The sequence below is a fragment of the Vigna unguiculata genome, chromosome 10, assembly GCF_004118075.2.
Source record: "Vigna unguiculata cultivar IT97K-499-35 chromosome 10, ASM411807v1, whole genome shotgun sequence".
In the NCBI taxonomy this organism is placed as follows: Eukaryota; Viridiplantae; Streptophyta; class Magnoliopsida; order Fabales; family Fabaceae; genus Vigna; species Vigna unguiculata.
The window spans coordinates 20,842,299-20,914,387 of NC_040288.1; the positions used below are offsets into that span (position 1 = coordinate 20,842,299).

At 35.6% G+C, this 72,089-nt stretch overlaps 3 protein-coding genes and 1 pseudogene across 3 annotated transcripts; 2 read left to right on the forward strand and 2 right to left on the reverse strand.

The window, feature by feature from the left end:
* Positions 1 to 17,532: 17,532 nt before the first annotated feature.
* On the reverse strand, positions 17,533 to 18,321 carry LOC114165380 (UPF0481 protein At3g47200-like). Its single transcript, XM_028050023.1, has one exon. It carries the CDS (start codon positions 18,319 to 18,321, stop codon positions 17,533 to 17,535), a length of 789 nt encoding a protein of 262 aa, XP_027905824.1.
* A 4,500-nt stretch (positions 18,322 to 22,821) lies between these two features.
* LOC114165381 lies at positions 22,822 to 23,172 on the reverse strand. Its single transcript, XM_028050025.1, has one exon. It carries the CDS (start codon positions 23,170 to 23,172, stop codon positions 22,822 to 22,824), a length of 351 nt encoding a protein of 116 aa, XP_027905826.1.
* A 56-nt stretch (positions 23,173 to 23,228) lies between these two features.
* On the forward strand, positions 23,229 to 27,273 carry LOC114165383. Its single transcript, XM_028050026.1, has 7 exons — positions 23,229 to 23,508; positions 24,322 to 24,635; positions 24,774 to 25,519; positions 25,811 to 25,898; positions 25,957 to 26,206; positions 26,265 to 26,343; positions 26,385 to 27,273. Exons 1-7 carry the CDS (start codon positions 23,229 to 23,231, stop codon positions 27,271 to 27,273), a joined length of 2,646 nt encoding a protein of 881 aa, XP_027905827.1.
* A 41,961-nt stretch (positions 27,274 to 69,234) lies between these two features.
* LOC114165384 overlaps positions 69,235 to 72,089 on the forward strand; it is a 16,641-nt pseudogene continuing 13,786 nt past the window's right edge.

Here is a 72,089-nt window from a genome sequence, read left to right on the forward strand (position 1 = left end):
TTTAACTTGTTTGATTTATGAAAAATATTAATATATTTTATTCTTAAATTCAAGAAAAATCGGTGAAAACGCTGAAAGTAAACTCTGAAAGTCTTCGTTGATATTATAATATAATGCAAACGTGAAGCGAGGACAAATTCAATTGAAAGATATTTTAACTTTGATTACCAAAACAACTTTATAAACCTATCTAAATAAATAATGAATCATTCACACGACCTTACCTTCTGTCAATTCTTTTACGATAAATTTAATTACTTTGTGTTGCAACGAAGTCTACGCATTTATATTGATTCGTGACATCTTGATATCATTTAATGAATGTCATCGTAGGTTAATTGAATTTGATTAGAGTCTTATCGTGTGACCAAATTCTAGATACATCATTGCAGGACACCTAGATTTAATTCTCTTAATTAATAATCAATTGAATACACGAAAGTACTAATTCCCTTAATTCATGATTTTAGTTATATAATGTGAACATATTCTTTTTATTTATTTTATTAATAATATTTATTAAGTATCATCTTAAATTTTCATATTTTGTTTTAATTTACTCATTTCATGTTGTTATCTAAATATATATTTTGTGGTAAATTTGTTTCGTAGAATACCAATGTAAAATGCAAACATTTTTTAAACATAAGAATGAGATTTTATAATATAGATTATTTCAGTACAAGATAACATCTGTTGTGATAATAGTGAAAATCAGGCTCCAGATGTCTTGGTAAATTAGATGTAACTCTATGATTGAGTGAACCCGTATAAAAACAGTTGTCCAATTTTGTTTCCCTCATCTTGATCACTTTAAAATTTCAAGAAAACTAAGGAAATCATTCTTTGAGTAATAGTGTATGATGTTTTAGTGAAATTCGTAAAATCTAGATTTTGCATAATTTCCCATAATTTTTGTCGATTGTTTTGAAATTTGAATTAAGATTCATATGTGTTATATATACATATATATATATATATATATATATATATATATATATATATATTACAAATTTTTGCCAAGTTTAGTCTGAAAAGGTAATGTAGTATTTTTCTCTTTGAATGGAAAACTAACATGTCCTGAATTTTTTTTAATTTTCATCAGTCAAAGTGTTCATTTTTCCATTCTACAAAAGTTAATTTGATATTAGGTTGGATTCCTCACTTAAGACCATTTTTTTCATTTTTCATAGAATTAGTGTTTGTAGAGTGTTTTTAAACACTATTTGAGTGTGGTTGCATCATTTTTTTAGTCCTAGTGTCTTAGATGAGTCAAATCTATTGTTAAGAATCAAATTTTGCTTATCAAGCCTTTAAACCATGACATAATTGGCTTTAGAGTTGAGTTTTTGAAATTCTCCCAAATTGAGTGATTTGACCTTGTGGAATCATTATAAATGCCTAATTACACTTGTTGGAAGTGGTCAAACACCAAAATTTGAGGTTTAGGGCCAAATGAGAAATATTCTTAGTTTTCACGTTTTTTTGTCATTTTAGCTTAGTTGTTCAAGTAACGTTTAGGTAGAGCTAACCCTTCCACTTGAGTTTTTAATCAATTTGTAGGTCCTCTATCCTTAGGCAAGATTTTGTTGAAGATTTGAAGGCCTAGATGTTCGTATAACAACAAGGTCAAGTTGATGACAAAGCATGAAATGTCCAAAAGTGGCATGATTGACCTTAGAGTTGACTTTTTCCATTTGGACCCCAAATCAAGAGCCAATCATTTGGGGCACTTTAGGACATTAAAGGAGAATTGTTTCGTGCTGGGGATTGCCAAAAATCTGAGAGGGGGCTGCACATTGAAGTTTGGGCTTATTAGGTGAGAGATTGCTACAAAAAAATTGATATTACTAACGTCAAAATTCGTCGGTAATGGTTAAAATCCGTCCTAAATCAGAATTATCGATGGATTATCGACGGTTAAAACTCTTGTTCAGTAGAATTTTACCGATGGAAATCATGTTCCGTCGGTAATTATCAACAAAAAAATTTGTCGGTAAAATCTGTCAATAATTACCGATTGAAAAATTCTTCGTTAATTACCGACCGAATTGGAAGTTAAATTTTGAGTTTCCATCATCAAATCACCAAAACCCCAATTCTACACCATTTTCACGTTCACACACACACCATTAGTTACTATTCCACTGAATTTCTCACTCATTTCTTAATCATTTCGAGTTTTGTAAGTTCATGCACACTTCTAGGATGATTTCCAAGCTATTCAAACCATCACACACCCAATTCCATCACCATTTCATCAATTCACATTTTCTGCATTTTTCTCATTCACGTTCAACACAAAAACACTGTTCCATTCGAATTTCACGTGATTTAATTTTTTTGATTTGTTCTTGAGCTTCGTTCATCTTCCTCTAATGTTACCCAAGCTTTTTGAATAATCAATTTCTCATTTTCCTTCTATGAATCACTAAATTCGAATTTCTGCATCTTCTTTAATTTCATTTTTGCACAAATTCGTGGTTGTGATTTTAGTGATTGTTGGTGTAAATTGATTTGGGGGTTTCATTGTTTGCATCATTACGAAGCTATCTACACATTTAATTGCATTTTCATTGCACGAATTGGTCAAATTGATCGAAATCGCGTTTCGGCTCAAATTTGGTAATTAGGGTTCATGGAATTGGAAACTTTGTGTATAATGCACCAAATCGAGTAGTTCAAGTTTCTAGTTTCAATTTAGATCATCCATAATTATTCTACATCATTACATTTTCAATTGTATCACAAAAGAGCCCAATCTGAGGCTACCATGCACCTTGTTCATGAACATGCTTTTGATTTTGGACATATTTCGAGTTTGATAAATTTGGCCATCAAGATTGGCCATGCTCAAAGCAACGAGCATCCCATTACACCATATTCCACCATAAAATAATGAAAAAAATAGAGAATTTTCCCTTACAATTCCATGGAGAAAACCTAAACCCCAAACACACGTCCACACAAGAATCAAAGAAAACACGACTTAGCACCCCTTACCTAGAATTCCTATAATTAGACCACCTTAGCTTTGCTCTACCCTTTCCTTGCCCTTCGCGTTCTAACCAAAAACTTGTACTCTCACTCTTTCTCCCTTAAGCCTCACATTTTTTTTTCTCTTTTCTTTTTCTCTCAAGCCCCTGATTTTAACTTAACTAAAAGACCTATATTTTCCCTTGACAAGCCATGTAAAAAATATTAATTTCATCTCCAAATTTCACATTAGAATTTTCTAACCCATTTACTCCTCATAATTTCCTTTAATTTCTTTTGCATGTGTCCAATTAAAATGCCTCTACCTCAACCTTTCACCTTCCCAGGTGTACCACGAATTTACTAAAAAAATATACACCATTTAACCCTTTTTTCTCTACCTAAGATTTAAAGACACAACCCCTATATACACCATTTAACCCTTTTTTCTCTACCCAAGATTTAAAGACACAACCCCCAAGATTTAAAGACACAACCCCTATTACGCAAGCAACACTCCAAACCATGTCAACAATCACATATTTCTTATCCATCCACAAGCACAACAACATTACAATATATCCACACATTCAATGCATTCAAGAAAGCAACTAATTAAATTCTAAACATTTCTCACAAAATGCTAAGTTATTATATCCAAATGCATATACAAGATACAAGGATCGAACCCATGACCACCAATCCCATGGCATGACTCTAACTAATTGTGTTACTCTTCACTTTTGTTTATGACCTTATGCATTAATTCAGTTAATATTCCTCACCACCAACTATCCCTTAAAAATATCATTATTTTCGTGAGTCTTACATATTCCATTCCATTAACTTCTTCGTATATGACTTCGTCATGGTTCATCTGTCATACAAGTTTTCATGTTTATACCATCTCAAATCCATCTTTATTCATCTTTATAGTTTTCTTTTGTCCGATTATGAAATACACAACAAAACAAGGGTTATATATATATTATAAAAAAAGTAGTGCATATAGGATTTTCTTTTCATACATGTATATATTATTATAAAAAAATTGTCTTGCTGCCTAGTTTAAATGATATATAGTCATTCCTAATTGTAAAGTGACACTTTTTATTTTATTGTTTGCAACTTTTATAAAGAAGGATGACAGTAAATGTTTTGTTATTTTACATTGTAATAGTTATAGTTTAGATACGTTTATCAACAATGAATTCTCACCTATATATATTGCAACAATGAATAACTATTGACTAACTACTTTATTTTTATTAAAGTATCACTTTTATTTTGCAGCTTCTTGTGATAGTTTTAATTTTGAAAATATTAAGTGTTTTAATAAATAGCTTCAATTTTGTTTTTTTTTTTATTTTCACTATCTTAGAATACATTATGTTAATTAATGTCTTTAAAAAACTTACTAATATATAATTTCAAATGGATTATTATGTAATTATTATTTTATTTAATTATTATTTATTTTTACATTCCTACATTTAATAAATGTGATTTAAAAGAATAAGCAACATTAAAAAAAACTATTTCATTAGAGTGGTTATAAAGTGTTGCCTATTGTCACGTTTTAGGCAATGTTAATGTAATTGTTATCTATTCTCATATTTTAACCAACGTTTTTTATTGTTGCCTATGCTCATATTAGGCAACGGTTTTCCAACATTGCTTATTGTCATGTCTTAGGAAACAGTTTAGAAATTATGTGGCCTAAACCATAAAGGTTGTTGGATATAGTTTAAGCAATGATTTTTGGGCTTTCGGTCGCATTTTTTCATTGTCCTAAAGTCGTTTTTACTATAGTGATGACTTAGTACAAATTTGTATAAAGATAGAACAACAAATTTTGAGAAATTTTTTAAAAGTAATTACTCTACTTCTTACAAGAAGAAAGACTTTAAGAGGGAGGGGAAACAAGTTAAAGAAGAACATGCGCCCCCTAGGATGCTAAGAAAAGTGAAAGAGAAACCAAATGTCCCACCAAAAAGACCATGATCTTAAGTGGCATTAACATCTATAGTAGCCAAGATGAAGAGAGTTCTAGTGAGAATGAGGAATAATTTAAGAGTAAAGGTGAGGATACCTACCATTGTGATGGAGACCTTCATGATTCTCAATAATCAACCTAGTCCATAATAACCATTACAAAGAGAGAACATCTTCCATACAACATCTAAAGTTCAAGAAAATGTAACATCCCTACTAGAAATTACTTAATTAAAATAAATAAAAAAGAATGAAAATTCAAACGACATAATTTATTATTTCCAAAATGCGGGAAAAGTTAAAATATTTTTCAACGCGCCATAATTTAAACATCACCATAATAATAGTGTTATTACAAGTTCCAAAATTCGATAAAACAATGGAAAACATAGTAAAAATCCCTAGCTCATAGTCTCCCAAGCTAGCCCTCTCTCCATCACTAAGCATCAACCGCATCACTTGGAATGTCATCTGCTCTTGTGTAACGAATAACACGATCATCGCCAAACACAAACAAAAAGGGTGAGCTTATAATAAATAACAAGTTATTTAATAATATAAAAATACACCCAACTGTTTCATTCTAATTAGTTCTTGACCAAGACCTTAATCCCCAAAACTTTTCAACCTTCACAACACACAAATAGTTAGCCTTGGACTTAGGATTGATATTGCTCACACGAACCTGCCTGCTCGTGGTTTTGCCTCTACGAACCTCCCCGCTCGTAGTCCTGCTATACGAACCTCCCCGCTCGTAGTCCTGCTCTACGGACCTACCCGCCCGTAGTCCAACACACGTGATCCATCAGCTACGTACCTCTTCGCATGCAGCATCTCTCAAGTGTGAGCACGGAACATACGAACCTACCCGCTCGTATCTTCACACGAGAGTAACTGGATATGAACCTCCCCGCTCATATCATCACATGTTCACCACCATCCATGAACCTACCTGTTCATGGCGCAACATCTCCTGATCCCAGTCTCGCATCATTGCGTTCAAACAACTCACGTAAACACTGCCTCCAACGTTATCGCTTGGCACAACCAGGCAAAAATTACAATGCACACCCGCCTGGCGGGACAATCTTTATCACGAGGCACCAAGCCCACTAATAGAACATCTGTTTCACCGATATGGTTTGGCGATTTACCACCCACCGCCAGGCACCACTCAGTACAGGAACCCCCTGACTCTCGCATCGCGAGGCGCTATACCAGTAACATGCTAGTTACTAGTTTAGCCTCTCAACCTGTTTGTGGTACTTAGCAGCGATTCGACGTATATCCAACTAACTAATTACAGGTCTTTATTTCGCCACTTAACTCCAAGTTCCAACTAGGATTTTATACGTTCCCGTAATGGAGATCATAACTTCATAGCTACTTATACCTATGCTAACACCTTACAAATTTACCATCAACCACTTTCCTTCATGAATCCAATACCAATAGCCAATCCCAATCACATAACATAAGTGGAAACATTATAAAATAATGCACAATAGATTTGTTTAACCGAAACAATGCCTCTCACACCCAAATAACCTTATTACAACCACCCATACTTTCATTCCTTGGCTTTGTCACAATAAACTATTGTGCCCATTTCTTCCCATACTACAAGTATAATTCCATTCCAATTCTTCTCCTACAACCTCATTCCCAGCCATCCAATTAAACCCCAAAACAGCAAGGTTTCACTACTTTCGCTTAGCGGCCCATAAGATGCCACTAGGCGGCACATCAGTACCTGGAAAAATCCAAGTTTTTCTACGCTTGACAACACCAATAATTTAACCTGCAAAAATTCTAGTATTTCACCCACGACCTAACAATCCACAATTATTCCGTTTCTGATTCGTACTTAACCAATAACATTATACTAATCCAAACAAAACGTGATTGATTCATGATTATACTTAGGAAATCAAATTACTAAATCATCTTCCCAAACCCTATCAAGGTTAACATAATTGAGTGTCTCTCATTCAATCCCCAAGGTTCATCAACACACATAAACATTCACAAATTCATTCTTTTCATGATTCCCAACGTACACATGAACAATCTTAGAGAACCCAATCCATCACAGAATTAAAAACACACCCAGAACACAGATGATGAAGGATTGACCCCAACCAAGGATGAAGGCACATGCTTAAGAAGATTAAGCATGTTTAGAAAGGAAGTTCATTAATCCTTCATCCCTTTCTTAGTTGAATCAACTTTAGTTGACTTGTTGACCTTTGACTAGGTTTGACTTGTTGACTATACTTGACTTGACTTAAGCCAACATGCTAATCTATGTTTATTTGCTTTATAGGTTAATTAGGAGTAAGAAAGCAATGCTAGGTGGCGCATGGTGATTGGGGAGCATAAATGATGTAGATGAGAGAGTAAAGCAAAGGCATAAAGCATAAAGTAAAAGGCATAAAACAAGTGTACCTATGTACCTTTGGTCTCCTTTGTTTTTAGTACACTTTGGCCACCTTTTGGAGACATATGAGACACATTCTTTGTCTCCTTTTGTGTTAGAACGAAATTAGCCTTGCACACACCATAGTTGGCTCTTTTGTCTCTCATTTTTGTAACCTTATTTGACCTAGTTTCTAGAAGCTAGGGTTAGGTTTTTGTAGAGACATCCTTAGGTATCTTTTATTTGCTTAGAGGCCCCTAAACTCTTCTATATAAGGGGTGCTCCTAGACATGTAAAAGGGTTGAAGATTTTGAAGTAAAAACACTCTTGTGTCTCAACCATTTGTGAGAGTTTCCTCCCTAGGGAGTGAATACTTTTAAGCCTTATCTTGCATAGCAAGTGGCGACACACATCCACTCATCTTCAAGGTTTCCATGGCTTCTAGCCTAGCCTTGTAGTGGCGTGCGTCTCACATTTTTACCATTTCTTTCCTATTCATTTTATGTTTTCTTCTTCCTTTAATTGTTCTTGGTTTTCTATGGTTTATGTGCTTTCCATTTCCTTTTTGTTTGAATCAATCCATCATCTTCTTCTCTTGATCTTTGTGAAAGGAACCTTCACATCTAGATAGCTTGCTATCTTAATGTCCAGTGGGGATTTCACTTACCTTTCTTAATCAACTCACACCATATTCAAAAATCTAAAAAGGAACAAGATAATCCTTCATCAATAAACACGCTTGCGTCGCCTCGCGGACTCACGCTTGCTGCCAGGCGGTTCATCACGAAAACCCATAATTGGGTTATCACTCATGCATCGCCTGGCGGCACATTCAAAGCTGCCAAGCGGTTTCTAGGAATTTTTCCAGAAACTCGAAAACACCACGATTTAGATTATGTAGGGCATCATGATCATATAGTATAATACAAAAAGAATCATAAAGCATGTATATACATGAAAGAACTCCCCTAACCTGGATAATTCTTGCTCACTTGATAAAATTAGGACTTCTCTTGTGCCACCACTAGTCTATCCTATGCCTTCTCCCAATGCACTTGATGCTCTGCTTAATTGCCTTCAAAATCACCTTCAAACTCTCTCTCTCACTGCCAAATTTGTGTGCCCTCTTGCTCCCTCACTTTTTCTCTCTTTCTTCTCTAAAAATCCACTTAACTAGACCATTAACTAAGCTTTAATGCTTGTTAATGAGATGAAAACGAAAATGGCTTTGAATGTGGAGTTAATGGTCATTCAAAGACCATTAGTGGCTGCCTTCCCAACCCCCTAGGCTACCCATCTTGTAGCTAGGGTTTCTCTACCCTTTCATATTCTTGTCAAAAAGAAAATTTGGCAAAAAGATGTTTAATTCGTTCTTAGCAAGGTTTGAACCCACAACCATTCAATCACAAAGCAAGTGCACAACCAATTAAACCAATACATGTTTCATGATAATTCCTATAATTTTAGGATTACATTATCACTACTCATATTCAATCATATCATTAAAATAATACACATATTAAAATATCATATAGTTGGCACACACAGGACTTGAACCTAAGTCCTCTCATACAATCAAGTACTCTTAACCATTTGAGCTAATATTTTTCCACATCACAACAATTTTCATTAAATTCCATAGAGGATCCTACTGCCCGCATTTATTAAATAATTATTTATTTCATTATTTAAATTTCTCGGGTCTTACAAAAAGCATATGTTCTCTCACTGTAAACAGTGGGTCTTGTTGCAATTGTTGTAGTACTAGGTTGGTTAACAAGTCAACATTGACTGTTATACTCGATCCCAAACCTTATAAACTTCATTGGCTCAATGAAGATTGTGTGTTGTGTGATGTAGTCCCTGTGGAGGCTTTTCATATTTTATTGGGGAGGCCTTGGCAATTTGACAAGATATCCATGCACAATGACTTCACCAATGAGATCACCTTCACACATAAGGAGATGAAGTTTGTGCTTCATCCTTTAACACCAACCCAAGTGGTAGAGGATCAAGTAAAAATGAAAAAAAAAACAAATGAAGAAAAAGAAAAATCTACCTACATGCATATTACTAAAACATGTTCCAAATATTTAGGTAGAAAACACAAATTTTGAATGCTCTAGCAAAAGAGTCATCATTATAACATCAATCTTATTTCTTCCTCTTAAGCAGAAAAGTAAGACAAAAATAAACCTTGGGTCGAAAAACAAAATATCTTTGAGATGTAATGGCTTCAACATAAAACAAACAAGGAACTAAATGAAAATGTTCTTCAGAACAAATACCTTTATCATTCACTTGATAAAAGGTGTACGGACATTTGGAGCTACATCCTTTTGACGATTATCAACATAATACATACCTTGGCGTTTGATTTTGTTGCAAAATGCTTTGATCTTGCGGGAGGATGACAAAACATGACCATTAAAAATGATTGTTGTCATGGAGAACCATGCAGATCTGAGGGTAGATCCTTACAGACTTTTCATATCAATTCACAATCACTATACCAATTTCTAATATGCATACATGCAAAGAAAACTAAAATGAGCATGAAAAACATCCAAACTAGTCAAAACAACCCACATCATTTCGTTGCAACAAACAAGTCATTCATTTATGCACACCAGAGTTGACCTCATAAGCAAGCGTTTTCACTCAAGCACTTTTACACAAATCAATTTAAATGTTTACTCTTTTCACTTGGTGTTAAGCTGCAGTTCCATAGGCTTGTAAAGCCTCTGACATCCACCAATTGTCTCAAGCACTTTTTGAATAAATAGGACATTCATTCCATCTTGTAATCTGGCTTGGATAAGGGTGGGATAACAATGGTTGCAAGGTTGTGAATCAAAGAGCAATGAAACAGTGAGATATTAATGGTCCATGTGGTTAAACTTAATTTAGGACTAGCTTTTGGCACCACTCTTCATCAACCAACTTTGCTTATTTTTATCTTTTTCTTTCATTTTTTTATCTGCACTTTGTGCTTCTTTTTCATTTAACAACCTTCAACATTTAGCTTCTTTTTCATCACATTTATATTTTTTTTAGTTTCCTTTGTTGTTGCGACTCTTTTATGTTGCATTTTCTTTCTCACTATCACAACACTAATATGGCATATTTTTCCTCTTGAAAGAACTTAATACTCCAACACTTGAATCATACACATTTAACCATTGTGTTCCGTTATTCACAGCTCGAGTTGGCAAATTTCTTTGGTTTTTATAGTCATGGGCTAATTATCACAGTAAATAGTACACAGGGAAGGGTAAAATGGCTCAAAACAAAGTTACAATGGTGCATAAATGCAGGTTGGCTGAATTTGGCCAGTGGTTAAGATAAAAAAGTGGCTTATATCATGTTCAAAGTGTGCTAAAAACAAATGGCATAAAATGGAGTCTCCACATGTTCTATTGTGAAACATACACAAGTTAATCACACATGAATCACCATTTAGGCTCAAATCTCTCTAAGTGTAGAATGTGTCAAAACTAGTGGACAATGTATCCAAATTAGAATACAATCTACTCAAATTAGAATTTTTACATAGATAGACATCATGAAAGTGAAAATAGTGAGTGAGCAAAGATGAAAATCTATAAAATACATTTAATGAAACAACTAAAACTATCTCTACAAGTTCTAATTAACTAACAATGATCAAAGGAAGACTCCACTACGCTAAAATTATCGATAGACAACACGCTTTAGAGAGCATTTATTTCATTAAGTGCTATAAATCAAAACACGAAATCAAAAGACAATGATTTATGAGATAAATGCTATAAAAATAACTACATATAGATAGTGCTTCATGGGAAAAGGCGCTATCTATATTTGATTTATATTTTAAAAACAAATAATAATTTTAGACAAATCAATGGAGAGCGTTTTTAGATTTAAGTGCCATGTATTGTGATATCAATAAATAGCTTTTAATTAAATAAGCGTCTTCTATTGAATAAAAAAAAAAGTCATTTATTCTCCCACACACAAAGCTAAATCCCTCACACCCACAAGCACAATGCACTTATAATCCCTAATTCATTGTGACGTTGACACAATCATCGCTCTAACAACACAAAGCTCATATTCGAAACTCAGCTCTTCGATTTGTCAACATGTAACTACAAATTCATGACCCTTCTCTATCCCTTTCCCTCCTCCCAAACCCTTCTATAGGTTTCTTGTTGGCTGCCTATTCTTAGTCTCATAAAGGTGAGAATGGAATGCTTGCGATTTGAATCCCCAACCCCAAATGAACTATTTCATCTGGGCTCATAAGAAATCATAAGAAACCCTAGATGAACCCCAATGGGTGCAATCGATCTCCTCGATGGAGTGTTGGTGTGGGCTAGTAGGGAGTACCACAAGATCTTGGTTAGTGAAGACGATGTTCAGCTTGGTAGTGAACTCAATGAGAGAGTAGGCTAGGGTCTTCTTCTTCTTAGGCTTTGTACTAGTGACGACGTGTGGGTGGAGTTCTATTGAAGTAGTTTGACCTTGTGTTCCTCATAATAGATGGCCCACACATTTAGCTTTCACCTGGCAGACACAGTAGCACCATTCTCTAATTTGCTTTCTGACCAAAATTTCTTTCCTTTTTTTTTTCTCTCACTCTTTTCTTTGTTCTCTATGTGATCACCTTACATCCAATGTTGTTACTAAGAATACTTCAGGCTTATGCGCAATTACTCTTCCTTCTCACTCTCTTAGGCAGAAAAATCTTCAACCCCTAATGGAAGCCTAGGATTCTTGACTTCAAATAAGCGGTTGAGTATTTATGCATCCCTACCGGTAGGCATGCTATGATTTAAGTTGTAGAAGAGTCTTCACCTTTCTTCCGAACATTTTAAGGCCCCTAGAATGACTCTGCAAAGGTTTGAAATCACTTCCTCTTCTTCTCTAGGGTATGAATTGAACTACATTGAGTCAAAAGGAAGGAGGAAGAAGAAGATAAGGTGTGTTTAAGAGTGAGTTTAAGTGCAATGATGTTATGTGGAAGTGAAACAAAAACATTAAGACACCAATTGATGGGCCTTTGCTTGTGATAACGTTGTCTTTGACACGATCAAGTTAATACTACTAAACTATAGTTGTAACACCCTTTTCGTGATGTCACGTGAAAACATATTTTTTTCAAACTTCCAAAATAAACCTTTGATACCATCTTATAAAATAGGAACTTCATAAATACTTTATCTCACAAGCCACATGACAATTTTGATTTAAGTCAAACTTTATTCTCAAAATATAGCACCATTAAAGTCCATACAAATCATTCCAGTATAAGCCATTAAATAAAACTTATTGCAAATCCTCGTAAAACCAAGATCATCTTCCAAAATCTCTAACTATTACATTGAAATTCAAAATAGTTTCAAAATGCTTTAAGTAAAACTTATAAGTCCTTCACATGAGCTCCTCACAGCTATACATATCCACTAGCATCTGCATCGACATCAACTCTTGTATAACACAAGTTATATGATCATCGTAAGTGGAAATGACAACCACAAACATTCAAGGGTGAGCTAACCATGTAACACATCCCCTAACAATGTATATCAACATATGACTCTCCTAGCATTACCACAATATAACATAACTCATTCAAGATATCAACTATCACATGTTCTCAAAACCACAACATGTAATCATCAACATATTACCACTAAGTAATATCAAATGGTATGACATTCTCTGACAACTAACCACTCTACCTTTGTTGCGGAACAACGCCTCTTGTAAAATTCATTTCCCTTGCTTTCCATAAACTTAGAAGCAATAACTTCACTCGCTCAACAAAGCCTTGGATAGGAGCAATCTTTCTAAGCTCATGCCAAAGACTTATGGTGGAATGAAACCCTTTTACCGTGACTCGACAAAGCTCTCTAAGTAAAAGAACCATCTAGACTTTACAATTATTAGAGAATCCATATTGTTACATCACATATGTACACATATACATATCATATCACATCACATAATCCACCATACATCAACTCATCATGCCCAAACATCCAATATACTACAAATAAGGTCCTATAACAATTTATCACAACAAAAATATTTATACAACACAACAACAAAAAAAAGCAATCATGTGTGATATATATCTCCAACTACAGACCTTTAAAAGAAGATCAGGCCAGTCAAATTAAAGAACAACATGTTACTAATAAACTATCAAAATTTCAGCTCAACCTAACCTTTAACGAACCAATAAACTTAATTTTACAAAAATTGTGTAGACTAGAAAAACACACACGCCCAACGACCTCACCATTACCCAATGCAGAAACCCCTTTTCGCCCTACAACCCAAATCGCTCAATGAACACTTCGTCTCATAATTTTCTCAAATGCAACAACCAAGTCACTCGCCCAATGACTCCCACTTGCCTAATGAACAATTTGGTTTGTAATAGCACTTCCAGAATAAAAAAGAAGAAGAATGAATAGACATAATTATGCAAATTTCGCAGCGCCTAACTTGGTAATACACTAGGATCACTACACCACATAACCATACACAAAAATTCCAATACTTACCATTTCAACATTCCATTTTGTGTATCAAACCAGCCAAACAATTTCCTAAAATCTGAACCAACCTGCATTCATCAATTCACATACTAAACTTAACTTCTCTCCAACCCAATACATATAACACAAAGGTTCCTTAAAAAAACCATATAACAATTTAGCTCATAATCCCACTTCCATTTAGTGTATAAGAAACATCAATATGTAACTTATGCACCATTAAAGTTTTGCACATAATGTACCTAATTAGACAATTCTCAAAGTCTCAAAGCAAGTGAAAATAATCTATCAACCAACCAATCAACTTAGCTCTACACCATCAAAGACTGTGGAATCAAATAATTTTTTCTCCTCTACAAACCCAAATTTACCTACAATTCCAAATCAAAAGTAATTCTCTAGTGCCTCCAAAATTTACATTCATACAATTTATGAAAAAAAAAACCATTATCACAACACACCAAAAATTCTGCTCAATTCTAATTTGAAAACAACCACCACACCCTCAAACCCTCATAGAAGATCACGTTCATTTCACCAAAAAAAAAAAAAAACACCACCAACCCTTACATCCCAACAGAAAGAACCCATGATTCACCAATCAAACATGATTAGTTCTCTTTACCTATAATTCTTGCAGAAAGACTATTGCCATTGGTCTATTCTCCCTTGATCTTCATGTCCTAACCAACCTTTGCTCTTCTCCTTCACGAACCCTCTGCTCTCTTCAAGACCCGATTTTTAACTTGGAAAAAAAAATACACCTTATGATTTCCCTTAACTCAACGTTGAGTGGTTGCCCAAAAAAAAGGAACTCTTGACTAGCTTTTTACCCTCCCCTCCTTCTTTCCATGTTAACCTTTTAGTGCTCACTTAATTCACCCTATTCCACTTAACATTTTTGTGCTCACTTAATTCACCCTATTCCACATTAACCTTATAGTACCAAATTAATTCACCCTAATTTCCAATTAATTTCTTGTACATGTGTCTAGATACAAGGAATTTGCCTCAACTTTTCTCCTTCTTAGGTGCACCACCTCAAAAATTATAAAAAAGAAAAAAAGAAACCTTTTTTGTTATAGCCCAAGTTCAAACTCACCACCTCTTTGTTCTAAACCAACATTCCAAACCATATCAACTATCCCATTTTCCTTATCACCAAGACTCTCCACAACATACAATACATTCAAGAAAATGAATTATAAACATGCCAAATGAATTATAACTAATTTATAAAATACACACCACACCAAAATGTTGCCATAAACATTCATAAAAAAAAATATTTAAAATATAAACAATCCAAATATAACCATAAGGAATTAAACCGTTAATCACCAACCCAAGACAAGACTCTAACCAAATGTGTTATACTTCACTTTCGTAAAATTATTTATTTACATAATATCCCACCTCCATTTGTCACTTTTGAATTAATAATTATATTTCTTGGGTCATACAATAGCAAATTTTTAAGATAATAGTTAACAAAATAGAAAGGGTAGTCAACCCTAAGTTATCTCCCACCGAACACGAAATTGATTCTAGACAAATTAGTTCTTAAAAAAACTATACAAAAGGGATTAGTCAAATATAATAATAAAAATAATAGAAGATAAAGAAAAAGATAAAAAGATATAAAACCAATGATAAAAAAATATATTGTTTCCACTGTTTTTTCAAAATAGATTCATCATCGGTTATCTAAGATTATTGTTCAACTAATAATTGTTGTAGATTTACAAAGTAATCAATGTAAAGTCTCAATTAATTTTTTGGTGTTCTTACTTTTAACCAAAGTACAATCTCAATTAAAGGTTTAGATTACCCATAAAAAGTTCGACGAAAATACAATCTTAATCAAATTTTACTATACCTAATCATGTCTGATTCTGGTTGGTCAGAAATAAAATCAGAGACGTAATATGTCTTTTTTGTGTTAGTTTCTTTTATCTCCTCATGAATTAAAAACATTTAACTAATCAAAGTAAGGTCTTTACTAATATCAATTATAGTAATTACCTTAAACCAAAGTAAAGTCTCAATTATAGGTAAAATCTCATTTAATCACATGAAAGTTTCTAAATAAAATCAAAAGTCTTAATTAGATGTGAAAAGCCTTCAAGACATATGATTAGCATGCATAAAGATTTTAACATTTCGCTAATTAGCTAGCATGTAAAATCATTACTTTTTATTTGATCCTGAAACAAAAGACATAGATAAATTAAAACCTCAACAATAATGAAAGAACAAAGAAAATATTTTTTTATAACCTAAAAATCCAGAATTAAATTACAGTGGGACCAACCTTAGAAGTTTGGTACTTCGTGAAATCAAAATAGTAAAAGAAGTGGGTAGAGAGAGAACGAACATAGGCCCCCTAAGGGTTCTTAAACTCCAAAGTTCTGACCTTGTTCTTTTTGCTTCCCATGTCTCTTTTTATAAGAATTAATTGGGCTTGAATCTAGATTTTCTATTTTTGAAATCTCTCACATATCTTTAAAATAATGATATGTATCATTTATCTTTTTAGTGATTCTGAATATCTAAAACTATTTGGAAAGACATAATTAATTTTAAAACTATTTGACAAATATAGTTGGTTAATAATTTTTAATATAATTAAATAAATAAATTACTTAAAGTTATTTGTATCGCCAACTTTGAATTAATTTTCCAAAACACAAACATTAAATTGAAACTTAAAATTCTTAAATGTAGAATACGAAACGCAGATAGGAGTCGAACACTCTTCTTACTTGCAGAACTCGTGTTCAAATTACATTTCGATGTAAACATTAAAAGAAACGGTTCCCACGGCTAAAAAGTAAAGACATGGTAACATGAATTACAAGATAAATCAAGTCCTATCTCTATTTACTGGTTCCTATCATAGGAACTTATTAACTTCACAAAATCAAACTGCCACAAACAAGAATAAGTTTTATTAATTACCGCTCTTTGCTGAATAATATGTCTGTGCGATGGTGAGGCCAAGCAGCGCCACAGCTGCTAACACTCCTATGAGTTTCCAAACCGTAGGAATGTGTTCCTTTATCAGAATGTCATACCAGTTTTTCCAATAGTAAAAAATAATTGCAATGATACGTCGGCACTGATGCCAAGTGACTGCAGGCCATTTTGTTAACGATCTCTTTCCCGTGTCTGAGTTCAACTTGGCACAAACATCACTATAACTCCAATCCATCTGATCAACTCCCTGACTCAGAGTTTCAAACATCTTCAATATATCTTCATTTCTTTTCCCGGATTCATTAACTATAATTCCAAGACGCTCCAGCAGTTCGATGTCATGCGTACAACAGATCAAGCCTTGGAAAAACAAAGCATAAGAAGTCAATTTGCAACTGGTTACAATTCTGCTCTGCTCCCACGCAATCATGTTCCTCCACGTGACTTCCGTTGACTTCTTAATACGCAGCTGAGGAATCTCTAACACCCCATTGTCGAAAATTATCTCAAAGTTAAACATATCACCAAACTGGTTCACATTGCTTCTATCTCCTGGACCACCTCGTCTTATTGTTACTCCACGAGCTCGAAGTCCAGTAGCACAGTGCTCTAACTCTTTAAGCGCTTGCCTAGGTTTTTTCTATCCTCCTGGTTCACGATGGATAAATGAACAAGGTGAAGAAGATGAGCCGCACCAGAGGTAGGAACAACCGAAGGATAGCCTACAGCTCCAATTGCAAGAGTAGCAACACGGTTATCTTGCTGAATGGGAACAGGAATCGGGAAAAGTTTTCTGTACAACTTCTTGAGAACAATGAAGGGTACTTGGTTCTCAAGAAGAAGCAAGTCACTCAACACAGACAACACTTTCTCATGGCTTTCGAATACAGGGTCGTCATCATAATCACCATTATCCTCAGCCTTCAAGGCTTCTTTATACTCGTAAAGCCTGTGAATAAACTCTAACAAGAAAAAACCATCCAAAAGCATAAGTTTTGCTAGCTCGTGGGGTTCAGATAGAGCGTTCCCCACATAGCTGGCACGAACTACGTATTCTATCTCCAGAATGGTCTCACCGCATACTTTCACCATGCCTGGCCCGTCTTCAATTCTCCCTTCTTGTTGCGCTTGGTACACGGATCGTCGTATAAGAGACCGCATGTAATTCCATTTGGGTTGTTCCATCATCAACAAGAGATCGTTTTGGGATCCCCTGTGGTAGGGTCCGATGGAGACAACCTGCGGAACGTATGCGTCCTTGTTTGGCTTTCTAAGCTTGTCTGGAACCTTGGAGATGCTGCATGCCTCAACTTGTCCGTGTCTTACAGTACCCAACGACACTTGAATAGGCAAGATCCAACTGCTGGGGTCAACATTGGGTTCTCTGCTTGAATCCATATCTCACCGATTAGGCTAACGAAGAATTCTCAGAACAAACCCCAGCAAGTGCTTGTTCTTGTTTTTTCGTTTTGATAAAGACTCTGGACAACACTGATCCCAATATATATGTTGTTAGTGGTGGTGGAAGGGCCTATATTTTCTTTCAAGTAAAAGAGTTTAAGTTGTCAGTGAGTTGAAAAGCTGAAAAAGATTAGGATCACTGGAGAGCAACGAGTAAGAGTAGGTATGAGTAATAAATTACGTTACTGTAGTTTATTGTTATTTTATTAAAAAAAAAATATTTTAACCAACTTTTTTTACCCACTTTTAACCTATTACTTCAGTTATCATTAGATATTTTTCTTATTTTTTTTAATAATACGATGTGATAATCTAATGGTAATTAAAATAATAGATTAAAATTTAATAAAAAAAAGTAGATTAAAGTATCATTGTTCTTTTATTAAATTTGTCCTGAGTTCCACACTCATGTGTTTCTCTTATTAAATTTTTCCTGAGTTCCACACTCATGTGTTTCTCTGTCTAGGTTAGGTAACAACAATATGGAGGTTGGTGATGTTCTATAATAAAATTGGTAGCATTGATACTTGGTCAATGCGAAAATGGATTAGAAAATAAAACCTATTATCACTGCTCGTATAATGTGAACACGATCTATTTAAAGAATTACATGTTAATCAATGGCTGAGCTACTTCTGGGTAAAAGAAGAAAAAAACTTAAAATTATATATATTTCTAAACCTTTATTTTGTTCTTTTTCATATTTATTTTTATTTTAATGCTTTGTTTATCCTCCAGAAACTTATATATATATATATATATATATATATATATATATATATATATATATATATATATATATATGGATATCAACGGGGCGGGTAGAGTACGGGTAGTAGTTTCCTCGTACCCTACCCACTGGATAAATATCTGCCCTGTACCCGTATCCATATTCGTCGGGTATCCATTATGCGGGTACCCGTCTATTTTTTTCATATCCGCGGATATTTACAAAATTATTTAAAAAGTAAATATTTAATCATAAATTCAAATAAAATAAAATACATCACTGTCATAAATTTTAAATAAAGTTTAAACAAACTCAAGTCTATACAAGTCCAAATAATTATAAAAATAAATATAAAATGACGTTCAACACAATGAAAATTCTTTAATTAGTGTTTTGATCAACAAACCCACTTTCTACGATTGATTCAGATTCCTGAAAAATAATCAAATAATAAACTTCAACTGCTACGTGCCAAGTATTCTTATTTTGATTATCGTTTCACAACAAACATACCATAAACGTCACTGTCTATATAGAGTTTGATGTATATGCTCAATTTCAAATAAGGGAAAGAGAAGAATGTTAAGGGGGTGTACTTGGAAGAATACAACGTACCAATACTTAAAGTTAGAAAAATGAAGACAAAAGATAAGACAAGATGTGCAACTTAGAAAAAATTAGGCCATAAAAATTGTTTACTAATATATATATATATATATATATATATATATATATATATATATATATATATATATATATATATATAAGGGTATTTTTGTGAATTAAAATTTAGCAGGTACGGGTATCCACGGGTACGGATACTATGATACCCGTACCCGCCCCGTTAACATGCGGGTATCAAAAATACCCGTACCCGCGGGTAACGGGTATCCATTTTTAATATCTGTTTCCTACCCATTGCGGGTTTTATCCACGGATACCCGCGGGTACAGATATTTTTGACATCCCTATATATATATATATATATATATATATATATATATATATATATATATGGATAATGATCATTTAACTACCTTATTTTTACTATTATATAACTCCTTGACCCGGCCGGCCTACGTGAATTTTTTTTTTTTAGAATTTAATGGCCAGGGTACGCTTTTTGAATTGAATTTTTTTTTAAAACTAAAAAATAGTGTGCAGGAAGAGGTCCAAAGTGCGGTTCTCACATTTTCAAAGTTTGGATTTCTTTTCTCTCGCGCAGATAAATTTTTGATGTTCTTCATCTTTTTCTCCTTTTCATATGATGTTTGTGTTTTTGTATTGTGAGGCGAAGTGAGTTTAAAGCAATGGAAAAGAAATTATTTGTTTTTCGTGAGAAGAAGAAAGAGCATAGAAAAATACGGTTTGTCGACCATACCAAAGTAAACACTACAAAAAAAATCAATTTTTTCAACAGATAAAATTTGTATGTAATGCTTACAATCCATATGTAATTGAATATTATATATGGATTACATAAGAAAAACAATCCATATGTAAAATAGACGTCGAAAACTTTACATACAAAAAAATATCCGTATGTAATTTTACATACGAAATTTTTCGTAAATAATGAAATCCGTAGAAAATTACATATGAATTATTCTGTATGTAATTATGAGTGATTTATATACGAAATAATCTATATGTAACTTACATAATGAATAATTCGTATGTAACTTAAATATGGAATAATCCATTGATAGTGTAGGATAAATTATATACAAATTATTTCGTATGTAAATATGTATGTAATAATGTGTTTTTCAAATTAAAAAGTATATATTTTTATTTTTAATTTTCAAGTACATTTCCTATCAAATGTAATGAAATTTAAATTAAACAAAATAAATTTTACCAACACATCATTCACAATAAGAATAAGAGTTATGAATAACATAAAATTGAAATCCAAGATAACAACATTCCAAATCCAAGCTACAAACAAAATAAGTCCCAATAACTCGGTTCAAATTAAAGCTCTAATATATCATCCTAATCAAGATCTAATAAAACATAATCTAAAATTGATAACGTAGTCAAGTGTAAAATTATAAATGTCTAATATTTAGAGTAGTCATATCCTTGGTGTTCGTCTTTGTGTCTTTGTTGTTGGTTGTTTTACCCATCAACTCTCATTGCTCCATACCTTCTAACAATACAAAATCATACACATGAATCAAAACACTATTAAAAAGAATAGTTAATTGAATCAAAAACGGTATTAAAAAGGATAAATAATTGAATAAAAACAGTATTAAAAAGGATAGTTAAACTATTTTCTCTCATCATTCCCTAAAACAACATAAAAAATCAAATATTAAAAACGTTCCTTTTTCATAGAACCCCAAAAGGGCGTGCATGTGTGCTAGTTATAAAAGAAACCCAAAAAGAGACCTACCAGCACAAACAAAATTATAAAAATATAATTCTATGCAACATATAGAAGTGAACTGAACTAGTATATAAAACAGAACTGAATTAATATATTAAAATCGATTGCAATGAAACAGTGACTACAACTACAATTAAACCTTGCTTCTAATTATTCGCACAACATCATTAACAAATATTAATGAGAAATTGACGCTCACACTTATATGCAAACACTTAAGATGAACTTTACAGGGTTAACTAATCCAGAGTTGTAATCCACATCATTAAATTTTTTCAGATATAGATTAACTAATTATAAGTCTTTCTTCTACTAGTGTTGTGGTAAAAAGGTAAAAAGGAGCTTCAAAGAACCAAGTACCAGTACCTGTCCTCGGCCTACTTCTAGGATTGCTCTCTGAAATATTTGCTCACTATTTTCAGTTTCTATCAGGCGATCAATTGTCTATCACAAACACATGAGTTAATCTCACCTCATCATCTGGTCTAGTCCCAGTAATTGTAAATCAAATCAAGTAATCACAAAGTGTCTCATCATCTGGTCTAGTCCCAGTAATTGTAAATCAATTCAAGTAATCACAAAGTGTCACAAAGTGAACATGATTAAACACTATATGATATACAAGTTTTAAAATAATAATAAAAAACAACGGTACTGCCATAGTGTACCACAGGATGGATAGAACTCTTCTCCCCCACAACCTCACTATTTATCTTGTATTCTTTGTCTAATCTAAAACACAACATAGACATACAAGAATATTGAAAAACAGCTTCTATTGTTAGGTATTAAGAACTACCTGGAACTCTGTCATGAGAGCCTTGAATTTTTTAGTCAAGGCACTGTGGTTTCAAGGAAGGTTTTGGTTGAATTTATAGGAATATTCAGAATAATAATAATATAATTAAAATATATCAATTTTCAATTTTAATTTCTTTAATTTTATAATCCTTGTATTGAACATGCTTTTTACTTTTTTATTTAATATTTTTGTATATACACGGCCCGTTACCCTTTTGCAAAATGATAGTGCTAACGTGTTATATATATATATATATATATATATATATATATATATATATATATATATATATATATATATATATTATATATAACAAAAAGTTGATTTGAAAGCACATGATTTTAGGTAAGCAGAGGGAGAATCAGACCAACACCAGTGCAGGAAGGGCTTTTGGCCCCGGTTGTTTTTGATATTCTGCCCCGGTTCTAGAACCGAGGCATATTAGGGTGAGGCCAAAAGGGATGGCTTTTGGCCTCGGGTGTGAACCGAAGCCATAGAACTACTCTTCTACCTCGTTTCTACTGTGAACCGAAGCCATTGTGTCAACGGTGGCTCAGCCGCGCAATGGAGGTGTTCTCGTCCGCAACAGCGATTGTCAATGGTGGTTTGTGAATCTGCAGGGGTCGCGACAATGTTTACAGATTTGGTTTTTTGATTTGCAGGTTTTAGAATCACAGATCTGGTAGAGGTGGTCGCAGGTTTCGCAATCGCTTTCACGCACGTCACTTGAGCGCACTCGAGCTCCATCGACTTCCTCCACACCACCTGCGTGTACACGCCGCACTTGTGGTTCGCCACGCACGAGTTGTCGGTGTGGTTGTAGAACTGCTTCTGCTTCACCCACTCCTCCACCGCCATGCGCGCCGTCACCGCCGTGCGCCCAAAGCTGGTTTGCCCCGTACTGCTCCACCGCCATGCGCGCCGTCACTGCCCCATCCTATCCCTCTGGTACTGCACCACCCGCTCGCTCCACCGCCGCCCTCGCCTCATTGTGCGCCTCCAAGAAATCTCTCGTCGAGGTTCAGTTGCGGGAAGAGAGAGAGGAAGGAGTTGCGGGAAGAGAGAGAGGAAGGAGTTGCAGATTCGCGGCGCGGGGAAGTAGAAGGGTTCGCGAAATTGGAACCCTAAATAAACTCTATGGCTTCAGTTCCTCTAACAACCGAAGCCATATACCCCTTTTTGGCACCGGGTCTTGTTGGACCGAGGCCAAACACCTAATGACTACTTCAGTTTTTTAAAAATGCAGACCCTTTTTGGCTTCGGGTCTTGTTGGACCGAGGCCTATAACACTCTTTGGCACCGGTTTTACGCGAACCGAGGCCTATAGCTGTCTTTGGCTTCGGGTGTTAGCTGAACCGAGGCATAAAACTTGGCTGAAATTGCAAAAATGCCACCGCGCCATTATATGCTTCGGTTCCTGGCCAACCGAGGCATATAAGGCGAGGTAAAAAGGAAATTCTGCACTAGTGCAATATAAAACTTGCTATTCTTCTATGACTAATATTAAAGTATAATGAAAATTCTAGAACAATCTAGAAAAATCTAAGATCGAGTTATTGAAATGTGAAACTTCTAGAGTATTGGAGAAAAGCTTAGGATAGGAAGAAAATTCAAGAACATTGTACTATGTAGAAAAATCTTGAAGTATTTACACAAGTTCTAACTAGAAGTTTCTAGAATAATCTATGGGTCTATAAATACCCATGTATCCTACCATTTGTAACAATGAAGAACAACTAACACAACATCCAATACAACTACTCTCAACTACAAAAAGACTTCTCCAACTACTACTTTCACAGTCTACTATCTACACATTTTCTCTATCCCTTCAACTATCCCTTTAACATCCTCAAAATACTAACAGTGGTACCAGAGCTACGTTCGATCATTTATTGGGCGTAGAAAAGTTACTCTATTACTTCCAAAACCTTCCTTCTATACTTCCAAAAGAAGAGAGTTTTTTCTCTTAATCTATGGCTTCTAACATTGTTCACTTTTCTTCAGTCCCCCTACCAGTTTTTACCGGTGAAAATTTTGACATTTGGAAACTCAAACTAAAGACATATTTTATCTCACAAAAATTGTGGGATATTGTTCAATCTGGTTATACAAAACCAGATAATATTGAGACTCTATCTGAGGAGGAACGGAAAAAGCTAGAAGATTCTAAACAAAAGGATGCCCAAGCATTGTTTATTCTTCAACAAGTTGTGGGAGAACAAGTTGTGGGAGAAACTATCGCCAGGAGGATCATGGATGCAGAAACTGCAAAAAGGGCATGGGATATTTTAGAAGAAGAATTTGAAGGCAATGAACAGGTACGCTCCGTTAAACTACACTATCTAAGAAGAGAATTTGAGACCATCAGAATAAAGGAATTTGAGACCATTGAAGAATACTATGGAAGAATAAAAGAAATAGTGAATAAAATGAAATTATATGGAAAAGAAATTAAGGAAAAGAGAGTGGTAGAAAAAATTCTTATCACTCTCACAGAGAAATATGATTCCATAGTAGCTTCCATAGAAACTTCCTTGGATCCATCTTCTCTATCGATAAGTAAATTAGTTGGTCTCCTTGGAGCGCATGAAGCAAGATTAAGTAATCGTGCTGATACAAATTCAGTCGAAAATGCCTTCCAATCAAAGCTCAAATTACAACCCAAAAAGAGAGAAGAAGGAGAAAAGAAAAATATTGAAGAATATTCTAGAAGCAAAGATTCTAGAAATTTGTTTGGAAACAAGAAAGATAAATATCCTCCGTGTGGCATTTGCAATAAGTCAAGTCATGCAGAAAAAGACTATTGGCATCGTTGGAAGCCAATATGGCATTATTGCAAGAAGCCTGGACATGTGGAGAAATATTGTCGTAATAAAAATAAGCATCAAGAAAACTTTGCTGAAGAATATAATCAAGAGCAACGCTTATTTTATGCCAATCAAGAATCTCCTAGCGGAAGAGAAAGTTGGTACTTGGATAGTGGATGCAGCAATCACATGGCCAAAGATCAAAGCATCTTCAAATACATTGATAAATCTGTCAATGTCAAAGTTCAACTAGGAAACGGTGCCATAGTGGAGTCTCAAGGCAAAGGAAATGTCATGGTGGAGATAAAGAAAGGTACGAAATTCATCAAGGATGTTTTACTAGTTCCCAATCTTAAAGAAAATCTTTTAAGTATAGGCCAAATGATGGAGAATGGGTATTCTCTTCACTTTGAGAAAGATACATGCAAAATTTATGACAATAGAAGGATAGAAATTGGTGAAGTAAAAATAGAGAAGAGAAATAGAAGCTTTCCCATAAGCTTCAAACATGGAACTAATATTGCCATGAAGGCAGAAGTTGATGACTCGTGGCCACTTCAACACATATGCCTTAAAGCTTCTATATAAGAAAAGCATGATGAGGGATCTTCCTTACTTGAAGAAGAACAATGAATCATGCAAAGGATGTCTTCTAGGCAAGCAACACCGATTGCCATTCTTAACAGACAAAGCATGGAGAGCAAAAGACTTACTAGAATTAATCCACACCGATGTTTGTGGCCCGATGAGGATGCCTTCACATCACAACAACAGGTACTTCATCCTCTTCATTGATGACTTCTCTAAAATGACATGGGTTTATTTCTTAAAGGCAAAGTCAAAAGTCTTTGGAATATTCAAGAAATTCAAGGCCCTTGTCGAGAAGCAAAGTGGAAAACAGATAAAAGTATTAAGAAGTGATCGTGGAAAGGAATACACATCTCGCGAGTTTGACAAATTTTGTGAAGATGAAAGCATAAAGAGACAACTCACAGTCGCATATACTCCACAACAAAACTGTGTGTCAAAAAGAAAAAATCGCACAGTCATGGAGATGGCAAGATCAATGCTAAAAGAGAAAGGTATGCCTAACACTTTTTGGGCTGAAGCAGTCTACACTGTAGTTTACATTTTAAACAGATGTCCAACTAAGGCAGTCAAAGACAAGACTCCTATTGAAGCTTGGAGTGGAAGAAAGCCATAAGCCAAACACCTACGAGTATTTAGATCTATCTGCTACATACATGTTCTTGATCAAAGGAGGCACAAACTTGAAGACAAGACTATACGAGGAATATTCTTGGGTTATAGTACACAATCCAAAGAATATAGAGTCTATAATCTTCAAACAAAGAAGCTAACTATCAGTAGAGACATTGAAGTAGATGAAAGCGCTACTTGGAACTGGGAAGAGGAACAAATTGAAAGGAAGACAATATACATGCCCAACAATCAACCAACTACAAGCCAAGAAGATAATGATCAAGATACCATTATAACTCCAGAATCTCCTGCAACTCCAACATCAATTCAAGATCAAGAAGAATCATCGCCTGAATCCACTCCGAGACGAATCAGATCTCTAACAAACATCTATGAATCTTGCAACTTGGCCATACTAGAGCCTGGAACCATTGAAGAGGCCGCAAAACAAGAAGAAGGGGTCAAGGCAATGAAAGAAGAGATAAAGATAATAGAGAAAAACAACACTTTGGAGCTAGCAGACTATCCAAAAGATAAGGATATCATCGGAGTTAAGTGGGTCTTCAAGACAAAGTTAAACCCTGATGGTACCATACACAAACACAAGGCAAGGTTGGTAGCTAAGGGTTATTCACAACAACCTAGAGTAGACTACAATGAGACATTTGCTCCAGTTGCTCGACTAGACACAATAAGAACTCTAATAGCCCTTGCAGCACAAAAAGGATGGAGCATCTACCAATTAGACTTCAAGTCTGCATTCCTCAATGGTGTTCTTGAAGAAGAGATCTATATAGAGCAACCACCAGGATTTGTGGTTAAAGGCCAAGAAGCCAAAGTGTTGAGATTGAAGAAAGCTTTATATGGCCTGAAACAAGTTCCTCGTGCATGGTACATCAATCGATCAATATTTCACCAATCCAGGATTCAGGAGGAGCAAGAGTGAGCCTACACTATACATCAAGACACAAGGTCAACATACTTTTTTACTCTCTCTATATGTAGATGATCTTATTTATATTGGAACCAACACAAAGATGTTGATGGAGTTTAAAGAAGATATGATGAAGACCTTTGAGATGACTGATCTTGGCTTGATGAGTTATTTCCTCGGCATAAAGGTAAGTCAAAGAGATGATGGAATATTCATCTCACAAAAGAAATATACAGAAGATTTGCTGAAGAAATTTAAGATGTACGAGTGCAAACCTGTAAGCACACCACTAGTGATGAATGAGAAACTACAAAAGGTGGATGGAGCACCAGAAGCCGATGCATCTTGATACAGGATTCTAGTTGGAAGTCTACTTTATCTGACAGCTACACGACCAGATATCATGTTCGCTATAAGTCTCTTATCAAGATTCATGCAAAACCCAAGCCAAATACATCTTGGCGTAGGCAAAAGAATTTTAAGATATCTACAAGGAACCAAAGACTACGGTATATGGTAAAAATCCACAGGCAATCCAGCATTGCTTGGTTATACTGATAGTGATTGGGCAGGGTCAGTGGACGACATGAAGAGCACCTCAGGCTATGCTTTCTCACTTGGATCAGGAATATTCTCTTGGGCATCAAAGAAGCAAGCAACCGTGGCACAATCAACAACTGAAGCAGAATATGTGGCAGCAGTTGAAGCAACAAGTCAAGTTATATGGCTTCGAAGAATACTCAAAGATATGGGAGAAAAACAAAGTGGCCCTACTACAATTAATTGTGACAATAAATCAACCATTGTAATGACAAAGAATCATGTGCATCATAGCAGAACAAAACATATAACAATTAAATACCACTTCATCAGAGAAGCGGAAACAAATATGAAGATACGACTTGAGTACTGCCCGACAGAAAATCAAATTTCAAATATCTTCACAAAGGCCTTACTAAGACCAAGATTTGAACTACTACGCGCTATGCTTGGAGTTACCGAATTTGCATCAAGGAGGAGTATTAAAGTATAATGCAAATTCTAGAACAATCTAGAAAAATCTAATATAGAGTTATTGAAATGTAATGAAACTTCTAGAGTATTGGAGAAAAGCTTAAGATAGGAAGAAAATTCAAGAACATTGTACTATGTAGAAAACTCTTGAAGTATTTACACAAGTTCTAGATAGAAGTTTCTAGAATAATCTATGGGTCTATAAATACCCATGTATCCTACCATTTGTAACAATGAAGAACAGCTAACACAACATCCAATACAACTACTCTCAACTACAAAAAGACTTCTCCAACTACTACTTTCACACTCTACTATCTACACATTTTCTCTATCCCTTCAACTATCCCTTTAACATCCTCAAAATACTAACAACTAATAAGGACTCCCCTGCTGCTTAATTCTCCCATTACTCTAAGATGATTCGATTCCAAGTGATGAGTGGCCAACGAAAGAGCTTTCTGTGAACTTGCTAGGCAGTGTTATGAATGCATTAACTGGATTCTAGATTAAGAATGGGAACCTCATTGGACCTTCCATAGTCGGCTTCTAAGATAAATATATTGTATATGCAGATGAATTTTTATCATGAGCTTTTTATTTATTGTGTTGATTAGTGTACCTGACAATAAAATTATGTATACTGTGGATCAAACAATGCACATGAACCGATGTAGCATACATGCAGGAGCAAGACCCGTTGAATATTAATAACTATCCAGTTGAGAAAAGGGACATCATTTTTCTAGTGACAGAAGATGACCATGGAAATAGTTACAAAATTCAAATTATCAAAGAGGATTAAAGGACTATATTAGCTAAGAATGCCGCAATGCTATTTTTAAATTTGCGAAACAAGAAAGTGTGAAAAAATCACAACACCTTTGATAAAATCAAAAGGAAAGAATGATAGAAACAATTCTTTTCATATCCTAAAAAAAAAATACTTGGCTAGATGATTATTAGACACTAGTAGTAGGAACAACACAATGAAGGAAAAAGAACATATTCTCAAGCTTTTAGCTCATTTTCCTACATATAATAGATATAAGAAAAGGGCTCAGTTTATTAGTATTTTCTAGTACACTGCAATTTAGAGGTTGAATTTATCTATTTATTTATATCATTCATATATAGAACTGTTCTCATAACACTTCTTTTAACATGTTGAATCACAGAAAAGTAAACCTCACTTTCAGCCTAAAGTAACAATAAGGAAGGATTTATAAATACTCATGAACTTGGCCACAAATGTTGCTTATCTAAACAAAATAAAAACAAAGCGGTCAGGAAGCAATTTTTTTAAGGACTATATTCACTTTGTAATTGTATAAAGGCATTGCTTTAACAAGTAGATATAGAGTCCTTTAAAGGTTTCTTTGGGCATTTCGTAGTGTTGTGTTGGTTTTATCCATCAATCGAAGGACCTTGGTCCGACGTTGTCTTCACCATTGAAGTAAGAAAACTGAAGTGGTAGAAAATGTGAACAGGATTCTCTCTCTCGTTGGGGTTAGGGAGAAGAGTTGAAGTTGGTTGCTGTGTCGCACAGAGGACGAAAGGGAAAAGACATGAACTTCAACGCGGTTTCTTGAATCAGTGAGGCAAAGGCCATTGTATTTGGAGGTTCGAGTTCTTTATCTGTGGATTTTTAAGTGAAAAACATTCATTCCTGTTTTCTTTATATTTTCTCGTTATGCATTATACTACCTTTGAGTCTACAAGCCATATCTGCTTGCGACTGTCTTGTATGGGTTGCTTAGTTTGGCAGAGAAACAAATAGAAATACATATAGAACGTCAGTAGTTGTGAATTGAAATGAAATCAAGAAACCCCTGTTGCTGAATAAGTGACTAATTCACCTGCTTTGACATCTCCATAGCTATTAGGTATGCTATACCAGTTTCTACCTGAAAGTGTACAAACAATGAGTTAGAGAAATTGATTTGTTAAGTAACAAAAAAATGGGCAATTGATGGCTTGTGTTATCACCCTGAGAATGAAGATGAAATTTAGATAATGAAAAAAATTGAATGAGTTATGCTTGAAAGTGTACAAACAATGGTGTTACTTCTGTACCACTAAGAAATAGGAAACAATGGTCAGGTAAGGTACCACCAATGATCTTCACGGCCGCTACAATACTAGCTAGAACCACAGATGCAGTACCTTGAAACAACACATCAACAATTAATATTCCATAAATAAATGCCTGATTTTGCTAGACAAAGTACCTGTATATCGTTGTTGAAAAGAAAATTTGTTGTACCATATTTAGCAAACCACTTAAAAGCATTTTGATTTGCAAAGTATTCAAACTGCAAAAATAAATTTTTGTTATGCATTTTTAGTCATACATTATGTTTCTATTTAAGTTAACATCCTTAAAGATTTCATACTATGAATAGTTACCAGCTTCTCATATGTTTTTGGTCTTGCAGTTATTGTTTTCCAAATTACTCCGTATCTATTTGTTAGAAGAAGTAGTGTCCCTATCGGAATTGCCCGCATCTCAACGGTTAGTTTTCATGAAATTGCTGCAATTATTTCCTTTAACAGTTTCAAATTTTGCTAAAACTGCTGCAGGTACTACACCTTCATTGGATCATTATCAGGCTTTGCACTACACAGAGCGTTAAGTATTGCTTTAATTCTGAAGAATATTCTTGCTGTAAGTACTTTAATCTTATTTAGCATCTTATTAGTGATTATGAGGGTTTAAATAGAATTTGATTCACTAAAATTGTAGAGCCAAGTTTAACTGATTCTAAAGTTTCAGCTACTATATTTGACTGATTAATACTCGACTAATTCTAAAGTTTCATTCTTTTAGTTTCTATGCAATGCTTGAAACCAGGTCTATATTGATAATGAGAATTTTCATTTGGGAAATAGGAACAACACCTGTAAGGCCCCTTTTATTTTGCCATCTTAATCTTTAGGGCTGCCCTGCAGCAGTGGGCCTAAAAGGCTGGCCCATGATATAAGTACCCTTCGTGTTGCCCTAATTCCACATTTCATTCACTTTCAGAAAAGATCCAGCCGTCAACCCTTTTCTCCCTCTCACAAATAGCTCTGCTAGGGTTAGGTTTCTGCCATCTTCAAGCTAGCTCGAAGCTGTCCTCTACCCCATTTCTTCCATTCGCTTCTTGAGCTGTTGTGCTCGTGCGTTCGGTGTCGAGGGAGTGTTGGGTCGTTTGCTAGCTTATTCTAGGTACGGGAAGCTAGAATCCTCTGTTTGTTGGTGCGAGTATGTTGTTTTGTGTGCTTGGTGATTCTCTTTTGTGTTTACCTGTTGATTTGGATGTATGATACGGTGGGATTGTTGCTTGCGGTATGTCTTTGCATCTGTTGCAGGTGAAAACAGTGGCGGGCACTGATAAACTCGCCCAAGCGAGCTAGTCTCGCCTAGGCGAGATTAACTGAGGTTCGCTGATAAACTCGCCCAAGCGAGCTAGTCTCGCCTAGGCGAGATTAACAGAGGTTCGCCTAAGCCTTTTCCCCACGAATGGTCGCCCAGGCGACCCGCTGTGACTTCTGAGCGAGCAGGCAACTCGCTCAAGCGAGAGGGATCTTGCTTAAGCGAGATCCCGTGTTGCTTATGCTCTTGTTCTTGTGCCCTCGCCTAGGCGGAGGGGGTGGCTCGCTTGAGCGAGACCCCTCAGCCTGAGCGAGGTGCTGGGCTAGACTGTGCTGTGTTTGAATGTCTATTGGTCCCTGAATGATCTGTTTTGGTTGAGTATGATTGTATGAGGAGTGATCTGTATATAATGGAGCATGAAGTATATTTTTGGCATGATTCATGAATTGTGGATGATGGGTTGGTGTGAGACTTAGCATGTGAAATGAATGTGTGGTTTGAAATTTAAGGAACATGGTATTGACATGAGATGAGACCCTAGACTCATGGGATGGTGATGATCAGTGGTATGGATTCAAAATGTGATGCGTATGAGGAATAAATCTCATGGATGGGTATGGAATTGTAAACATGCTTTTGATGTTCTCCTAATGTTGTTTTATGAATGTTGGTCCGTGTCAGCGTGTAATTCCTTGGGGTCTCTAGGTGAGATCTCCGGGGTTACGCTTCAGTGGTCGGGACGTAATCCCATGACCCCTGTTAGTGGGTGTCCATGGTGGTGCCCCATCTGTATAACTAGGTAAGGATTCAAGGTAAGGTTGCATCCTGACACTCTGAGGAGCCAGTCAGTCTCACCTAGAGCGGACTGACTCCTGTGGTGAGAGTAGCAGGAGGCCTGAAATCCAGTAAGGGCTAACCTTGTGGTGAGGGAGATTTGATTCATCGTAACACTTGTAACACATAGCTCAGGATCGAGCAGCTCAGGGTCGAGCAGAGGTATCCACCACAAGTGCAAGCATCCGCTGAATCCAACCAAGTTATACGTATCCGGATGAGTCAAGTCGAGTCGTAGTGTATTGAATGAAGAGTCATAACATGTTTGGTTGTTATATGGATGTGAGATGATGAAAATATATTTGACTGTATGATGAGTATGTGTTGGCTCTAGCTTACCCGTTTTGTTGCATGGTTGTGTTGTATGTGGCTGTTCTTCCTTGCGATGATCATCAACTTGGTTGACGGGAGCAGATGGGAGAGGTTCTCGTGGTCAGCAAGGGAGTAGTGATTCAGTAGCTTAGCCTTCTGGGCTGGAGTCATTTTATTCATGATTTCTTTAGGGCTACGACCCCTGTATCGTCTTATGATTTCTTACTCTACACACCTTATTAGAATTGTATATGTATTATGTTGGCATCGTGGTGTGCCAGGTTGTAGGGGTTGCGTTAAGGACCCCAAGACTACGCTGGTATACTTTATCGCGTGACGTTTCCTTTAATTTCGTTTAATAATTAAATGGGACGTTACATTTATGGTGTCAGAGCGGTCATTCCTTAGGTCTGTGGACTTGGATGTTCGCTTAGCTTTCTCTGTGTCTTCTGAGTGTTCTTAGTTGAATTTTTGTCTTTATCGAGCCTAACCAAGTGATTTTCTATGTGCCAGTGGACTATGGCACCTCCTCGTAGGACTTCGCAATCATCCCAGGGAGACGTACCTGATATCGCCAGAGCCATAGAGGCGATGGTAGCAGCTATGACGCAGCAGAGTGCTGCGATGATGCAGCAGAGTGCTGCGATGATGCAGCAGCATGAGGCATCCATGCAGCGACAGGCGGCGTCGCTGGAGCAGCAGCAGGCTGTGATGCAGCAGATGGAGACTGCGAGAGTAGCTGCTGAGGATGCTCATCGACAGCACATGGAGGCCCTCCGCCAATTGGAGGAGAACAGGGCGGCTGCCCCTGTGTTCGGTCCTGAACCACGACCTGCAGTTAGGGAGTGGAGTCTGGAGGACTTTCTGAAACACCACCCGGCGAAGTTTGACGGGAAGACTAGTCCTGACGCCGCAGACCAGTAGCTGAAGGACCTGGAGCGCATCTATGATGCGAAGATGTGCCCTGTAGAGAACAGGTTGGTGTTCTCTGTGTACATGCTCACGGGAGAGGCGGAGCATTGGTGGAGCAGCACCAGATCCATCTTGGAGGAGAGGGAATAGCCCGTGTCATGGGAGATTTTCAGGGAGAGATTCCTATCAAAGTACTTTTCTGACAGCATCCGGTACGCCAAGGAGGTGGAATTCCTCTAGTTGACCCAAGGAGGGAAGACCGTGACTGAGTACGCTGAGAGGTTCAAGCATCTCAGCTGCTTCTATACACTGCCACTGGATGAGGAGTGGAGATGCCGTAAGTTTGAGAACGGCCTCAGGGGAGATATTCGCTTGATGGTGGCACCCTTGTCCATCAAGGACTTTGCTGCTCTGGTGGAGAAGGCCAGAGTGATGGAGGAGATGAAGCGTGAGGTGGAAGGTCAGCGCCCAAAGCAGCCACAGCCGCCTCAGAGGATCGGTGGACCATCTGGGTCCAGGCCCAGACATGAGGAGCGGAGGAGACCATATGATAGACCACACCATCAGTCTCAGGGGTCTAGGGGTCTTCCTCCTCAGCAGGGTCGAGTGTAGTGTTACACATGTGGAGGACCCCACCCGAGGTATGCTTGTCCACGCAGGGAGGGTTACCGCAGGTGCAACAACTGTGGCAAGGAAGGCCACTTTGGGAGAGATTGCCCCAACCTTTCTAGGGCAGCGACACGCCCTCCAGTTCAGGCACCCCAGCAGCATCAGGGGAGGGACAGAGGCAACAGGCCTCAGGCGACGGGCAGAGTCTATGCCATGACCGGAGCTGAGGTTGCAGGTTCAGGTAACCTTGTTATGGGTTATTGTGTGATTTCTGGGATGAGATGTTGTGTGTTGTATGATTCTGGAGCGACACACTCTTTTGTGTCTTTTGCTTGTGTGGAACGGTTGGGTTTGCCGGTGTGCGAGCTGCAGTGTGAGCTTACGGTGTCTACTCCGGCGTCGGGTTTGGTCAGGACGTCGTCCTTGTGTGCTAGGCTTCCAGTGGAGGTAGAGGGGCGCAGGTACAGGGTGAACTTAATCTGCCTACCTCTACAGGAGTTGGAGGTGATCTTAGGGATGGATTGGCTCTCTGCCAATCGCATTCTGATAGACTGTCGGGAGAAGAAGTTGTTGTTTCCCGACTCAGAGGAGCCTGAGTTGGTGTCTTCCCAGGGTGTTATGAGGGAACTACAGGACGGTGCGCAATGTTACATGGTCTTTGTAACACCCCAATTTCGGGACGTCACGGAACGTTAGAAAATTTTTGCTATTCGCGGAAAAAGAAATAACCATTGAAAATGTTCTAATTAAAACCTTTTAATTTAAAAGTAAATAGGTAATCCAAATGTTAATTTGAAATAATAATATTAATAAATAAACAAAGTTCCAACTAAATACTAGAAATTAAAAGAAAATTTCATAATCTTCACTGTTTGATTTAAATCAACAAAATAAACCGTAAATCCCCGAGTCCACTCCATCCTTTCCGATATCTACTTCGAGTCAGAAATATCTGCATTACCGTCTGCTCCCGTATAACACACACGTTATACGATCATCGCACAGGCAACAAACATACAAACAAACAAATAGGGGTAAGCTAACCATAAACAATGATATTCATAAAAGAAATTCATAAATAAAACATGTCCACTAATACTCAGCGTCTCATTCAAGTAACACGAAAACTTTATAGTCGCATTTCATCCTTGATCTGAACACAAACCCCCAAATCCAAACAATCAATACTAAACCAAACATAGCATCACATTCATCTAAAATCTTCATTAAATTCCCCCGAGAGTTTTCAAGCAAAGCAAAATACTCTCAATATGACACACATGAAAATTTCATATTGCCAACAAAATATACACCATCACATCATGCTTAAAAAAAATTAAAGTCTCATAACCAAACCAAATTCATATATCACACTTGTAGTTAACACATGCAAAAAAATTGATAAAATACAAGGACAAGAAAAAGAAAGAATGAAAGAAAACATTACTTAATACTCCAAGTACTTCTAATCTTTTAAAGAAAATAACCAATTATAATTTATTATACTTGAAATTTCAAAACCAGCTGCCCAAAATCTCTTACGCATGAAACAAAAAGAAATCCAAAACGAGCAAGAAAGAAAATTATGGCACGGCCTGTACTAATCTTCTGCACAAATTTTTAAAGAAACCCTCTCTCAAAAATCACATGCATTTACGTGAAGGAGCCAAGAAAGAAAGAGAATAAAACTTTGCATGCACACTCCTTCACATGTGGTCCCACCAAAGGCTTCAAGCACAAAGGATAACACTACAAAATTCACAAAGAACCATGCAATGCTCTTTCTCTCTCATCCAACACTTAAAACAATATTTTTTTACAAAAACATGTGCCCCTGTTCGGTCTCTGAACCAAAACAACCTAAAAGCTACACCCCAACTTATTAAAGTTAAAACATAAGTGAAAAAGTATTATACATATAAAACTTAACGTGAACATGCACTGCACCACCTAAAATAGTCGCGAAACAAAACAAAGAGAAACGAAACCAAAAGCATGCAATGCTATTTAATGCTATTTAACTAAGGCACAAAAAAAACGATAGATAATGCTATTTAAAAACACATGCTGTTGTACCATAATATAATAGATGATAAAAGGAAACTATTTTATATGCAAACCATTCGACCCCACTATGATCAACCCAATAAAACTTGATGCAGAAACGTTCCTGCTGCACTACCAACACGCTCCATTAATCAGATACGAAACGTTCCTGTTGCACTACCAACACGCTCCATTAATCAGATACGACATGCATAATACCACACCACAGCCATCACGAATTCATTCAATGATCGTAGAGAATAAGAAACAACTCAAAAGTTCAACTTCATTCTTTAAACCCCAAGAAAACGAGAAATTAAAACCAAGATTCAAACCAAAACAGAAAGCAAATTCCACTTCATGCAATATTAGAATGATAACACATCCACAGAATCCATGGCAGCAATGACAGTATACAAAAGATTAACTTCTCCCTACATTACACATGCATGATTTTCAAGTTTCATTCATCAAACAAACAAAACAAGAGAAGAAAATAAGATTGGCTTCCCCTACCTCTCTAGATGATTCCTCTTCTCTACCACAGCCACTAGAAACTCTAACTTGCACCCTTTCTCTCTTTTCCTTCTCCCGTCCTACCCCTTTTTCTTAAAGAAAACTTTTAGGGTTTAGCTTTATCTAATCCCACCCAATAATTCTGTTAAGATTTCAAGCCCATTTTATTTTTCTTATCATTTAACTCCAAAAGATATAAAAAAACAGAAAGCGAAAAAAATAAAACAAACTGTTGCAGTGTTTTGAAATCCAATATTCCGCATGCCCCTGGAAACACAATTCATTTACGCTGCCTGGCCCCACCTCTTTAAAGGAGAGAAAAATATGGATTCTAAAACAAACACAAACGAAACATTGCGCCAGCCAGGTTCGAACCCTGGATCTGCTCTTCTATGCACGGAACAATCACCACTAGGCTATATGCCATCACATCATATTATGTACATTATAAGATTTAAAGCCCTTAAACTCCACTAACCTTAATTCCTTAAATCACTTAAATAATTATTATAAACACCACAATAACTTAAATCACTCAAATAATAATTATTTTCTATTTCATAATTTAATAACCTAATTAAATTAAATAAATCAACAATATTAATCTAGCCATCAATTTTCTTTCTATGTGTTTTCCTTTAATCTAATTTTTCCCGGGTCTTACAGTCTTCACGCATATGGAGGTGGAGAGAGGGGAGACGACGTCTGTGATACCGGTCATCCAGGATTTTGTGGATGTGTTTCCGGAGGAGGTACCGGGATTGCCTCCCAGTAGAGAGGTGGAGTTCTCCATCGATCTAGTCCCAGGCACAGGTCCGGTATCGATGGCTCCGTATCGTATGGCTCAAGCAGAGTTGGTAGAGCTCAAGAAACAGATAGAAGACCTGATGGAGAAATAGTTCATCCGACCCAGCACTTCGCCTTGGGGAGCACCAGTGTTGTTGGTGAAGAAGAAGGACGGGAGTTCACGCCTGTGTGTGGATTACAGGCAACTGAACAAGATGACTATCAAGAACAAGTATCCGCTCCCGAGGATTGACGACTTGATGGATTAGTTACATGGGTCATCAGTGTTTTCGAAGATAGACCTACGATCAGGATACCACCAGAATTTGGTAAAGGCTGATGATGTACAAAAAGCAGCCTTCAGATCTAGGTATGGCCACTACGAGTATGTGGTTATGCCTTTTGGCGTGACCAACGCCCCAGCGGTGTTCATGGACTACATGAACAGGATCTTTCGACCTTTCCTAGATAAGTTTGTAGTGGTCTTCATACACGACATCCTTATCTACTCCAGGACTCAGGAGGAGCATGCAGAACACCTGAGGTTGGTGCTTTTTGAGAGAGAAACAACTGTATGCCAAGTTATCCAAGTGCGAGTTCTGGATGGATGAAGTTCAGTTCTTAGGACATGTGATATCTGCCCAGGGGATTGCAGTGGACCCGACAAAGGTCGAGCCAGTGGTAAAGTGGGAAAGTCCTAAATCAGCCACCGAGATCAGGAGCTTTGTGGGGTTAGCGGGCTACTATAGGAGATTCATAGGGGGATTCTCCAAGATAGTGGCGCCTCTGACTTTGCTTACTCGGAAAGACCAACCCTTCACTTGGACGAACAAGTGTGAGGAGAACTTTCAAGAGTTAAAGGGGAGATTGACGAGTGCTCCTATATTGGTAATTTCGGATGTGGGGAAACCGTTTGAAGTCTACTGCGACGCGTCTCATCTTGGACTTGGTTGTGTTTTGATGCAAGAAAAGAAGGCGGTGGCATATGCTTCGAGGCAGCTTAAGGTACATGAGCGTAACTATCCCACTCATGACCTAGAGTTGGCGGCCATAGTTTTTGCCTTGAAGATCTGGAGGCACTATCTGTATGGTGCTCAGTTTCGGGTGTTCAGCGACCATAAAAGTTTAAAGTACTTGTTTGATCAGAAGGAGTTGAACATGAGGCAGAGGAGGTGGATGGAATTCCTGAAGGACTATGACTTCGAACTTCTATATCATCCGGGGAAGGCAAATGTGGTGGCAGATGCTCTGAGTAGAAAGACGGTACATACGGCACATCTCATGATAAAAGAGGTAGAGCTACTAGAGAAGTTCAGAGACATGAGACTACAGGTGGAGTTGGGGCCCGAGTCCATTAGGTGTAGTACCCTTACTATATCTAGTGACTTCTTGGGCTCGATCAGAGAGAGGCAGTTGTTGGATGCTGGTCTGAACAGGGTTAGGGAACAGCTTGGATCAGAGGAAGCCAGAGACTTTGCCGTGAGTGAGGATGGCATACTGAGGTTTCGAGGCAGAGTATGCATACCTGATGATGCTGAGGTGAGAAAGTTGATCCTTGAGGAAGGACACAAGAGTCGTCTTAGCTTGCATCCTGGTATGACTAAGATGTACCAGGACCTCAAGGAAACTTTCTGGTGGCAGAGGATGAAGAAGGATGTGGCTCAGTTTGTATCCGCCTGTCTGACTTGTCAGAAGGCGAAGGTGGAACATCAGAGACCCGGGGGCATTCTACAGTCGTTGGAGGTACCGGTGTGGAAATAGGACAGTATCTCCATGGACTTCGTGACTCATCTTCCACGGACTTTTAGAGGACATGACACTATCTGGGTGATAGTGGATCGATTGACCAAGAGTGCTCACTTTTTGGCGATGAACTTGAGGATGTCCATGGCCAAATTGGCCCAGTTGTACATTAGGGAGATAGTAAGACTTCATGGGGTGCCCTCGAGCATAGTTTCCGACAGAGACCCACGGTTCACATCCCGGTTTTGGCAGACGCTGCAGAGTGCTATGGGTAGCAAGCTCACCATGAGTTCAGCTTATCACCCTCAGACCGATGGTCAGTCTGAGAGGACGATCCAGTCAATAGAGGATTTGTTGAGGACATGCATATTGGACCACCTAGGAGCTTGGGATGAGGTATTGCCTTTGATAGAGTTCACCTACAACAACAGTTTCCACGCGAGCATTGACATGGTGCCATACGAGGCTCTTTATGGCAGGAGGTGTAGGACTCCTCTTTGCTGGTATCAGGATGGAGAAGAAGTGTTGGTTGGACCCGAGTTGTTAGAGCAGACCACCGAGAAGGTGAGGATGGTGAGAGATAGGATGTTGGCTTTGCAGAGTAGGCAGAAGGCCTATGCGGATCGCAGGAGGAGGCCTTTGGAGTTTGCAGCGGGAGATCATGTGTTCTTGAGGGTGACCCGAACCACGGGAGTGGGAAGGGCTCTCCGCTCACGGAAGCTTTCGCCTAAATTTCTTGGCCCGTATCAGATCACGAGGAGGATTGGGCCAGTAGCTTATGAGATAGCTTTACCCCCGCAGTTGGCAAACCTCCATCCGGTGTTTCATGTGTCATAGCTGAGGAAGTATGTATTCGATCTGGCCCACGTGTTGGAAGCTGAGGATATACAGATCAGAGAGGATCTCACAGTGGAAGTACCATCCATCGCTCTTGAGGATAGCAAGGTTGAGGAACGTTGTGGAAAGACCGTCAGTCTTGTCAAAGTCATCTGGGATCGGAGGACGGGTGACTCGACTTGGGAGTTAGAGGAGGACATGAGAAAATCACACCAACATCTGTTTACCTGGTGAGTCTTTATTTTCGAGGTCGAAAATTTTCTTGTTGGGGAGAACGTAAGGCCCCTTTTATTTTGCCATCTTAATCTTTAGGGCTGCCCTGCAGCAGTGGGCCTAAAAGGCTGGCCCATGATATAAGTACCCTTCGTGTTGCCCTAATTCCACATTTCATTCACTTTCAAAAAAGATCCAGCCGTCAACCCTTTTTCTCCCTCTCACAAAGAGCTCTGCTAGGGTTAGGTTTCTGCCATCTTCAAGCTAGCTCGAAGTTGTCCTCTACCCCATTTCTTCCATTCGCTTCTTGAGCTGTTGTGCTCGTGCGTTCGGTGTCGAGGGAGTGTTGGGTCCTCTGTTTGTTGGTGCGAGTATGCTGTTTTGTGTGCTTGGTGATTCTCTTTTGTGTTTACCTGTTGATTTGGATGTATGATACGGTGGGATTGTTGCTTGCGGTATGTCTTTAAATCTGTTGCATGTGAAAACAGTGGCAGGCACTGATAAACTCGCCCAAGCGAGCTAGTCTCGCCTAGGCGAGATTAACAGAGGTTCGCCTAAGCCTTTTCCCCACGAATGGTCGCCCAGGCGACCCGCTGTGACTTCTGAGCGAGCAGGCAACTCGCTCAAGCGAGAGGTATCTTGCTTAAGCGAGATCCCGTGTTGCTTATGCTCTTGTTCTTGTGCCCTCGCCTAGGCGGAAGGGGTGGCTCGCTTGAGCGAGACCCCTCAGCCTGAGCGAGGTGCTGGGCGAGACTGTGTTGTGTATGAATGTCTATTGGTCCCTGAATGATCTGTTTTGGTTGAGTATGATTGTGTGAGGAGTGATCTGTATATAATGGAGCATGAAGTATATTTTTGGCATGATTCATGAATTGTGGATGATGGGTTGGTATGAGACTTAGCATGTGAAATGAATGTGTGGTTTGAAATTTAAGGAACATGGTATTGACATGAGATGAGACCCTAGACTCATGGGATGGTGATGATCAGTGGTATGGATTCAAAATGTGATGCGTATGAGGAATAAATCTCATGGATGGGTATGGAATTGTAAACATGCTTTTGATGTTCTCCTAATGTTGTTTTATGAATGTTGGTCCGTGTCAGCGTGTAATTCCTTGGGGTCTCTAGGTGAGATCTCCGGGGTTACGCTTCAGTGGTCGGGACGTAATCCCATGACCCCTGTTAGTGGGTGTCCATGGTGGTGCCCCATCTGTATAACTAGGTAAGGATTCAAGGTAAGGTTGCATCCTGACACTCTGAGGAGCCAGTCAGTCTCACCTAGAGCGGACTGACTCCTGTGGTGAGAGTAGCAGGAGGCCTGAAATCCAGTAAGGGCTAACCTTGTGGTGAGGGAGATTTGATTCATCGTAACACTTGTAACACATAGCTCAGGATCAAGCAGCTCAGGGTCGAGCAGAGGTATCCACCACAAGTGCAAGCATCCGCTGAATCCGACCAAGTTATACGTATCCGGATGAGTCGAGTCGAGTCGTAGTATATTGAATGAAGAGTCATAACATGTTTGGTTGTTATATGGATGTGAGATGATGAAAATATATTTGACTATATGATGAGTATGTGTTGGCTCTAGCTTACCCATTTTGTTGCATGGTTGTGTTGTATGTGGCTGTTCTTCCTTGCGATGATCATCAACTTGGTTGATGGGAGCAGAGGGGCGAGGTTCTCGTGGTCAGCAAGGGAGTGGTGATTCAGTAGCTTAGCCTTCTGGGCTGGAGTCATTTTATTCATGATTTCTTTAGGGCTACAGCCCCTGTATGGTCTTATGATTTCTTACTCTACACACCTTATTAGAATTGTATCTGTTTTATGTTGGCATCGTGGTGTGCCAGGTTGTAGGGGTTGCGTTAAGGACCCCAAGACTACGCTGCTATACTTTATCGCGTGACGTTTCCTTTAATTTCGTTTAATAATTAAATGGGACGTTACAACACCAAAGGGGTGCAGGTAATGGCATTTCTGTAACAGGTTTGTCTCTTGTGAAAGCTTTTGGACCTGTTATTGGTGCATTGTCAGTGGTCCTATGACTTGTTCACCTTTTTGTTTGATTTTTTACATTTAATATGATGATTGTTGATTGTATTGTTTCAATTAGTGTCTTCTTGTGATGGAATTGGTTGCTTGTGAAATTTTTGTTGAGTCAATATCAATATGTGGTATGAGTCAATTTACAATTTAGTGTCTACATTTGGTTTAAGTATGACTTAGTTGAAGTTACCTTTTTTCATGAACCAAACATTTTTTCATGAACCAAGTATTTTTATATCATGACATGTAAGCACAAAAGTGATGACTTGTTGTGCATTTTTTGGTAGCATGTGGGATGACTCAATTTTTGGAACATTACGGTTATAGTGGTAACTTGTTGTGATTATGGTGAATAATTTTGGTGCATGTGTACAATTTACAATGATCTGTGTTTTTTTATAGATATGTTTTTTTATGAATTTGAATGCATTTGATGTGTTGTGTTGGAATTGGTGCACTTCATGAGATTACACATGATGAGATTGCTTGATTTGGTGATACCCATTATTTCGATAAATGAAGGATACTTTTAACTGCGGTTTTCATTTTTTAGAACATTTATTAAGTCAATATGTGGTACTTTTAATTAATGTATCATGTGTGTTATTTAGTTACTTTGTAAGTTACTAAACATTCAAATTTATGCTGAGTTTTTTTGAATGAAGTGATAACTTGAGGTTTATATTTTGCAAGGATGTTATAGGAATAATTATTTTGCCATTTAAGTTCTGGATTAAGTTTAATATTAATGACAATTGTGAGAGTTAATATTATAGTGAAATATTTGTCCATGGTGACATTTTGTTGTGTTGTGAGGTTTGTAGAATTATTCATTTCCTGGATTCGTGAGATGGCTCATAAACGGCAAGGAAAATCTATAGAAGGATGTAGTGAAAGCAAGAAGGCAAAGATGGCAGAAAAGGACCAACAAGTCATTTTTCAAGCCTTATGTACATTTAAATTGAATTTTTATTTTGAATTGTTCATCTAAATTTTTTTCTTGTGTAACTATAGGTAAGAATTGTTCATAAGTGTTACACAAAATAAATTGTTGAAGTCAAAAATTTACTCAAAGCAAGTCACTGTAAAAGAATCAAAGTTACACCATTTAGATGGTGTTTGGAGGTGGGCAAGGTGTTGGAAATAAACTGCCCCTTGATTATGGAAATTTTGTATCGATGGGTTCCTGATGGGGAATTCATTCGTGTTGGGCAGCAGTTGGTTTGCTTATCAGTATATGATGTTTGTATATGCTTAGGTGTTAGTAGGGTTGGTAAATATGTTGACTTTTATAGTAATGTAAGTGGGTTAGTAGGTTCACTCTTTGAGAACAAACCAATTACAATAGGAGACATAAGTAAGAAGATTAAGATCTGAATGGGTAGCGATGATGATGAGGTGGATAGTGTGTAGGTTGTATTTGTTACTTTCTTTTTGTGTCTTCTATTTTCCTAGGACCTCTAGGACTGCCACAAATATGCCTTTCAAAAGTTTAGACAATCTGGACAACGTAAGTGACTTTAATTGGGCGAATTGTGTGCATACATTTTTATAGATGCTTTGAATTGTGGATGTAAGGTAGTACGAGAAAAGTGAAATTCTTGTAGCCTTAACATAGTCGATCGTGTTGCAGTTGTACATATTGTTGACAAAAGAAGAAGATTGATTAAAAGATTTTTGATGATGATAAAGATGCTAAAGAAAATACTTGAAGATATTGAAGACAATATATTTTATGTTTAAGATTCTTATTGTAATAGACTTAATTTTTTTTAGTTAGGTGCAAGATTTTTAGAATAACAGCCAACTCGCAACTCCTTTAAGAGAAACTCAATTTTCGCAAAAATCAGTATGGTAATCGATTACCAACTTATAATAATCGGTTACCAACTTGCAAAATTCTATTTTTCGAAAATCCACTTAAGATAATTGATTACCACGAATGGTAATCGATTATAACTGGCAATTATAACTTTGCTCTTGAAAAACGACTCAAAATAATCGATTACCATTTCTGGTAATCAATTACCACTGGCAGTTGTCAACACCCAATTTCGTCTGGGTAAGAAATAAATTTTTGACTTTGATAATAATTAAGAAAAGAAAAAAAGTGAACATAGAGTATAAACATATATTTTATTTTTACTTTATCTTATTATTATTTGTATTTCTTATTTATATATATACGTACATATTTTTTATTTGTTTATCTATTTTATTTTATTTATTTATTATTATTATTATTATTATTATTTTCATCTTGTTTTACTTTACATTCATTTTATTTCATTTTGAAATTTTATCTTATCCTATTTTATTTCTTTTTTATTATTATTTTCGTTTTACTTTTAAAAAAAAAAAGAGAAAAAAATAATAATAAAAATGAAATGATGAACGGATTGAAGTCAACGGGGCTGAAGCTGCCACACTTGCTCCACTCCTCCTGCTGACCCTTCCACTCTTGTCAAAAGAAAGATTGTCAGCTTGCATACTTTCCCCTATTTTGAGTCTTGACATGAAAAAGGAAGTGCTTAGATGGCAACTTATCACTGCGACATCAGCCATGACATGCAGATAGCAACGTAGGGTGGTTGGGAGGCAACGACTGAAGTTTTTGGCTATTTCAAAAAATACAAAGTATGAAAGAAAAAAGAGGAGCAGAACCGTTAAAAAAGAAAGGCTTAAATATACATTTGGTCCCTATTTTTGTTGATTTTATTCAATTTGGTCCATATTTTCGTTTTATGTTCAATTAGGTTCTCATTTTCGTCAAATTGTGGTCAATTTGGTCCTTTTCACTAACGGTGTTTAAATAGTTAACGTTTTTGAACAATACATGCCACGTGTCAGATCCTGGTTTTTTTTATTTTTTTTTAATTTTTTTTAATTTTTTTTAATTTTTTTTATTTTTTTTTAATTTCAAAAAAAGTGTCCACGTGTCAAGTCACAATTGTGCCACGTGTCAGTTTCTGGTAGTATTATTTTTTTTGTTCAATTTAGTCCCTATATTCGTTATTTTTGTTCAATTCAGTCCCTATATTCGTTATTTTTGTTTAATTTAGTCCCAAATTTTGTTAAAATAAAACCATTTAATTTTTAAAATTGACTTTATTATTACTTATTTTTTAAATTTAATTATAAATTATAATATTTAATTATTAATTGAATATAATTTTTAGATTCAATTGTTAAATAAAATATAATTATTTAAATATAATTAAAATATAATTATTAAAATTTTAAAAATATATATTAACATTTGTAAAGTTTACATTTAAATTTAAAATATTTAATATTTTTATTGCATTTTAGATATGAAAATCTAAAATATTTTATATGTAAATGTTAATTTTACAAATATTAGTTTATTTTTCTAAAATATTTTGAATATTTAAAATATTTTTATATATCAATTTTAAAAATATTTTAGAATATAAATTTTAGAAAAAAAATTAATAATTATATTCTTATAATATTTTAAATAATTATATTCTATTTAGAAATTAAATATAAGAATTTATTCAATTTATAATTAAATTTAATAATTTATAATTGAATTTAAAAAATAATAAATTTAAAGGTTAATTTTAGAAAAGATATTAATATAATTTTTATAAAAGATATTAAATTTAGTGTCAATTTGAAAAGGACAAAATTGATTTATTTTAATAAAAATTGGGACTAAATTGAACAAAAATAACGAATATAGGGACTAAATTGAACAAAAAAAATAATACTACCACAAACTGACACGTGGCACTAGCATTGACACGTGGCACAATTGTGACTTGACACGTGGACCATTTTTTTGAAATTAAAAAAATTAAAAAATTAAAAAAATTAAAAAAAAATTAAAAAAAAGGTTTAATTACTCGGATGATACCCACTTTGGTACAGGTGTGTCAATCTGGTACCCGCTTTTAAAAAAGTGTCAATTGCATCCCAACTTTTGAAAAAGTGCTTCAATTAGGTCCCTTTCAGACGGAGTTGACTAACGCCGTTAGCCAACGTGCCACGTGTCAGTATGTGGTTTTTTTATTTTTTATTTTTAATTTTTTTATAATTTTTTTTGAATTTTTTGAATTTTTTTTAAATTTTTTGAAAAAAAAATTAAAATGCCACATGTCAAGTTCCTGCATGTGACACGTGCTAGTGTCGATTTAGTCCCTATATATGTCTTTTTGTTTCAATTTGGTACCCACTTATGTATATCTGATTCAATTTTGTCCCAATTTTTTTAATAAGTAAAATATTTTTGTAATTCATTTTTTTAAGATTAAAACTAATTAAGTATAAATATTATTTGTATAAAATGTTTTACTAATATTTTTTATTAAAAATAACTTTTGAACATATTATTTTATTAATTATTTTTTTTATTAAATACTCATGTTTTGTTAATTATTATTATTTTAACTCAAAATAGAACAATATTGTCTCTTACTAATTTTAAACTAAAACTTCTATTTGTCTGAATGTTATACTAATTTTTTTTTATTAAAAATGACTTAATAAAATGACTTTTACTACTAAATTTTAATATAAATATCAAATACTTAATTTTTGTAAAATTTTTATACTTAATTACTTTTAATTTTATAAAAAAATGGATTTTAATTATTTAAAAAAATTAGGTCAAGATTGAATCAGATATACATAAGTAGGTACCAAATTGAAACAAAAAGACATATAGGGGGACTAAATCAAAATCAACTCAATGACATCTGATAATGACCCTGACACGTGGCATTGCAATGCTACGTGACACTGACAACGCCACATGTCACACACATCAACCTGACACGTGGCATTTTATTTTATTTTTTCAAAAAATTAAAAAAAAATTAAAAAAATCAAAAAAATCACATACTGACACGTGGCACATTGACTAACGACGTTAGTCAACTCCGTCTGAAAGGGACTTAATTGAAGCACTTCTTCAAAGGTTGGGATGCAATTGACACTTTTCTAAAAGCAGGTACCAGATTGACATATTTGTACCAAAGTGGGTACCATCCGAGTAATTAAACCTAAAAAAAATTAAAAAAATTAAAAAAAAAATCAAAAAAACCAGGAGCTAACACGTGGCATGTACTGTTCAAAAAGTTAACTATTTAAACACCGGTAGTGAAAAGGACCAAATTGACCACAATTTGACGAAAATGAGGACCTAATTGAACATAAAACGAAAATAAGAACCAAATTGAATAAAATCAACAAAAATAGGGACTAAATGTATATTTAAGCCAAAAAGAAAAAAACTTTGGAGCACAAGAGACCAACTCACTCGCAGAAGAGTGGGGGAGAGTTTTCAAAAAGCCATTTCATAAGGGAAATTCTATCACAGGGAGCAACAAAGCAACAAAAAGGGAGAAACGAGATTGCAAAGAAAGGAGCTAGAGAAATTAGTGACAGCAAGAGTAACATCATTGAAAAGCTAGAGATATTGAAGAGGATCTACAAGAGGTACACTTCGGAACACACTTGAGCATGAACATAACTTATGTACATAACTCACATAACTCATAACTTATGTACATAACTCACATAACTCATGTTGGTGTGAACCGATCCGGCGTTTGTATAGGATCGTTTATCTGTTGGATTGTTCATTATGAAGATGTGTTTTATGAATTAAATGTGTTTCTTGAATGTTGTTTTCATCATTCCTGCAACTGCAACAAAAAAGAAAGAAACAGAAATCCATTCATAAACTCCATTCATACATTCATAAGCTAGATTTTGTTCTTGCTCACGCTCATTGCTTACATTCATCTTCTTCTTCTCCATGTTTCGATTTTCACCTTTTCATCGTACAGAGCCTTCACACACCATCCATTACACCTTCACTCGACTTAAGTCATTTTCCAAACCCCAACACCTTCATTCGAATCTCGACCCTCAGTCTCCATCATCGTCAAGCTTCACCTTCAACCCTTGCATTCACAACACGAAAGTCATCACCTGAGTATCACGTTTCTCTTCCGTCATCAATCAACTTCTCTTTCCATCTTCATCTTTTTCGTTCATCTTCATCACTCACCTGCATAAAACCAAAATAAAAAACAGAAAACAAAGGCAATAGCCGCCGGCGAGTCGGAGTCTTGGGCAGAAGCAGTCGTTGTCATGGCGGCCGGAGGGCTGGTTTCCTTGGTGCTCGCGGACCCAGTCTTGGTGGCCAGCACGGTGGCAGCGAATCGTAGGGCCTAAGGCGCTTTTCTCTCTTACGGAAGGAGAGAATAAGGGTTTAGAGATGGATAGGCGCAGGTGTGGACGCCGACGACGGCCGGAATCGTTGATCGCAGTCTCCGGCGGGCAGAGCCGCGCAGCCGTGAGGAGGATTGGCATCGTCTTGTGGTCGTGCGGGGGAAGAAGTGGTCTGTCTCGCGCAAGAAAAATGAATGAAGAGAAGAAATCACGAGTTTCTCGTCTGTGCCAGTGGCAGTCTCGGTCAAGAGCATGACAGCGGCGACAAAACCGGCCATTTGGAGGTGGACGGCGGCGAGCTCTGGAGGTCTGGCTAGCTGGAGGTTCGACGGCAGTGACCCGTGCTGACGTCGCGAGGGAGAGAGGGAGGGGGCTTGGCTCCTGATTATTGAGCAGTTAGGGTTTAGGTTCCGCATGCCACGTCTGAGCCCACCTCTCGTGCACCCCTTTCTTTCTATTCTGCACCCCATTCTTTCTATTATGCACCCCCATATATGGATTCTATTAATTTTTTGTTGTACTCCTTGGATTACTACATACACCACACGTTTGGCTTGTGGGCTGGACAGTCATTTACTTCATACACCTTCATGATTGTTAACCACGCACCTCCTATATCCTTGTTTCCTATTTTGGGTTTGTTTTATACTTAACTTGCTGCACCCCATCTTTTAATAAAGACACCTCATGTACTTTATGCACTTCCCACTAATCACTCATGCACCCTCATATCTTGTTTTCCACTTTTATCCTTTTTTAAATAAATTTCTCATTTTTAATTTCTTTTCTAAAAAAACAAAAAAATATTTGAAAATTATAAAAATTAAAATATAGAAAAAAATCAAAAAAAGTTTTCTTTCACTTGTATTGTGTCTGTCTGGCCGCTCGTGTCGTGTGACACTTTCTCCCAAATAATTCAAAAAATGATTTTCTTTCCCTTTTAGTGTCTGTCCGACCGCTCGCGTCGTGTGACACATATTTTCAAGTAATTCAAAAATACAAAAAAAATATAAATTTTCAAAATATAAAAATATCAACATTTTCAAACAAGCTTTTTAAGAACTACGTAACCCTGATTTCTCATTTTGAATGAGAATACGTAGGACCAAGGTCAATCATTGTCGGGCCCAAAAAAATTAAAAAAAATTTTGTTTCTTTTTAGCATCTTTGTCTTACTATTTTTGGGGAAAATTAACATTTTGAAAATCACATCGTATTTGCATTTTTAATTAAAGGTACCGCCCTCGGGCGGGCGCTGTAGGGTACTAACACCTTCCCTACGCGTAACCGAGTCCCGGATCCAAAATCTTTTTTTTTTTGCAGACTTGTCTTATCTTTATGGTTTTCCATAGTTTTCCAGAATAACTATGGTGGCGACTCCAAATCTCTTTTTAAAACCCGTTTTCTTTTTTGGTTCGTCGTCCCGTCGCGATTCCGGTTGTGACAGCAGTTATAAAATTATTTGTTCAAACATGTACATGAGATAATCGATTACCATTTTGGATAATCGATTAACACTACAAAACTTTGTTTTCGAAAATCACTGGAATAATCGATTATCTTAAGTGGTAATCAATTATCATTGGCAGTTTTAGTTAAACTCTTCATTTCTAACTCAGCTTGCGAAAATCTCTTTAAATAGAACTTAGATTCCAAACTTCAAACCACCTTTTTCAAGATTCAAATTTCTTGTGTTGTGACTACAAAGTGTTGCTCTGTGAGATTCTTAAAAATAGCTGTGAAAAGCCTAGTGTGAGTGAGTGATAACTTTTTCTAAGTAAGTTCTTAGAATATTGAGTGTTGTGTTGTTGCTAGGAAAGTTGGTCATCCTCTGTGTGATTCAGGGGGAACTTTTGTTCATCTCTTGTGGTTGTTCAAGAGAGTTGTGTACTCTTTTATAATCTGTTGTAATCTTATTATTATAGTGATTGAGTTAATCTCTTTGTTTAAGAGATTAACAACTTGACGTAGGGTCTTTTGATCTGAACCAGTATAAATATCAGGGTGCATCTTCTTCCCTTAAACTCTTTATTTATTTGCACTTGCATTTAAAGTAACTGTGTTTTTTTTTGTTAATCGGTTAAATTTTGAGAAAAAATTTTAAAACCTGTTAAGTCTTACAAAAACCCAATTCACCCCCTCTTGGTTTTTGACCATTGTTTAGTTATTCTGTTGCACGATACCAATAATTGGTATCAGAGCTTGCTTTGATAGTTATTTAGATTTTTCGAAAATGGTAGGGTCAAACCAAAGTTTTGCTGAAGGTGCGTCTATCAATAGACCTCCACTTTTTATCGATGAAAATTACCCTTTCTGGAAAGTTAGAATGCAAATATTTTTGGAATCAGTTGATAGAGGTATTTGGGATGTTGTTTTGAATAGACCATTTGTTCCTTTTAACATTGCTAATGAAGTGCAGGAACCAAAACCTTTTGCTCAATGGACTGCTAAAGAAAATAGGCGAGCTCAATATGATGTTAAAGTAAGAAACATTATATCATGTGCTCTAACCATTGATGAGTTCTAAAGAATTTCTGTTTGCACCAGTGCACGCGAGATGTGGGAAATCCTTCGAGTGACTCATGAATGAACCGATGATGTCAAACGGGCTACAAAGAACTCCTTGATTTAAGAATATGAAATGTATCGCATGTAGCAGGGAGAAACCATCTATGATGTGCAGAAGCGGTTCACACACATCATTAATCATCTCAGTGGGCTAGGGAAAACCTTTGATACTAATGAACTTAACATAAAAATTCTTAAATTCTTGAATAGGACTTGACAGCCAAAGGTGACGACCATCACAAAGTCACATAATCTTGCAACAATGACCATGGCGGCTGTCTTTGGAAAACTGAGAGAGCACAAGCTTGAACTGGGAAGATAGAATGATGAAGAAGATCAAGGAAGAAAGAAGAATATTGCATTCAAAACTGAAGTTGTCAAAGGCAAGAAGCAAAAAGAGGAAGAAGATTCTGATAATGATGAGAATCTTAGTCTCATGATAAAGAAGTTCACAAAGTTTATGAAGGCCAAAGGCAGAAATCAATTCAAGAGCAATAAAAAGGAGAATCAAGGAGCCTCCTCAAACTTTAAATGCTATGGATATGGAGAAACTGGTCATGTAAAAGCAAACTACCCAAATTAAAAAGGAGTGATGAAAAGAAAAGCAAAAAATATTATAAGAAAAAGGCATACATAGCGTGGGAAGATAATGCCTCAAGTTTATCCAGCTCTGGTGGATCTGATGAGGAAGAAGCAAACTTTTGCTTAATGGCCAATAATGATCATTCTGACAGTGAGGTAAGCTCCTCTGACAATGAAAATGATTACGATTCTCTTTATGATGACTTTCAAGTAAACTAGATATTGCTCACAAACAATTAAAAAGTGATTTTAAAGAATTACAGAGCAATCTTGAAAAATCTCTTGAAGAAGAAAATGTTTTAAAAAATAAAATCTTAATTTTGGAAACTAGAGAAATTGAGACAGTTGAATGTGCATCTTGCAAAAGCTATATGTTTGATTTCATGATTTTAGAAAATCAACTTAAAGATGCTTTAGAAAATAAATCTTTTGAAAAACATGTTTTTGAGAAAAATAATTTAAGTAGAAACAAATATGTTCCTAAAAATAAAATTAAAAGGACTCGCAAAGTGTGGGTAGAAAAAGGAACGGATCACTCTAAAAATACTTGTATAACTACTTGTTTTTATTGAATGAAAAATGGGCATACATAAAATAAATTCAATATTAAACATTATGATGTTCTGAATGAAAAGTATACTTGGATGCCTATTGTTAGATAATTAGTATGTCTCTCTAACCCCAATGACCCAATAAAGTTAATGGGGACCTAAAGATTTTTTTTTTTATTTTGTAGTTAACTTCCAAATCCAGAAAATCAATGTGGTACCTTGACAGTGGATGCTCAAGACACATGACTGGTGATAAGAGGTAGATCAAGAATCTCAAAAGAAAGGATCAAGGATTTATTACACATGGAAATAACAACAAAGGGAAAATAATTGCAACTAGAGATGTTGGTGGAGGGGATACCTTGGAGATCAAGGATGTGCTACTTGTAGAAGGACTGAAGTATTTAATTCAATCATGCCTTCAACATTTAATGTTTGTTCCCTTGGTTTTATTTCACTGCACTAAAACCCTATTTTTGAACATAGAAGTTGAATGTAGTAATAACAATTTAATTTTGGATGTGTGTGGTCAGTGATAGACACTTTATTGCAATGAAATAATACACAAGTTGAAGGGATTGCAGTAACTTTGACATGTACATAAAGCAATTGAAGAGCATTCTTGTCAATTGAGCTCTTTATTTTTTTATATTTTTTTAAATGTACCATTAAGTAAGCAATCCCTCCAATTCAACTTTAAAAATCTAGGTTCCGATTGGATTTCTCCCACAAAAATTAGAAGCAACTACATTTGGTTTCACTAATGGATCTGTGGGAGGCCGTGATTGTTGACGAGGAAGTATTTAAAGAATTTCTGGAACGCTACAACTTGGACACCCTTATAATCCTTAGACCATCAGGAAATTCCCAAGTTGCAAGTTCATGAATAAAATGGTTGTTGCGAGTCATGCACGTGATTTTTATTCAAATTTTTGGTAGTGGGCACAAAAGTTCATAAAACACCATGATTAACGTTGTTTTCTTACTATTAATACAATTTATAATGACTATATTGCGAATATAATTATAATGTATTCATTCATGCAATAACCTCAAACTATAGTTGAGGATGGAGACATAAAAAATATTACTCCATTGTCGATGAGGAAGTCATTGGATAGATTGCCCTTTGTGGCTTGTGTCATTAAAAGTAGGGGTGTCAAAACGGGTCAGCCCAGCCCGTTTTGACCCGGCCCGATTTTGGCCCGCTTTATATGGGTCGGGCCGGGCTGGCCCGAAATGGTGAGACATGTTGCATTTCTGGACCCGGCCCGCGGGCTGGCAGGTTGGCGGGCTGACGGGCTGGCCCGTCAGCTTTTTCTGATATGTTTGATTTGTGGCCCAAAATCATGTATAAGCTATGGTGTATAAGCAAATTTTGAAGAGAAAAGAAATATGGTAAACGAATAATGGTGTAGCATATTAATCTCTTTGTTTGAAAATTGAAAGATCAGAAGGCGTAATTCAAACATATGGCAGCTCAGATCGAAAGCGTGACACATCCTAATATTTATCATTAAAATAACCTTTTTGTAATCTTGTTGATTTATTAATTATACGCAAGCAGAGTTGTTGGCCACATACGCTTCTCATACATCACTTTCTTAATTACAGATTTCTTTCTGAGTGGTTGATAGCGTGCATAAACCTTCTCATCCACCAAAAGCCAAAATCCAAAAGGTAAACGTAATAACCTTCACTTACGTTGGAATCACAAATCACGGAAATTATAAAATGCTTATTCTTTCCGTTTAAGTTAATGCCAAATGAGAGATTAACGGTAGCAGCTACGAAATTGAAAACGGTAGCAGTTACGAAATTGAAAACGGTAGCAGCTACGAAATTGAAATTGGAGAAAATTTAAGGATGAACAGCGATTAACGGATGAGCAGGATGAACAACGCAATTGGGGGAAAATTCACAGAATGGGTCGTGGTGGTCAGAAATCACAAAATCAAAAATTTAGGGTTACAAAAATCAGGAATTTAGGTTACAAATTGGGAGAAAGGGAACCAGAATGCAAATTACGAACAAACTTGTCTTTGCGGTGGCCGTGGCGGTCGGAATCGTCTGCCAATCGCAGTCCGATGGTGGCTCTGCGTTCTCCATGCACTGCACTGTATTCTCGCTGCTGCCAACGACGTGGTGGATGTCACGATGGAGGAGAAGCGGGTATGGCCAGCGGCGACGTGGTGGCTAGCATGTTTCGTGGTGGCTAGCAGCGACATGGGGGAGGAGAAGCGAGTATGTGTATGGCGCAGAGAATAGGGTCGAGAAGAAGAGCCGCAGTCTCAGTCGTAGAGTGTGTGAGGTGTTTGGGCGCAGAGTCTGTGAGGGAGGGATATTAAAAAGATTGTGCACGTGCTGTTTGTTTTAGTAAATGATACGGGCCACGGGTTGGCCCGTTTTGGCCCGCGGGTTGGCCCGACGGACCAGCGGGCTTGACAGGCCGGGCTGTCTCGGGTTGGCGGGCTGAATTTCTTGACCCGGCCCATGCTTTTTCTGTCGGGCCCGACCCATTTTGTCATCCCTAGTTAAAAGGTGAAAGCCAAATAGGCTTGGAGACATGTGCATCACTGTTAAGGTTAGTTTTCAGTCAACCATTATGGTGTAGTCCAATATTTACATAGGAGGCATGAAGGAAAATTACTGTTTCAGGACCCATTGATACCACCAAAGGTAGTGTCTAGGGATGTCAAAAATATTCATACCCGCGGGTATCCGCGGATAAAACCCGCAATGAGTAGGAAACAAATATTAAAAATGGATACCCGCTACCCGCGGGTACGGGTATTTTTGATACCCGCATGTTAACGAGGCGAGTACGGGTATCATAGTATTCGTACCCGTGGATACTCGTACCCGCTAAACTTTAATTCATAAAAGATTTTGACCTAATTTTTTCTAAGTTGCACATCTTGTCTTCAGTCTTCATTCTTCCAGCTTCAGGTATTAGTACGTTGTCTTCTTCCAAGTACACCCCTTGACATTCTTCTCTTTCCCTTCTTTGAAATTGGGCATATACATCAAACCCTATATAGACTGTGACGTTTATGGTATGTTTGTTGTCAAATGATGAAATCAAAATAAGAATACTTGGCACGTGAGTTGAGGTTTATTATTTGATTATTTTTCAGGAATCAATTGGAGAAACTGGGTTTGTTGATCAAAACACTAATTAAAGAATTTCCATTATGTTAAACGTCATTTTATATATATTTTTATAATTATTTGGACTTGTATGGACTTGAATTTGTTTGAACTTTATTTCAAATTAATGACAGCGATGTATTTTATTTTATTTTATTTGAATTTATGATTAAATATTTATTTATTAAATAATTTTGTAATACCCGCGGGTACCCGTGGATATGAAAAAATAGACGGGTACCCGCATAATAGATACCAGATGGATATGGGTACGGGTACGGGGCAGATATTTATCTAGCGGGTAGGATACGGGGGAGCTACACTCATACCCTACCTGCCCCGTTGACATCCCTAGTAGTGTCCACAATAAAGTGATCAAGGATGTTGAATTTGGTTCAGACATTGGTGTTGGATTTGTCTACTCTTGAAAAAAGTAGAAAAAGTACATAAAAATTTAGGAATTTTTCTTTATTGTCATTACTTACTATTATTACTAACATTTGATGCTTATTGAATTAATAGGTTGCCATCAATAAACCAGAAAAAAGGACCTATTACCTCAACATCACACTGAGGAACATTATTAAGTCAAATAAATTGTCTTCACAAATATATTTTCTTTATTTAATCTATTTATAATACAATTCAAAGAATCACAAAAACAAAAAAGTTACACATGTCATTTTCTTAGAATTTCTACAATTTCAGAATTCAAATTTTTTTTACCTCTTAAGGTAATTCTCAGGCTCTCTTTCTCACTTTCCACCACACTCACATTTTTCCTCACGCTTCACTTTCCCTCTCTCTTCATTTTTCCTCTCAGGCCCTCTTACCCACTCTCCAGTTCTCTACCTCCTCCAACCCTAGCCACCTCTCTGCCTCCGCCTCGGTCGCTCTGTTTTGCTCTTGCTCCACAAACGCGATCCACCTCTCATCCATCTCTAACGCTCTCCACCTCTCTTCACTTTCCCTCTCTCTAACCCTAACCTATTTTACGCACTCTCCACTTCTCTGCCTCCTCAAACCCTAGCCACCTTTCTGATGCCGCCTTAAACGCTCTCTTCAAACCCTAATTTTTTTTTCTTAATCTCAGTGATTCCAACTTCGTTAACATTACTTTTTTTGGCTTCTAACTCATTTTTTGGTTTGTTTTGTTTGTGTAGATTGTTTTTGTGCTTCTGTGCTGCCATCTCTCTGACGCCGCCTCAAACGCTCTCCATCGCTCTTGGCTAATACCTTTGATCTCTTCACTTTTCATTTTGAAACCCTAATTTTTTATTTCTTACTCATGTTTTTGTTTGTTTTGTTTGTTTAGATTGTTTTTATGGTTCTGTACCGCCTCAAACCCTCTCGACGTTTCTGCTGAATCAAACCCTCTCCACTTCTTTGCCGCCTCAAACCCTACCATTTCAATTTGATATTTTCTTCTAATCATACTTTCTATTTTCATCTCTTCACTTCTCATTTTGAAACCCTAATTAATTTTTTCTTAATTTTATTGATTCCACCTTCGTTTAAATTTTTTTTAGAAATCTAACTCATGTTTTTGTTTGTTTTGTTTGTGTAGATTATTTTTGTGGTTCTGTACCACCTCAAACCCTCTCGACATCTCTGCTGAATCAAACCCTCTCCACTTCTTTGGCGCCTCAAACCCTACCATTTCAATCTGATATGTTCTTCTAATCTTACTTTCTATTTTCATCTCTTCAATTCTCATTTTGAAACCCTAATTAATTTTTTCTTAATTTCATTGATTCCAACTTCGTTTACATTTTATTTTTTAGAAATCTAACTCATGTTTTTGTTTTTTTTTTGTTTATGTACATTGTTTTTGGGGTTATTCCTTCACTAACTCTAAGAAGATAACTTCATCTTGACGAGTACTACGGATTCCAGTTTATGATCAAATTTCTTTGTTTATATTTTGATATCAGTGTCGTTAGGCGATCAAATTACCACTACTTAACTTTAGCAACTTCAGTATTGCCAAGTTAGTAGTGAAAAAAATAGTTAGGGTTAAGATAACCTTGAGTCGTCTCACAATGAATGCAGAATTGATCTCAAATATTTGATTCTTAAAAATGCAATTAAAACTAGCAACTATAAAAATAGGGGGTTTTCATATGCAAAGAAAATGACATGGAAGATTGTAAACACAGTAATAGTAAATAGGTCAATTCCACTGCTTTTTCTAAATAAGATTCTTCATTGGTTTTCTAGAGATTATTGTTAAATTAATTATTGTTGTTGATTTACAAATCAATCAATGTAAAGACTCAATTCATTTGTTGGCATTCTCACTATTAATCAAAGTACAGTCTCAATTAAAAGTGAGAATTGTTAGATTGTCCATAGTAAATTCAATCAAAGTACAGTCTCAATTAAATTTTACTATGCCTAATCATGTCTATTCCTTTGTTTCTTCACCAAATAGAAAACTTAATTAATCAAAGTAAATTCTTGATTAATTTTAGTTAAAGTAATTACCTCTAATTAAAGTAAAGTCTCAATTATTGGCAAAAACTTATTTAATCAAATGAAAGTTTCTAAATAAAATCAAAGTAAAGTCTCATTTTAATTTAAAAATCTTTTAACTCATATGATTAGCATGCATGTAGATTTAAAATCATTATTTTCTATTCGATTAAGAAACAAAGGACATAGATAAACAAAAACCACAACAATAATCAAAATAAAAAATACATAATAAATTCATCTAACCTCAGAATCCAGTTAAGAAATTACAGTGGAATCAACCCTTAAAGCTTAGCCCTCCATGGCTTTGATGGAATACATGATAATATGATGAAGGAAAGAAAATAAAAGAAAAGGGAGAATGAGAGATGTGGTGGAGACGGTATCTGCCAAAACCAGAGAGTTCTAAAAACAAGGTTAGTTTCTTCACATCTCTCCAAGACTCTAGCAAGATTAGACAAGCAATGATCAAAAGATGAACCATATACACTAAAAATAATCCATAAAAACCTCGATACAATGCTCCAACAAATCTGTAAAAATACTCATCATACATCGCTGAAATGTTCTAGGAGCATTGCAAAGGCCAAATGGCATTTTCCTATAAGTATATGTACCGAATGGACAAGTAAAAGTAGTCTTATGTTGATCCTCTAGGGCAATACAAATCTGAAAATACCCAGAGAATCCATCAAGAAAACAGTAATGAGACTTACCTGCCAATCGGTCTAACATCTTGTCCATGAATGGTAAAGGAAAGTGGTCCTGCCTGGTGGCCTGGTTTAGTCTTCTATAATCAATACAGACCCTCTAGCTGTACTAAATACGTGTAGGAATCAACTCGTTCTTCTCATTCTTGACCATGGTGATCCCAGATTTCTTGGGGACCACATGTACAGGACTCACCCAATTGCTATCAGAAATAGGATATATAATACCTGCTTGTAGCAACTTGGTGACTTCTTTCTTCACAACCTCCATCAGCTGAGGATTCAGTTTCCTCTGAGGTTGCCTTACTGGATTAGCATCCTCCTCCAAGAGTATTCTGTGAATGCAGAAAGAAGGACTAATACCAGGAATATCTGCCAAAGTTCAGCCTATTGCTCGCTTGTGATCTTTGATAACCTGCAATAGCTTTTATTCCTGCTCGTTAGTAAGCAAGCCAGATAGAATAACGGGGAGTTTCCCATCCCTCTCAAGATAAGCATATTTCAAATGAGATGGTAAAGGTTTCAACTCAAAAGTGGGTGGCTGTTCAACAGATGGCAACATTTTACTGCCTAAGGTAAATTCAGCCACCTTAGCATCACACTCGAACGCCACAGAGGTATCATATAGTGACACTGCGTCCTTAATATCACCTGTTTTATAATTTTCTCTTTCGTCTAAAATCGAGCCCGAAATATTCGAAAAAGAAAAATCCAAAGAAGAAGAAAAACCAGATAAAACGTCCAAAAGTCCAAAAGTATAATTGTTCACTACATTACTCAATAAGTCAATACAAAACAAGGAATGGTCTTCAGTTGGGTGCTTCATGGCTTCTAGCACATTGAATTGCACCTTCTCATCTCCTATCTCCATAGTTAAGGATCCTGCATGCACATTTATCTTGGTACATGCTGTCATCATGAATGGTCTTCCCAAGATAATTGTGGTTGAACTCATTCCTTCATCATCCTTCATGTCCAAGATGTAGAAATCTGCAGGAAAAATTAACTTGTCCACACGGACAAGCACATCTTCTAGCACACCTGCAGGGTTAACTGTGCTACGGTTGGCCAATTGAATGACCACACCAGTAGACTTAAGAGGTCCAAGATGAAGTGAAGTAAAAACTGATAAAGGCATTACATTAATTGAAGCTCCTAAATCTAACATAGCATTGTCAAACTTAGTACTTCCTATAATACAGGGAAAAAAAACATACCTGGATCCTTACACTTTTGTGGCATTCTGACTGCAGGCTTCTTAATTAAGCTAGACACGTTTTTTCCCATGTTCACTACCTCTTTGTCCATAATACGGCTTTTATGTGTATATAATTCTTTGAGAAACTTGGCGTATTTAGGAATTTGTCTCACAGCATGTAACAAAGGGATGTTTATCTCCACTTTCTTGAAAGTATTCAAGATTTCTTTGTCTAACTCCTCCATCTTTTTAGTTTTTGGTTTCAAACGGTTTGGATAGGGAGGAAGAGGAGAATAAGGAGAAGAATTTTCAGAGGAAGTATTAAGGGATACCAACCTGGAGTTATCACTGGGTGCATGCATTTCAGATGTTGCTTGTGTTGCTTCATCTGATCTTCCACTTTCATTATCAGGTACAACTTCATTGTCCTTATCTTCTTCTTCTTAGGCATCCCCAAGGCCTTGTATTTGCTTACCCGATCTTAAAGTAATAGCATTAACATTTCGCGGGTTAATTACAGTTTGTGCAGGAAAATTGCTTGAGCCTTGTTGAGACTTCATCTGATTTAACTCATTTGCCATTTGACCAATCTGGTTCTGCAGATTTTGATTGGTTGCTTCCATCGTCTGTTTCAACTCAGTGATTTGTCCCTTCATCATGTTAGCCATCATTTTCATCATTGCTTCCATGTTTGAATCACCAAAGGTTGCAACTGGTTTTGGTTGTTGCCTCTGTTGAGGTGGAACATAGACTTGTTGGTGTTGAGGTTGTTGATTTCCCCATTTCTGGCTGGGATATTCCTTCCAACCTAGGTTGTACTTGTTGGAGTACAAATCATGGTTGTATTGCTGCTGAGGTAGTCTATTATTGCCATAGATGTTTGCAGCATATGCCTGAGGTTGTTCACCATCTAACGTCCCTGTCTCTTTTAACATAGAACAAGCCTCAGTAGGATGATTAGTAGAAGCACAAATTCCACATAAGGTAGAAGGGATAGGCTTTTTCTGTAAGTCTGTCAAGGTCCTTACCATGGCCGCTAAGTCATCCAACTTCCCTTCTATTTTCTTGTGATCTGCAACATATGAAGCTTCTACGCCATGGGTTCCCTTCAATAGAGTTATAGAATTACTCCTGGTGGAAAATTGTTGATGGTTCGACGCCATATTTTCAATCAATTGTCTTGCATTTGTTAGCGTTTTATCCACCAATGACCCTCCACTTGCAGCATCTATCATTTGTCTATCCATGATACTCAATCCCTCATAAAAGTACTGAATGAGGAGATCTCGTTTATTTGATGATGAGGATAGGAAGCACATAACTTTTTGAATCTTTCCCAATACTCGTGAAGATTTTCTCTTTCTTGTTGCCTTATCCCATAAATATCTTTGCGAATAGCAGCAACTCTAGATGCTGGAAAAAACTTTTCCAGAAATAATCTTTTCAGAGTCTCCCAAGTATTGATGGATCCTGGTGGAAGGCAGTATAACCAATTCTTAGCGGAATCTTGCAATGAGAATGGAAAAGCCTTAAGCTTAATATGTTCCTCTATCACTGTTGTAGGTCTCATGGATGAACACACAACATGAAATTCCTTCAAATGATGGTACGTGTCTTCTCCTGCTAATCCATGGAATTTGGGTAGAAGATGGATTAATCCATACTTAAGCTCACATTCTCCATCCGGATATTGGATGCACATGCTTTGTGTAATTGCTGCATCTGGTGAAGCCAACTCTCTTATTGTTCTTTCTTCCATTCTATCTTCTTGAATTTTTGGTTCAGGTGATGGATTAGAAGATTTGTCAATCACCGGAGGTGATTCTAGCGGTACACTTTCAGTGGTAGGTTCAGATGATGACGGTGCTCCTTCAGTAGAACACCTGAGTTCAAGTCTCCTGCGTGATTTACGCAAGTTCCTTTCAAGTTTTGAATCAAGTTGATAGAATTGACCCGGATTGGCCCGAGTCATGCACTACGCACTCCACCTGAAAGTGTTTCTCTGTTTTTTGTTTTTTTTTCTCATATTCTTGTTTTGGAGAAAGATTTCAAGAAAGAAATAAGTTAAGATGTCGTTGGGTCTACTCCTAGGAAAGAGAGGTGTGTCACAGTGGACAACTTAAATACCGAGTCTTTCCTAGACAGAGTTTTCCAAACTAGTCTTAAAAAATTTCTTAAAAGAAATTCTTAATCAAAACAAAAATAGAATTTTGCTTGAAATATATAAAAAGAAAACTAAAGACTACAAAAAACACAAACTCTATTAAACGTATATACGTAAAATAAATAAATAAACAAATAAATAAAAATAAAATAAAAAAATAAAAACAGAATCAAAATATAAGAAATACTAACCGTATTCCCTGACAACGGCGCCAAATTTGATATCGCTATCGTTAGGCGATCAAATTACCACTACTTAAAATTAGCAACTTCAGTATTGTCAAGTTAGTAGTGAACAAAATAGTTAGGGTTAAGATAACCCTGAGTCGTCTCACAACAAATACGGAATTGATCTCAAATATTTGATTCTTAAAAATGCAATTAAAACTAGCAACTATAAAAATATGAGGTTTTGATATGCAAAGAAAATGACACGGAAGATTGTAAACACAGTAATAGTAAATAGGTCAATTCCACTGCTTTTTCTAAATAAGATTCTTCATTGGTTATCTAGAGATTATTGTTAAATTAATTATTGTTGTTGATTTACAAATCAATCAATGTAAAGACTCAATTCATTTGTTGGCATTTTAACTATTAATCAAAGTACAGTCTCAATTAAAAGTGAGAATTGTTAGATTGTCCATAGTAAATTCAATCAAAGTACAGTCTCAATTAAATTTTACTATGCCTAATCATGTCTATTCCTTTGTTTCTTCACCAAATAGAAAACTTAATTAATCAAAGTAAATTCTTGACTAATTTTAGTTAAAGTAATTACCTCTAATTAAAGAAAAGTCTCAATTATTGGCAAAAACTTATTTAATCAAATGAAAGTTTCTAAATAAAATCAAAGTAAAGTCTCAATTTAATTTAAAACCTTTTAACTCATATGATTAGCATGCATGTAGATTTAAAATCATTATTTTCTATTCGATTAAGAAACAAACGACATAGATAAACAAAAACCACAACAATAATCAAAATAACAAATACATAATAAATTCATCTAACCTCAGAATCCAGTTAAGAAACTTTAGTGGAATCAACCCTTAAAGCTTAACCCTCCATGGCTTTGATGGAATACATGGTAATATGATGAAGGAAAGAAAATAAAAGAAAAGGGAGAATGAGAGATGTGGTGGAGACGGTATCTGCCAAAACCAGAGAGTTCTAAGTTATGTCAGTTGTGTCGCTTCTGCTCCCTTAAGTCTCTTTATATAGGCTTCAATTGGACTTTGGGCTTTATTAGTCGGTTGGTAAAATCTTTTATTTATATTTAATTAATTAGCAACTTAATCTCTGTCCAATTTCCAATTCTACCGCTCTTATTTAACCATTTTTGCAGTTTTGACCCGAGTTGACTGTTGACTTTGACCATTTGACCAGTGTTGACCAGTTGACCAGTTTGACTGTCCATTAGCAGTCTAACACGTGGCAGAGTGTTCTCTCTCCAGAATTAGGGTTTCTCTCACACTTTGGCTGCGAAGGTGGAACTCGCGCCGGTGCGTGAAACAAGCTTCCATGGTGGCGCTGCGCGTTCTGGTTCGCAGGTACGGTCGCTTCGTTCACATTCTGCTCTCGCGATGCTGAACTCGAAGACACGATGGTGGGCAGGTTCGTGGTGGCGGTAGCGTGAAGATGTACAAATGGTAATTAAATCCCCAAATTTAAATATTAAACGAGGGCAAAAATTTGAACTCATAATATTTTCTCTTACTTTCCATTCACCTTAACTTTCAAAAGACACCAAGATTTCAGGTATAATTTTGTTTAAATGCAGAAACTGTTGCCATCTGAAGTCATAAGCAAATTTGTTGTTGATTAGTTATGAATATGGCATTGAGGTAAGTAGAGACCAAGGAGTAGTTGGTAATGGTAACCAACTTTTAAATGTAAGTCAAGAATATTGATATAATGGAATCCCTTTAATTTGTTGTATTGATTTTTTTTTTTTGTATTGTTGATTCAAAGATCTTCCATACTACCATTTGAAAATTATTTTTTTGTGGTCTATTGCATGTTTTATTGGTTTCTATTACTTGAGAAAGTTGCTTCTTAATATTAGCAGGATGTAATTTGACCTTTTATTCTTAATGTTTGCTAAAATTTGATCTGATTGTACCTCAACTTTCACGAAACCCCAACATTTCAGGTTTACTTAATTCAAACCCCAACATTTGAGGTTTATTTCATTCTTATGTTATTTTTATATTTGCTCTTACTTTCCATTCACCTTAACTTTCAAGAGACGCGAAGATTTTAGGTATAATTTTGTTTTAATGCAGAAAATATTGCCATCTTAAGTCATAAGCAAATTTGTTGTTGATTAGTTATGAATATGGCATTGAGGTAAGCAGAGACCAAGGAGTAGTTGGTAATAGTAACCAACTTTTAAATGTTAGTCAAGAATATTGATATAATGGAATCCCTTTAATATGTTGTATTGATTTTTTTTGTTGCATTTTTGATTCAAAGATCTTCCATACTATCGTTTAAAAATTATTTTTTTTGTGGCCTATTGCATGTTTGATTGGTTTCTATTACCTGAGAAAGTTGCTTCTAAATATTAGCAGGATGTAATTTGACATTTTATTCTTAATGTTTGCTGAAATTTGATCTGATTGTACCTCAACTTTCAAGAAACCCCAACATTTCAGGTTTACTTAATTCTTATGTCTTTTGATATGCATACATCAAGTCAGTTCTTTCCTTTTTCATCTACGTTACAACATTTATGTTACTGTTTGTATTACTTTACTTCTTTCCTTTTTCTTCTTTGTGTTTTAAATTTTCAAATGTTCAAACTACATCTTTATTTGAAATTAGATCTTTATTTCCTATTTTCCTTTATTTGTCAACCTTTTCCAACATTTAAAGTGACTTTATGTTGTCTTTTTGTACTGCTCTCTGCCATATTTCCTTTTCTTGCACAACATTGAGCCATGTGAAAAACAACTTTTGTTTTTTTCTGTGGTCTTCGTATTTTTGTCGGTCACTTTTCCCAATTTTTACTCCATTTGGTTAACCTAAACCACAGTCTGCGTATTGTTTTAGTAAATATCTTTACTCATGTCAAAATCTGCTTCTGCTTTTCTCGATTGTTTCTAAATTTGTGAAATGAAAACCAGAGCATGCGTATGGTGTCGTTTTTTATTTATGATCTTCCAATATTTTTTTATTATGTGTTTTTGTTTTGTACAAATACATGTTTGCAGACCCTTTTTCATTCCTTACTATACTCTAATTTCCCTCATTCCTTAAACCATGTCTGTTATCCAAAAACACACTCACTCCTTACAAGAACTCAACCCTTGAGAAGGAAAGTTGGAATATCGTTGCAAGAGTTGTAAGGTTATGGTTTGTTGAAGATTACACAAAAGGAAAAACTCCATTTTCCATGGAAATTGCTCTTCAAGTCAAAGAGGTACCTTCCTAAAACTATAAACGTCTTTTATTTTTTTACTTTTCCTAAATTTTGTATTTTTACCCATAAGTTTAATTATGCTTTTATTTTTTCATTTATGAAACTATTTTTGCAGGGTGTCCTAATCCATGCATCTGTTAGACGCACATTGATATACAAATTCCCGTCTAAAATCAAAGAGGATAAGGTTTACACCATTCAATCTTTTAGTGTTTCATGTAATGGTGGTTCTTATAGAACTACAAATCATGCCTATAAGATCAACTTCCAATTTGGAACCAAGGTCAATATGGTTGAAAGTACCTTAGTTCCGAAAACTACAACTTCATACACCCCTTTTTCAACAATCATAGCTGCTAGTTTTGACACAGATTACTTAGTTACTAAGTATATTTTTGTTATTTTTCTTTCTTTTTCCGTATAACTTTTTGTTATTTTTTTTCTTTCTTTTTACTTTTTCTGTAGATGTCATTAGAATGTTTACTGGTGTTGGAACAGAGAGGGAGCTAGAGAAAGTTGGTAAGAAAACCAAAATGAATGTCATCCTTATTGAAGCTGATGGGTAAGCGGATTTCATTTGTTTTTCTTCGTTAGTGTTTTTTATTTATTTTTTATGTATTTCATTTGCTTCTCTTTTTATGTGATTTTTAACATTCCATAGTTTGCGACTGGAGTGTACTTTATTTGGTCAATATGTTGATATGTTAAATGCATTTTTGGCCTCTGGAAAGGATCAACATGTTGTCATTGTTTTACATTATTGCAAAGTGAAGACCTTCCAAGGTAACTAACTTTGATTGATTATTACAGTTGTATTAATTTTCAAAACTGTATGAACTGTACCAAAATAATTTTTAACTGTGATGGTGAAGATGCAACCAAGTTGAAAACAATGTAAGTATATATACATAAGATATATCTTTGTTTATAGATAGATATATGTATATCTTTGTAATATAACATATTTTTTTAACATAGGATATGGGATAATACTGAATTTCCTTCTCGACCTCTTACCCAACTTTGTGCTTCTTCAAAAGTTAGCTTAGAAGATGATTTCATTAAGCTGCATCCTAAGAGTTCAATTGAAGGTCTCAAAGATTTTAAACAGGTTCAAATATTTGTCTCTATGTTGCGCATAAATATTTTTATTTAATTACCATTTTTTTTTTCATATTGTTTCATTATTTATTTTACAAGAAAGTAATTTTGTAGTAAAGGCTACTATCAAACATATGCTAGATCATGATGATTGGTGGTATACAACATGTATCTGCAACAAAGCAGTATATTCTGATTCAAAATTTTTTTTTTGTGAAAAGTGTAACAAGCATGTCATTAAGGTTACACCTAGGTAATATTATTAATCTTCAGAATATGATTTTATTAATATAATATTAAGAAAACTAAATAATCTTCATCATGTCTTTATTGTTTTTTTTCAGGTATAAACTGAAACTTCGTGTAATTGATACTACGGATTCTACAACTTTTGTTGTATTTGATCGTGATGCAAGTGCAATGTTGAAGCAATCATGCTCTGACATTCTTGACTTACAAGACAAGGTTAAGTTTCTAATCTAATCATTTATGCTTATATTGTTAACATTTAACTTAAATGTTTTGTTTGATTTTCAAATGAATTCACAATCAATTATTTCCTATTCTATATTGGGTACTTCGTTTCCACTTATTTTAATCATTATTGTTATGTACAATAATTCTTTTTCATTAATTTACATCATTTATATTTATCCTTTTTTTAATAGAATAGCTGCTGGAGACTTGCCTAAAGAGTTTGAAGTCCTAATTGATAAGACCTATCTGTTCAAAGTTGAGTGCAAAAATGATTATAATAGCAAATTTGAACAATCATTCAAAGTTAAAGAAGTTTGCATGGATGAAAAAGTAATTGAATGCTTTTCTGATGTTGAAATTAAGTCTTTGGTAAGATCTTATTTATTTTTTTGACGTCTTATCCTATATTTTTCTTTAATTTTAATATTATTTCTATTGGATACAATTTTTAGGATCTATACTCTACAAATGAAGAAGAAAGCAAACTAAATGAGCGAACAAATCAAATCTCATCTGATTCCATTGCAGAGGTAGTTGAAGATTACAATTTAACTTCTTTTGTAAAGCTTTGTATATGCTAATTTTTTTAATTTTTTTTAGCGTTTGCTGATCAAATTCACAGAAGAATCAAATGATGTTGAGACTCTAAGTGATTATTTGAACAATATAGTATCAAGCCATGTTCCTGCCAAAGAATCCTTAAAAAATAAAGATGTAATTGATGTTGAAATTGATGAGTTAACCCGCAAAGAATCATCTCATCTGGACAATCTTGATTTGGCTACTCAACCACCTGTCCCAACACTTAAAAGACAAAGTCGATCTATGGTTCAAGAAAACAAGAAGATTCCAGTGAAGATGTTGAAGAAGAATATCAAGATTGAAAAGTGATAGACTACAAATTGTAATAGACTTTATTTGGCTTTTTATGTTGGTTATGTTATTTTTTGAAAAACATTTGCTGCTTTGATGTATTTGTACTCATGACCACTATTTTGTGTTTGTCTTAGGTTGTTATTTTGAAAACATTTACCTCAACTATGTTTTAATTTAATTATGAATTACATCAAATGTTGCTCTATTCTGAATAGATTTCATGCTTATTATTCCTAATTTTGTACTCTATGTTTACATTCACAATTTGCTAGCTGAATCAAAGTGTGTTGATATAATTTGACGTTGTCAACACCATAATCATGCTAGCTACATGAAATTAATTAAGTTCAGCAGAGGTTTTTCCTTGTGTTTTGGGTTATAAAAAATCATTTATTTTCACCATTTGTGTACCTTTTTTAAATATATTTCTAGAAATTTATATACCTTTTGTTGTATATGGTTATGTTTAAATTGAGTATATATTGCTAGCATAATGTCGAAGTGTTTATATTATTTTTAATGTCAACTACATTATGATGTTAGCTACATCAAAGTCATTAAGTTTTTATCTATGTATATTTTTCAACTCATTATTGTTTTCGCAACATATAAAACTTATTTCATGTCTTCAAAACCATTCTTTCTTCATCAAATAGTTTACACAATTCTCCTTTCACAGATTGATTAACAAATGAAAAAACCTACGTAACTTTGCATTTAAAGAATGAAAGTTGATTTTTATTTTCTTAATCATAATTTTTCTTCCTTATTTTGTTTAGCTTTTCAAATAAAAAATGATTACTCTTACAATTTTAAAAAAAATTGTCTACCTCTTTTTATGTTTAGTGTCTTAAATTTATATTTTCTATTTTTATTTTAAATAACTTTAAATAAACGTTTAATTTTGTTATATAAAAATACAATTTTTGTTAACTTTTATTCTTTTAGTAATATAAATTAAAGTTATCTTTTTTCTTAATATTTTATTATTATTTTTATCTGCTAATTTCTTATTTGTTTTTATTTATTAAAAAAAATTATATTTCTTTAAAATTTTTTGAAAGTCATTTTTACTTTATCAAAATTAATTTAAAAATATTCTTAAATATGATTGTATTTTCAAAAACCCTTCTTTAATTTCGCTTTAATTACAAGTCTTTTCATATCTATATAACCGTCTGTTTGCCTTATTTACTATCAAGTTTTATGTTTTTTATCAATCACTGAAAAAGAACGGTCACTCCCCTAAACTTGCTTCCATGGATTCCTCTTTGAGTGTCACTGCCAGAAAAACTTTAGGAAGGTTCACTACGTATCATTTTGTTCATAATCAGGTACATTTACTTCACAAAAACTTGAAAAAGTATGTGCTTTGCTATTTTTTTTTAAGTTTAAACCATACCACATTGCTTCTTCATCCATCTTAATTGTTCAAAAGCATGTATTTCTTTTTTCACCTTTTTCACAATATTACTTATTCTCGATTTTCTTTCTAAAAATTCAAACTTTGTGCAATAATCGTTCAAAGGTCGGTTTTTTCAGTTTGTTTTCCATGCTTCATGTATGTCAAACTATATTTTCCTTCATCATCTATGCAATTTTTTTTACTTCTTCTCCAAATCTTACTTCATCTGTTTTTTGGTTATGAAAATGTCATCTTTCTTCAATAATCGTTGAAATCCGTTAAATATTCTGTTTTTGATGCATTTTTCATGTATGTCGACCTTTTTTGTCTTTCATAACACAACTTATATTTTTACTTTGCTTGAACTCTGACTTAGTATTTATTTCTTCTAAAGATCTCAACTTTCTTCATTAAGCCTTCAAATTCACTACTTTTCTGTTTTTTGTTTTTATACACTTTTTGTCTGTCGTTTTTTTTTTTACATCACCCATGCATGTTTTTATTCCTTGATTTAAATATTTTTGCTTTCATCACCAGTTTCATATTTGTCTATTCATCTTTTTGACCTTTCTATCTGTTTTTTGTCTCATTAGGAGTTTGGACATGTTGATCCAATACTTTTTGCTATTTTTGGTGAGGAATTAGGACCGGTTTGGCAGTTGGAAGATATTGAAGGGAATCAACATCAGTTAACTTTTAATATGGATGTGAATCATCCCGTTCTCACGAATGGTTGGTATAGCTTAAGAGTTTTTTATAAATTGCAACATATCCATCAAATTGTATTTAGATATGTAGGCAATTCAACCTTCCACATCATTGTATTCTCCAACATGTCTACAATATCGACTGGTGCGAAATTTCTTTCAAACCTAATTCGGTTGCGAAAAAAACATCTGTTTAGAGTGAAATTGTCAAAATCTCAATGCAAAGCCAGCCATCTGGTGAACTTTTCATTTTATAATTTTGTTTTATATTTTATTTTCTTTATATATTTTTTCTGTGCTCTTATTTTGTTATTTTTTTAGGACCTACAATCTGACTTTGCAGATTACACTCGTAAACGTAGATTGAGGAGGTTGGAATTGTAGGGACGTCACAACAATTGTTCAATGTAAGCTTATGCTCCGTAATACAGCTAACAAGTCAAGTAAGATTGGGAAGGGATGGAAGGACTTCTGCATATTCAATCGTTTGGAAGAAAGAGATATTCTTGTGTTTCTAGTTGACAAAGAAATGAAAAAAGAAGATCAAAGTCTACATCCACAAAGAATGCAGTTTTTAATATTACACTTTTTTTTTAGTTTACTTTTTATATTATGTATGGTTTTTTGAAGAACTTTGAAAGTACTTTGTTTTTATTTTGTTTGTAATAGTTTTAGCATCCTTTTTTCGTTGCTTCTAATAATTAGAAACCATATCTATAAGTATTTTACCTAATTTAATTATCGTCAAGTTTTATATTTTAAATATTTTCCTAATACAAAATTTATTTAAATAATGATTTTCTAAATAATTTTTCAATTCGGATAATAAAAATAATTGAAAATGATTATGATAAGAATTCAAATATATTAAAAGATTTGATTGATTTTCTTAAAAAAAAAGGTTAGAAGTAATAATAAAGAAATCAATTTTATATTTTGCAGTACTAATATTTGGACATACTGTAAGACCCACTTTAATTTTGTCCTAAAATTTAAGGGCCTCTCTTAGTCAGTTGGGCCTAAGGCTGGCCCATAAGGCATCCCAAAACCCCTAAACCAGCCTAACCCTCTCATGTTCTGCCCATTTTGTAAAAATCAGTCATCTTACTCCTCTTTTCCCCTCAAACAGTACTCTGTTAGGGCTCGAAGCTCATTCAGATTCAAGTAAGCTCAACCTCATTCTTTGCTCCACCTCTTGAGTATGCTCCTAAAGCTGTTGGGTTCGTTGTCGTAGGTGCATGTGCTTTCCACTAGCATCTATCCAGGTGAGGGAAGCTATGATTTTTTCATGCTTTTATAAATAATGTGTCTTTTTGTTTCTGTTGGGTGCTCTTGATAATTTGATGTGCTTTTGATGGTGTGAAAATAATCGGTGTATTGTTTCTGGATGGATTTTTGGCTTTGCATGCATGAGAGCAGGTGAGATCTGTTATGCTCGCCTAAGCGAGTTGTTTCTCGCCCAAACGAGAAGCTCTCGCCTAAGCGAGGAGCTCTTGCCTAAGCGAGAATGACAGTAACTCGCACCCTTTTATTTTCGAGTGCTCGCCTGAGCGAAGGCCTCTCGCTTGAGCGAGATGAGCTAGCTTGAGCGAGAACTCGAAGTACTCTTTGTTTTCAATCTCGCTTAAGCGAAAGTTTTTCGCTTGAGCGAGAGACCTTGTTGCCTGAGCGAGAGCTCCTTAGCTTGAGCGAGATTGACAATTATTAAATGCTTGTATGCTCCCATAATTGATTTGTTTACTCTTTTAAAGCATGAAATATGATGCCAACGTTTTATACAACGTGCTTGTGTTTTCTTAAATTTTTTATGTTTGGGATTTTGTGTTTTTACATGTTGAAATCATTAAAAAGCTGTCAGTTTAGCTTAAGCGAGGGATTTTAGCTTAAGCGAGATCAGTCTCGCGTAAGCGAGAATTTCTAGCTTAAGCGAGATCAGTCTAGCTTAAGCGAGAATTTCTAGCTTAAGCGAGACCAGTCTAGCTTAAGCGAGATCAGTCTAGCT

Bases quoted from the DNA above. Each gene is read 5' to 3' on its own strand.
- LOC114165380 (XM_028050023.1), bottom strand. From the start codon at position 18,321: ATGGATTCAAGCAGAGAACCCAATGTTGACCCCAGCAGTTGGATCTTG.
- LOC114165381 (XM_028050025.1), bottom strand. From the start codon at position 23,172: ATGGCGGTGGAGGAGTGGGTGAAGCAGAAGCAGTTCTACAACCACACC.
- LOC114165383 (XM_028050026.1), top strand. From the start codon at position 23,229: ATGCGCGCCGTCACTGCCCCATCCTATCCCTCTGGTACTGCACCACCC. The intron at 24,636-24,773 runs GTACGCTCCGTT...AAAGAAATTAAG, and splicing joins AATTTGAAGGCAATGAACAG to GAAAAGAGAGTGGTAGAAAA. The intron at 26,344-26,384 runs GTATTTAGATCT...TCTTGATCAAAG, and splicing joins CATAAGCCAAACACCTACGA to GAGGCACAAACTTGAAGACA.